A 70,073-nucleotide genomic window follows, 5' to 3' on the forward strand; every position below is an offset into this window, starting at 1 on the left:
CACACTCCACATGTACACAAGTACGCCACACGTAAGCACTCCACATGTACGTAACCAAAAGCCTAATCCTGCTTTTCGCTTCGCGAGCGAAGGTAACAACCTCATGAGCCATATTCTCACCTGAGAGCTGCAGTCAAGGCAGCCATGAATCCGTTTTAGCGTTGTGTCGTCCGGAAAACGGTAGAATGACAAGCCCGATCCCTTATGAAATCGGGCCGTACATCCGACAGCACAACAACTCTTTACCATCGTGTAGGGGGCAATTTATATGTGAGACGAGTTTCAAATTGCCGCCATTACGTATGGTGGCAGAAGCAATGTTTTGCCACCCAAGCGGTCACGTGACTAAGACGATGACGTCACATGCAACTTCCCTATTGGATTCATGACGTCACGGCACACAAAACTACTCATATATCTTTGGAACGGCTGGTTGGATTTGGAAAAACTAAACGCAGTTTTGTAGGGGAGAACCGTGCGCGAACGTGGATACCAAATTTGAAAAAAACATTGTTGACACGCAGGGTCAAAATCGATGCGCGCGCTGACCAGAACCCGGAAATATATTTTTCTTGGCCAAAACCCGCGTTATTTCTTATATTTTCGATAGCGATTCAGGTAGCTGTCAGTTGCCTATACACCGTCCAATAAAGGTATGTGTCAGAGGAACGTGTTGCATGCTTCCAACAAGATCGCCCATAGGGCACGTAATCTGCGAGTGTATGATAATCCATGAAAACTATACCAAGAAGCTAAACATTTATAGGCAAAGTAACTTGCCAAAATGAAGGCGAATTGCCGGATTTACTGTATGTTTTGACATAAGGTGAGGTTGTGGACCAACAGATATGGATCCATAGCCGAGGTTATGGACACACCATTTGCGTAGGATATTGGCAGAAAGGGTTGAAACCCTCATGAAGTACGGAGCTCAGTTGAAATAAAGCATAAAGAAGGTTATATAATTATCAATAGATTACAAGTTATGTTCTTAATTTGGGTGTGCATATATTTTGAGGTTTATATTAAAATGTGGAAGCTGTGCTCGCACGATAAAGCCAGACAAAATGGACGACACAGGAACGAAGTTTCACCGAGCTATTTATTTAGCTCAAAACCAAAGAACTCAAAAGCACACTGAATCCGCCCCTCGAACGGGCGGCAATTTATATCGCAAACTGAACACACAAAAGCCACGCCTCCCAGGCGGGGCGTGGTATGCAAAATAGGTAAGTCACGCCTCTCGACGGGGCGTGGTATGCAAGGCAAGTGTTCGCCCGAGAAAGGCAAGTCTGGACACGCCCGGGCGAGTCCGGACACGTGACCGCTCGCCGGTTGCGTCATCGGCCGGTGCACGGTAATTGTGTCATGCTTCCGGTAACCGCTACATGCGCCCCCCCCCCCAGAATTAACCTGCACCGGGAGAGTCAGTTTGAGAGGGGTCCTGATGACCCGGCCGAAACGACCCCTGGCGATTCGTGTGGGGGTGGTAGGTGGCGTGGCGGTGGATGGTCAGGCGGGGGGCTTGGTTGACGGGGGACGGCCCCATCGTGGAGGAAGGGCCTACCGTGGAGGTTGGTCGAGGTCCAAATGGGCCGGCTTGAGGCGGTCCACGGAGATGCGGTCCGGCTTGCCGCCGATGTCGACGATGAATGACTTGTCGTCCCTCTTCAGGGCCCGGAAAGGTCCATCGTACGGCGGCCGGAGCGGTCCCCGGTGTGCGTCGTGCCGGATAAAAACGTACTCTGCAGTGCGAAGTGCTGGGGGGCCGTGGGGTTGGGGGTAGCCGTGGTGGGACGTGGGCACAGGGGCAAATCTCCTGGCGGCCTCCTGGATGTCCGAGCATTGGCGAGCCGCGGACCAGGGGCCGGCAGCGTCAGGGACTAATTCGCCTGGCACACGCAGTGGCTGGCCGTAGACTAGCTCGGCGGTGGAAGCCGGAGGCCCAATAGGACCGACGGGAGTCTGTCAGCCCAACCGTCATCCTGGAGGCTGGCTCTGAGAGCGGCCTTCATCGAGCGGTAGAAACCGCTCGCACAAGCCGTTGGCTTGGGGGTGGTAGGCCGTGGTGCGGTGAAGCTTGACCCCCAAGGCCTGGGCGACCGCGCCCCAAAGCTCGGAGGTGAATTGCGGGCCTCTGTCGGAGGAGATGTCCGAGGGCGCGCCGAAACGGGCAATCCAAGTGCCAACGAAGGCCTGCGCCACGTCGGCGGATGTTGTTGATGCCAGCGGGACGGCCTCCGGCCACCTGGTGGTCCTGTCCACCATCGTGAGGAGGTGGGTGAAGCCCCGCGAGGAGGGAAGGGGTTCCACCAGATCCACATTGACGTGGTCGAAGCGCCGCGCGGGCACGTCGAATGGCGCCAACGTGGCCTGGGTGTGCCGGTGGACCTTCGCGCGCTGGCAGGCGACACAGGCATTGGCCCAGTCGCAGACGTCCTTACGGAGCCCGTGCCAGACGAACTTTGCTGCCACGAGCTTCTGTGATGCTTTCCGGCCCGGGTGGGAAAGGCCGTGGAGGGCATCAAAAATGTGCCGCTGCCATCCGGTGGGCACGATGGGGCGAGGTTGGCCTAGGGAAACGTCGCACAGGAGAACTGTGCCTGTGTTCTCGAAGGGGACGTCGGCCAACCGCAGGCCTGTGTCCGCTGTCCGGAGGGCTTGCACCGCGGGGTCGGCGGTCTGGTCGGCCGGCATGCGGGCGAAGTCCACACCCAGGTGGACGGCGTTCGCTCCGGACCGGGAGAGGCAATCGGCCACAGCGTTGTCCTTGCCCGCGACGTGCCGGATGTCCGTCGTAAATTCGGACACGGCGGAGAGGTGGCGCTGCTGGCGGGCCGACTATGGCTCCGTAACCTTGGCCATAGCGAAGACCAGGGGTTTGTGGTCCACAAACGCCGTGAACGGGCGGCCCTCCAAGAGATGGCGGAAATGGCGAACAGCCAGGTAAAGGCCGAGGAGCTCGCGGTCGAAAGCACTATACTTGCGCTTGTTAGGGCGAAGCTGCCGGCTGAAGAAGGCCAGCGGTTGCCAAGCCCCGTTCACCCACTGTTCATGCACGGCGCACACCGCGTAGTCGGAAGCGTCCGTGGTGAGGGCGATGGGTGCGTCGAGCGCCGGGTGCGCCAGAATGGTCGCGTTGGCGAGGGCCAGCTTAGCGCCCGTGAATGCCGCGTCCATCTCTGTGGTCCAGGCGACGTCGTGCTTGGCCGGCTTGCCCCGGAGGGCGTCGTACAGGGGGCGCATGAGTTGGGCGGCGCGAAGCACGAACCGGTGGTAGAAATTTACCATCCCCAAAAATTCTTGTAGGGCCTTCATGGAGCGGGGGCGCGGGAAACTTGTGACTGCCTCCACCTTGGTAGGCAGCGGGACGGCCCCGCGCTTCGTGATGCGGTGCCCCAGGAGGTCGACGGCCGTTACGCCAAACTGGCATTTCGCCGGGTTGATGATGAGGCTGTGCTGGCCGAGGCGCTCGAAAAGCGTGCGCCGGTGGACGAGGTGCTCCGTCCGGGAATTGCTGGCGATGAGAATGTCATCCAGGTAGACGAACAGAAAAGTGAGATTGTGCAGCACACTGTCCATCAGCCGCTGGAAGGCCTGGGCCACGTTCTTAAGGCCGAACGGCATTCAGAGGACCTCGAAGAGGCCAAAAGGTGTAATTACAGCCGTCTTCGGAACGTCGGCCGACCGGACAGGTACCTGGTGGTAGCCCCGAATAAGGTCGACCTTGGAGAAGATCACCCGCCCCGCCAAACGGGTGGAAAAGTCCTGTATGTGTGGTATCGGGTACCGGTCGGGAGTGGTGGCGTCGTTGAGGCGGCGATAATCGCCGCATGGTCGCCATCCGCCACCTGGTTTGGGCACGATGTGCAGGGGGGAGGCCCACGCGCTATCCGAGCGCCGCACAATGCCCAATCGCTCCAGCGCGTCGAATTCCGCCTTCACCACGGCGAGTTTGGCCGGGTCGAGGCGGCGAGCCCTGGCGTAGACCGGTGGACCTGTGGTCGGGATGTGGTGTTCGACGCCGTGCTTGACGGCGACGGCCGAAAACGTCGGCTGCGTGAGGGCGGGAAACTCGGTGAGTAGGCGGGTGAAATCGTCCACGGCCGGGAGCGTGCAGGCTAGCTTGGTCGGAGCGGAGCCGCTCAATGAGCAAGCGAGCGAGCTGAAGGTCTCCGCGTTGATGAGCCGATGCCGTCTGACGTCGACCAAAAGCCCATGCGCACAAAGAAAATCTGCACCCAGCAAGGCCATGGGCACGTTCGCCGTGATGAAGTCCCACGTGAAGCGCTGGCCCCCGAAGCAGAATGCGACGCTGCGCGAACCGAAGGTGCGGATGGAGGAGCCGTTTGCGGCGACCAAGGCGGGGCCGCACAGCGCGGCCTGTTTGTCCTGCACCGAGGCGGGTATCATGCTCAGCTGAGCGCCAGTGTCACACAAAAAACGCTGCCCGGACTCCGTGTCCATGATAAACAGAAGGCTGCCTGAATGGCCGACGCTCATGGCAGGCAGCGAGCGCCGGCCTGGTCGTTTCCCGACCTGCCAAAAGTGCACGGTGGACGGCATGTTCTGGCCTTCTGCCCGTACCTGGCGTGGTAATATCACATGGTCCGCTCTGGTGGAGGCTCCGGCGGTCGCGTCGGGTTCGGTCGACGGGGTGTCGCAGCGGCCGCTGCCGTCAGTGGCGCGGACTCGGCCGGTGGAGGTGCCGGTCGTGGCGCGGGCGTTGCTTCGGTCGGCCCAGGGTCCCAGGCGGCCGGTCCGACGTGTCGCCTGGCCGAGAAAAATTTATCGGCCTCCTTGGCCAGGGCACGAGGGTCCGTGATGGGCGAGTTAGCCAAAGCTAACCGTACCTGCCCGGGTAGCCGCTGGAGGAACAGCTCGCGGAAGAGGAAGTCCGGGCTGTGGTCCCCGAGAAGAGCAAGCATGTGGTCCATGCTTTCGGATGGACCGGCCTCGCCCAGCTCCGGGAGGTGTTGTAGTTGTCGCGCGCGTTCGGTCTCCGTGAGCCCAAACGCACCGAGGAGTAGGCCTTTGAGCGTGCCATATTTGTCGGCGTTCGGCGGGTTCTGTAGGAAGCTCAGGACCCGGGCAGCGGTGGAGGCGGTGAGCGCGGAAACCACATGACGGTAGCGCTGCCTCCGTAATTTTCCGCAGGGCGAATTGAGAATCCGCTTGAGCAAACTAAACGGCCGTGTGCGACTCCCAAAAGCCCGGGAGCTTCAAAGCTACAGCTGACTCCATCGCCGTGATCTTAGAAAGGGGTCACCAATTGTGGGAGCTGTGCTCGCACGATAAAGCCAGACAAAATGGACGACACAGGAACGAAGTTTCACCGAGCTATTTATTTAGCTCAAAACCAAAGAACTCAAAAGCACACTGAATCCGCCCCTCGAACGGGCGGCAATTTATATTGCAAACTGAACACACAAAAGCCACGCCTCTCAGGCGGGGCGTGGTATGCAAAATAGGTAAGTCACGCCTCTCGACGGGGCGTGGTATGCAAGGCAAGTGTTCGCCCGAGAAAGGCAAGTCTGGACTAGCCCGGGCGAGTCCGGACACGTGACCGCTCGCCGGTTGCGTCATCGGTCGGTGCACGGTAATTGTGTCATGCTTCCGGTAACCGCTACAAAAACAAAGTTTAAAAAGTGTGTTGTGGTTTTACTATCATTTTTGACCAGGTGTGCCCACCCATCGCTTTGCCAATGGATTTAATCAAAAGACAACATGCTGTACCGTACTTCACAAATATGCACGGGCACGGGCCTTCACTAGACCAACCAGACCTTTGTTGTAATTACGAGTATTATTGCCAACTAGCCGAAACCCGTGGAACATCCACGGAAGGGAGGATGTGGTGTATGGATAGAGTGTACCATTATGGATGGCATAGGGGATTTGCTTGTCCGAGTAAGAGTTAGGAAGAAAGATGAGAATGAAGAGTGCGTATATGAACAACGTATTTATTGCAATCTACTTAAATGACAACGCGACGATATACTTTTGAAAATATCACGTACCGTCTCGAAGTCAATGGCATCCTTTTATCTCTTCGTATACAACTCTGATTTCTACCTTATCGTGAACAGGGTAAAGCCTACTTTGATAACCATGAACGGTGGCAGATGCAGGAGTTGGTGAAACGAAAGGAGGGGGGGGGGGGGGGCTGATCATGACCTACCCTACGCCAATATGACTCAGCCAGCTGATTCAGAGACAACGCAGGAATTAGTCAGGTTCACTATGTTAACAAATATAATTTCGTTCAAAATTTTGGTAGATTAGCAAAACTATACATTTTTGTAATATTCAGAGCATGAGGAATCCAAAAATTAATGTTTACATTTGCGTAGACACCTTTGCGAAAATGACACTCAGGACAGTGATGAAGATAGTCAGGTTCACTATGTTAACAAATATAATTTCTTTCAAAATTTTGGGATTAGCAAACCTGTACATTTTTGGAATCTTCAGAGCATGAGGAATCCGAAAATCAATGTTGGCATTTGCACAGACACCTGCATGGCCGCCATTTTGGATTTTGAAAATGGCCGCCATAAAATACATATTTTGAACGAAAATACAAAATACATCAGTCCTTCATTTCAGTGTAACCCTTCAACGTGACTTGCGTGACAGGACTCCAGCCGTGACTTGCGTGACATGTCAAGAGGTCATATATTTTCTGGAATTGATGACTCATCTCAATCATTCTAGGCATATTGTGTTATAGTACCATGAGATCAATTACAAATATCAATGACCATTTTCAACTATTAGTAGTTTTCATAGAAAATGAAAAATTATGTACCTACCTTCGTAACTTGCGTGACCTTTTTCTGGGCAGTTTTCAAAGTCAAAATTTCGAAAAAATGACTGCAAATGTTGAGGAACAGCCTTAGCACCTCATCACACTTGTGGTACTTGTCTATCTATGCTTTCTGTTGAGCAGAGGCTGATGCAATACTTATGGAAAATTCCAGACTTAGAAAGCCATCTTTTAACCAATATTTGTACTAACCTTTTCTCAATGTTCTACCGGCTACGTACAGCTAATCATTAGGCCGATCTTCATGAAATTTTGGATTTATACCATTCAAGTATTACCCTTTTGGAAAATAAGTACTGTTAAACATCTACAGTTAACTCAAATTTTCATTATCCTGTATACATTTACATGGAATGGCTGATATTTTGCGCGATCTCGGCTTCTAGTCAACCCAGAGACTTAATTAAGTATGCTAATCCTATGTTTTCTGGGTCAAGGAATCCAATAAAGGCCTCAAAATAGTGCTCAGGATTATAAAAAAGCAACAAACAAAGGTAATTTAAAACCATTGTCTTTATATTTGTGATATAACTGTATTACATAATACATGATATTGCAAGTCCTTTGAAGTTATAGGTTGTTATAGGAAGTTATAGGTAGTATCAGATTGAACTATAAGTCCTATACACAGGATCTACGAGGTCTATACCGTTCAGGAATATGCTTTTACAGATCTTCATCACTGTCCTGAGTGTCATTTTCGCAAAGGTGTCTACGCAAATGTAAACATTAATTTTTGGATTCCTCATGCTCTGAATATTCCAAAAATGTATAGTTTTGCTAATCTACCAAAATTTTGAACGAAAAAACATAGTGAACCTGACTAAATTGCAAAGATACCATCATATATATTGAGTCAACTTACACACTGGCTAGCACGTAGCAGCCAGTCTTTGAGGAACAATAAACTGCTCTATTCACGGTGCTTAAGGTAATCCTTCAAATCATTTAAAAACAACCCTACGTTGACGAAGCATGGCATACGAGGCCCGTTCAAAAAGTTCACGGAACGACGTACTCTCAAAGGTCTGAGGCCAAAATGTTTGTTTTTTCCCCCCCTTACACAACGGAAACAACAACTGGATAGGTAGGGCCGAGGCCTACGCCTACGTTTCGTCACTCGGCGAAGTACACTTTGTTTTAAGCTTTCAGAAGCTGAAGCCTTGGTATTTATTGCTTTATATGATACTGATGGCCTGCTGATCGGTTTCACTTCGTTGTAATCACAGTATATGGAAGAAATTATGGTACACCCACCTGATGAGATTAGCGTACAGCGCGATCGACGACACCGGCACAAATGGTGGAGCGGAATGCATGCTCAGGATTGTCCACTCAGTGGACGGCTTGCTGTCGCCTTCGACTGTCCAATCAGCGGACGGCTTGCTGCGCCTTCACCCAGCAGACGCCAATACGATGGAGTCGTAAGATGGCGTCGTATCGGCCGTTAATCGGATGCTTTTGGGCCCCAACGTCGGCTAATTCAGATTTTTCGAGTATGGCTGTACGTGATAAACAAAGAGCGCGGTTCGTAGATCGTAAATCCATTAGTGCCGTGGGCATCGGGTCACTGGGTGCGGCGTAAAAGGGATAACAAAGTCGAGTCCTTACGCTATTATTATATAGATTGTAAGTGATTCTTCACCATTGAGAGATCGGGTGAAAAGCGACAAACAACGTGATATTTGAAAAAGTTATGGACGAGTTATGACTAAACTTGGGATGAGTTGATTCGGAGACAAAAAAGCCGATTCGATTTTGGTTCAGGTCCGAATCCAAATCCGGCCTTTCAGTGGGATACAAAACGTACCTGGCGGAGGAATGCTCTCTACTGAGTGCCGTTCTAGTTATTACTTTTCTTGATGGTGCATCACAAACTTGGAAATGTCTTCTGAATTATCTCTGTGTCATGATCGTAGAATATCTAAGGAGAAATACTGCTCAACCACAAATGTCCAATTTGCCATTCCTGTGGATTCATTGGTTGTTTGTTTTTAAGCTTCAGTTCATCTGATACAACCTGAAAGAAAACAATAATTACCTTGCATTATCATGGAATTATTCCACCCTGAAATCTGTCCCATATTTTTTTTACCACACCCTGTATAAGGAAAAGGTCATCAACTGCATCATGCACGTATTACTTGATTGGACCAATACCCTTGATGACCACAAGTACTAAAACGAAGAATAGACAAAAGAGTAGGGACACAAATCTAAAAAGACTACTACATGTCATGCCGCAAAGAGGTTTTAAAAAGGGAAACGTATGACCAGGTGTATATATGGATGAGGTGGCATTGGGATAAAAAGGGCACATTTGTATCACCAGCAGCAGCTTCATAGACTGGATTATCTACACAGGATATATGGACCACTGTACAAAATGGGGGTTCAATACAATGATCACGTGATGCAAATGGCGTTCAGTGCTTGATGTGATCTTTAACACAACTGAATCCTTCCATCATTTGCTAACAGTCAGCATTTAAAAAAGGGCAGAGCCTGGACAAGCATAAAAAAACCATTGCGCAGCCTTGATGAAGGAATATTTTTTTGTATACAAAGTCAAGGCTCATAGAAAAGATAATGCACTGAACAGACCAGGACGTAACCGGACGAAAGTACAGTAGAGAGAGGGGGAAAGCGGGGGACGACACCAACTGCGGAGTTGAAGGACAAGATAGAGGGAGACTTGGACAAACAATCGGTGTGGGAAGGAATGGGGGACAGGAAAGGATGCATGGGGTGGACAAGATGAACACAGAAGGAAACTCTCAGGAAGGAATGGATGCATGGGTGGACAAGATGAATACAGAAACTGTAAGTTTGTAAGAAAGAGGGCTTGGGGGTGAGGGGAGAGGATAGAGGAGTTAATGAGGATAGAAAAGATCATGGTTTTGGATTGGGGATGATCAGACATTGGTGAACAGCTGTTTTGAAGACCTGGAGGGAGGAGTGGGATAGAAAAAAGTTTGGGAGTTTGTTCCAGAGACGGGAGAAAAGAGGAATGAAAGAGTGAAGGTGAGCAGAGAGCCTAGATTTTGGTCGTTTCAACAGAAGAGGGTTGCTGGCAGATCTTGTGTGTCCTGCAGGAATATTTGGGGGACAGAGCACAGAGAGAGCTGGGGGAGCAAGGCCAGAGAGGAGCAAGGTCGGTAGAAGACAGTGAGAACGCCAATTTAGGTGAGAAATGATCCTGGATTTAGGGAGTTTCACCAGAAAGGGGTTGATGGTGGACCGTGTGTGCCCTGCAGAAACCTGAGGGGGAAGGACAAAGCACAGAAAGAGCAGAGGGTGCAAGACCAGAAAGAAGATGGTAGAAGACAGAGAGACCACAGATCTGTCTGTGAAGGTGAAACGCTCATCTCTTAGACTCAGCTTCATCGTGTGAGATTCCATTGATCTTGAAGGTATTAGTTTCCACTGTGTCAAGCTGAACAAAGTGTGAGGCAAGGGACCAGCCCATAGCGAAGAGCAGTACTCCATCAAGCTGTGGATGAAGGCCTTGTTGGTGGATAGGAATTCAGGTGTACCAAAGAAGGACTTTGTACGACGGAGGATGCCCAGTCCGGCGACGAGCTTTAGAGGCCAACTTTTAAATGTGGTTTGCCTAAGAAAAATTGTGGCTGATAGTGAGAACAAAGGAGGTTGAATGAATGAACTTCCTCAAGAGGATTGTTAAGAAAGTAGATAGGAGGGTTTCACTCACCGTCCTTTTGGAGCGAGAGAATGAGAGTGGCATTTGTCTGGATTGAAAGACATATTCCATGTGTGATCAGCTTGTGAATTTGTCATGGCTGCTGCCTGCCTACTGAAGGATGAGGAGTGGCAGATGGTGGAGTTATCGACAAATAGATAAAAGATATTTCCCAGAAAGTGAGAGAGATCATTAATGAAGATTTGTAATAAGACTGGGCCCAGAACACTCCCCTGGGGCACTCCAGCCTTGACAGGGAGAGAAGATGAAAGGATTCTGTTGAGAGCGACATATTGGTTATGAGTAGAGGAAGTCAGTAAGCCCTGATTGTGTGGAGTTGGCCTTGGATGCCATTGTTAGAGTTTTTTTTTTTTTTTGTATTTTTTTTGTATACAAGATCGAGGCTCGTGAAAGAGCGAACATTAATCACACAGAAAGACAAACAGACACACAAAACAAATAACATCGGGAGCGGTAGACAAGATGGGGAGAGAGGGGGAAGGACACAAACACAACATTTGAGAGCAGGGACCGAGAGACATTGAGACATCGAGAGAACTGTGGGAGGGAGAGGGCTTTGGGGGGAAGGCATGGGAAGGGGGGGGGGGGGTGGGAGAGGTATAAAACATATGGACACTGCCAAGACTTCCAGGAAAGAAGTTGGAATTTCAAACAAGGTGGATCTGGGGTGAATTAGTGGGGGTAGAAAAGATCAAGGTTTTGGATGGGGGAAGATAAGAGATGGTGGTGAACAGCTGTTTTGAAGACCTGGAGGGAGGAGTGTGATTGAAGTGAGTGTGGGAGTTTGTTCCAGAGGCGGGAGAAAAGAGGAATGAAAGAGTGAAGGTGAGCAGAGAGCCGAGATTTCGGCAGTTTAACCATCAGAGGGTGGCTGGCAGATCTTGTGTGACCTGTAGGAATATTTGGGGGACAGAGCACAGAGAGAGCTGGGGGAGCAAGGCTGGAGAGGAGTCGGTAGAAGACAGAAAGACCACCTACCTGCCTGCGGTGAGTGAGTGAAAGGCCCTCAGAGATAGCTTCATCGCGGGAGATTCCAATGATTCTGAAAGCTTTGGATTCAACAGCGTGAAGCCGAGCCAGGTGTGAGGCAGGAGCACCAGCCCATAGGGGAGAACAGTATTCCATTGAGCTGCGGATGAAAGCCTTGTATGTGGTGAGGAGCTCAGGTGTGCCTAGGAAGGACTTCGCACGACGGAGGATGCCCAGTCGGCGACTGGCTTTGGAGGCCAGCTTGGAAATGTGGTTTTCCCAAGAAAGATCATGGCAGATGGTGAGACCCAAAAGCTTGAGCGACAGAACTTCTTGGAGAGGATTGTTGAGAAAGTAGATGGGAGGGTTGTCCAGTCGATCTTTTCGGAGAGACATAGTAAGAGTGTGAGATTTGTCAGGATTGAAAGACATGTTCCACATGTTTGACCAGTCTGTGATTTTGTCCAGGTCTTCAGAGAGTGAGGAGGCTGCAGACTGCCGATCTGAGAGAAGAGGAATGGAGCGGCAGAGAGTGGAGTCATCAGCAAAGAGATACAGAGGATTTTCCAGAGAGTCGGAGAGATCATTGATAAAGACCAGAAAAAGCACAGGGCCCAGCACACTGCCTTGGGGAACTCCAGCCTGAACGGGAAGGGGAGATGAGAGAAATCCATTCAGGGCCACACGTTGACTACGACCAGAGAGGACGTCCGCAAGCCATGCATGGAGATTTCCATGGATACCATAGGAGGAGAGTTTGGTGAGCAGAGCTGGGTGCCAGACCGTATCGAAGGCACGTGATATGTCAAGGGAGACAGCTCTGATTTCCTGTTTGGCATTGAGGACCTCCATCCATTGTTGAGACAGCAGAAGCAGCATGTCCAGAGTAGAGTGACCTGGTCTGAAACCAAATTGATGATCAGAGATCAAGCCATTGGAGAAGAGGAAAGATTTCATATCCGAAGCAATGATGGATTCCATGACTTTGCTGATAATTGGGAGCAGGCTGATTGGTCTGTAGTTGCAAGGATCTGTTTTTGCACCTTTTTTGTGTAAAGCGGTAATGTTTGCTGATTTCCAGGATGCTGGCAGATGACCTTGAGCAAAAGATAGGGTGAAAAGAACAGAGAGAGGGTGAGATAGAGCGGCAGAGCAGGATTTTAGGACCCGTGGGCTGATGCCATCTGGTCCAGTTGCAGAATCAGAGTCGAGGTTTGACAAAAACCCCTCCACCTTGTCAGGAGAGAAGGTCACAGAGTCCAGGAGCAGTTTGGTTCGACTGGGAAAGGTGGGAACAGAGAGAGATGGGTTTGGGACTAAGGATTTTGAGGCAAACACAGAGTTGAGGCATTCGGCTTTGTCACGTGCGATGTCAACTGTGTGGCCATTTGAGGTAAGGGAGGGGATGGAGGGGGAACAAACACCAGAAACGGATTTGACCAGACGCCACCAGGATTTGGAGGAAGGAGACAGGTTTGAGAGTTCATTCTTGAGTGAGGAGAGATAGTGCTTCCTGGCACTCCTGAGGGTAGACACACACTTGTTCCGAGTTTGGTGGAAGGAACTGAGATTTCCTTCAGTTGGATTAGCCTTCCAAGAGGCAAAGGCAAGTTGTTTCAGGGCAACTGCCTCACCACAAGATTCAGTGTACCATGGACGGGAGGAAGGGTAAGACAACTGAAGGCGAGATGGGATAAATCTGTGCATGAGAGAGATCAGTTTGCTTTGGAAGAATTCCCAGGAAGAATTGATGTCAGAGGCAGTGGAGATGGCAGACCAATCCAGACGATTGATGGCTGCTTGAAGACCGTCCCAGTCGGCCTGAGTGAAATGCCAGACTCGTCGACGCTGAGGAGGCTCTCTGAGAATGGCCAGAGAGATGTCCACTTTGACAAGCACATGATCAGAAGAACCGATTGGAGCAGAAGAAGAGCAGCAGACATTAGCAGGGAAGTTAGTCATAACCAAGTCTAGAAGAGAAGATACTCCATTGGCTGAGAGTTTGGAGAGGAAGGCAGGATGCCAGACTGTATCAAGAGATATGTCTTGACAGAAAGCCCAGATCTCATGTTTCACATTGAGGGCCTCCATCCATTATTGGGTGAGGGTGAATAGCCACAGAATGTCCAAGGTAGACCTGGTCTGAATACAAATTGGTGATCTGAGATGAGGCCGTCAGAGAAAAGGAAGGATTTCATATCAACTGCCATGATGGATTTCATGACTTTGCTGATGATTGGAAGTACGCTGATAGGGCTGCCATAAAGGGGGTCCGTTTTGCACCCTGTTATCCAGTGCATGTGAATCGAAAAGGGGGGTTAAGCAATTGTTTCACTTCTGTCTGTCTGTCTACAAACATCAGTTTATGATTGAGGAACTTGATTTCAAATGAATGTTATATTTTGTCATAGAATGTTCAGGTGATGAGGTGGAGGAGCCGGGGTGAAGAAAATGGGCGATTGAAAGGTGTTTCGCTGAGTGCTGCAGGTTTCTATGCAGCAAAACATCATCCAACCCCCTCTTGAACGGGAGGTACTGCTCCATCACTGGGTCGGCATCTTGCAACTTGTCAGCGACTGACTTCATATCCTGCAACACCTCAGCTAGGAACTTGATGGTCAAGTTGGGCCTTGCAACCTCTTCTCCCTCTTCACTGCCCTCCTCCTCATCGTCCACCTCCTCGGAAGCCTTGGTGATGGCCTCCAACTCCTCCTTATTCAGCTCCTCACCATGCGAGGCTATGCACTCCTCCAATTCCTCAGGCTCCATGTTGTCGAAACCTTCCTCTCCCACTTGTCGTGCCAACCCGGCAATTTGCCACCTGTCTTCCATGCTGTCTGGAAAGCCTCTAAAGTATTTCACTGCCTGTGGCCATAGATTTTGCCAGCAAGCATTGATGGTGGAGGCATTGACTTCGTCGATAGAGTCCTTGATGGCACTGATACAGTGCGCTATGTCGAAGTTCTTCCAACATTTCCCGACGGTAAGTTCAGGGGCAAACACAACAGCATCCAATATGTGATGGAAGGTGTGGCAGGTGTAATGTTTTAAACATTGAAATCACCCCTTGGTCTCGTGGTTAGATCAGGGAGGTGGTGTTGGGTGGCAGGACGATGGCCTTGACATTGGCATGGGCCACCCTCGGTGACTCAGGAGAATCTTGAAGGAGAGGTTCTTGTCTGCCATGTGCCTATCCACTTGAAGGACAAAACAGTTGTGGAACCAATCCACAAAAATGGTAGCTATTACCCACACCTTTCTGTTGGCCATCCAAAATATGGGCAGAGTTTGCTTGTTTTTTTCCCTTGAAAGCACGTGGGTTGGGTTCAAGGTACGGTACACCATCAATGGCTTCATCATGCAGTCCCCTTTGACATTGGGGCATAGGAGAAGAGATACCCAATCATTAGCATCCTTGAAGCCTGATGCTGTCCTCTGTCACTTCGAGATGAAAGTCGTCGTGGGCATTTTCTAGCAGAACAGGCTAGTCTCATCTGCAATGAAGACCTGCTCCAGTACATACCCCTTCTCCTCGATTAGCTGTGCAAGTTGAGCAGGGAAAGTTGCAGCTACGTCGTGGTCATATTTTGCACATACCTGCAGGCTCAATCTGTCAGTATGTTCTTCCAACCAAATTGTTGATAGCTCACGGCTTACCGAGCGTCCACTTCCCAAGCGTGCCATAAAGATTGTTGTACCATCTTCAGAGAGTGTAAGTGAGGTCTAGAAGGCCTCAATGATCCACTATAGATCTTAGTTTTGCATTGATTTATTTTACATCAGTCTGTTGATATCAATGTTATCATATCAGATTTGTTAGTCAGCTAACATGGAGCATTGCCTTGCAGATATGTCCATATGTAGAATTGAAGAAGGCAAACGTTAATGTCATATGAGGGTGAAATAGTCAAACAGATTGTTGTACTAAATAGTCTCCAGCAGACAGTCTGGAACTTATCTGAACCAGAACAAATCCAAGGTAAAACCAAAGTCTGTGTCCCCAATAGCAAGGGGCAAAGCTTAATGCTCATCATTATTCTATCAAAATAGTGTCCCAATTCCAACCCAACTCTGAACCTGAGCCGAAACACTGAAGCTGAACCAGGTCAAGCGAGATGATGAGGCTACCCAGACCAGCTTGGTTCACATTTAAGTAGTGAGTGCCTGTCCTCGCTGTCTTCGCACTGATGATGGCAAATGGCCAGAAACGTGTATCTGTAAATGGTGCTCCCTTCAGCTGTACTGGTATAAAATTGAGGATTTAAAATCCTCAGTTAGTGCGGTAGATCACCCAGCGAGAGAAGTTAATTTTGTTCCTGGCTGTGGATCGGAAGCTTTTCTCTGCCAGTATCATCAACACTTCATCGGCAAAGGTGTGTAAATGAACACTCAAACACATGCACACAACACAGGACTTGCAGGATGGCCTAGGCCCTAGAGGTATGCACACTCCCCTGTGAGCTGTCTCGCCTGTGTTTGAATCCAGACCCAACTATAAACTGTCATCCTGGTGTTTCACATGTCGGGAGATTCATCAGGGTGTGTGCCGCCGCTCGGATGGGATGGATGTTAAACTCGACATCCTAACTGCCAGCATTAGTTGTGGATGTTAAATATCCCACGGTGTCCTTCACGAAGAGTAGGCGAGTTATCCTGAACAGACGGCACCTGAATAAGTAACAAATTCCTGCTCTAACCTACAGGGGGAACTGCAGCAGCAGCACAGGAATCTTCACCACTCCCCCAGAAAATGATGTTATACGCAGGCATGAGCTGTATAAGAAAGAAGGCAAACACTCATGATCAACCAAAAAGTTCTGATACCCTCCTACAACTTTTAAAATTAAAAAAACTTCACAATCACAATACAGATTACATTTAGTCTCATTATTTCCTGATAATTGTGGGAGGGACCAAGTTTCTCGCACTATTTGTTTGGGTTCATGATTTAATTGCATCGAGGACATAAAGGATGTGGCTGTGGCAGAAAGTTTCATGAAAGAATATACCTGAGCTCTTGAAGTTGTTATATAAACCCATGGTGATGTGGAAGAAACACGCAAGATGAAAAACACTGAGAAATGTTTGCAATTCTTCCCAAAATTTCTCCACTCAACGGAACCGTTTACCTATGAGACAGGCCTTCCACCAGACGATGTGAGGACAATGTCTCTTTTATTGACGAACTCTTGCTTCAAGATCAGCATATCATGATTCACAACTTAAAGGCAGACTCGGGAATACCATGTCAACAGTGCATCACGTTGTCACTGAAGATCGAGGAGAGAGAAAGGTGATGGCAAAATGACTGCCAAATGTTCGCACGGATGAACAGAAACTCAGCAGGCTTGCTCTCCATGTCTTTAGCATTTTCCTTGGGATATATGAAACTTTCTTGGAACAAATCATGACTGGAAACAAAAAGTGGTGTCGCAACTGTGGGCCAAAACCAACGTCTTATTCGTCAGAGTAAGGGCTGACCTCTATGCGTCCAAAAACATACCAAACATGCACCAACCAGGGAGAATAGAGGTGCTTCACATCTTTTACAACGACATTGGAATTTTGCTAACTTGAATGGTGGATCAGGACTACTACACCTTGGATTTTTAATGAATGAAATAATCATCCCAGGTTTTAAGTTGACACTGAAAGTCATTATTGGCTAACTTACTGAGAATGTCAACAAGCTCTCAGAACGAGGTATAATAGTCTATGAAACGCCACAAAGGATTTTCATATTTAAATACTGTATATCACTATTAAGGAAGTTGTTCTCTTGTAACTTATCAGGAAGTTGATATAGACTTCCTATGTAAGGATGGCATGGACACTCCATTGGTTCAATGCAATACAAATCCTCAAAAAAAAAAATCTACCAATATACTTTAGTGAGGACACTTCATTTGAGTGCGTAATATGTTTTATTAACACTCCAAGTAAGCAAATCAAGAAAAAAACTGCGAGAGCATCCTTCATGTCTGACCATGCACAAAACCTCTCGAGAGTCTCAGTCCCTTTCTCCCCCTCCTATTGGTTAGAGGGTAACCCCTGGCCTGTGATAATATGGCCTGCTTATTGAAGCTTTCAGGCACCGACCTTGAGCAAAAGCAGAGTGGACGAGAAGACGCGGCTTGATAGCTCTCCCCTTACAAAAACAACCCCAATGTTATTCTTTCCATCCTGTCTTTGAAGTTAGTTTCATTATTTCCTGTCGAGTATAAAGACCCTAGCCTGATGTGTTTGACGAGAAGCTGTCATTACTTTGAAAATGGCAGCTTTCCCATGTACATGTTGAGACCCTAATAAATTCTCCTGTAACTGTCTAAGATGTCTCAGATTCATCCCTTGCGGGGTTGGGGGGGGGGGGAGGGGGGGGGGGATAAATCCCTAACAAACTTGGCGTTCGTTCGATTCGTCCTAAATCATTCGATTCAAATTGCTGCCCCCTACCTGTGATGATGGCAGGTGGTGTGCCATACTTTGAAATCCAATGATGTACCAATACTCCAACGACTATGTCTGCTATAATGTCATGTGGAGGAATGGCATCAGACCACTGGTATAGCAATCAATACAGGTGAGCATGTAACTGTACCCACTTGATGGAGGTAGTGGTTCTCTGAGATCGATATGGATGTGCTCAAATCTCGCATCTGACGTAGTAATGGTACTTAAAGGGGATTTGACATGGCGATGGACCTTAGTTTTCTGACATGGAATGCAATTCATTGCCCACTCACGAGTTATCCTTGTTAACATCTGGCCAAAGGAAACGTGCTGATGTCAACTTCTGAGTGGATCTGATGCCAGGGTGTGACAAAGAGTGGAGTGCATTGAAGATTCCATGACAGTGTTTTTTTAGGCCAAAAAGGTCATTCGTGGCTTGTTGAGACATCACATCAGATGTATCCACCTGAAGCAGGGAGTGGTACTTTCCGAAACGACAGTGAGGAAGATGAATCTTGTAGCTCGCAGAGCTCATCATTCTCCTGTTTAGCTGCTATCTGGCTGTAATCGATGGAGGAAGAGCGAAAGCGCAGCAATGTGCGAATGTGAGTGTGCATCCGCTAGCACATTATCGAGTTCCTTAACATGTCTGATGTCTGGTGTGGACTGGGATATGTAGTCGAGATCTCCCTTGGGGAGTGACGATCAGGCTTTGAGTCTAAGGCCTACACCAAAGGTTTGTGGTTGGTGTAGATGATGAAAGTGCTTCCTTCCAATAGATATCTTCATTTTTAAATTCATTTTTTTCCCTCATCAATCTACACTCAATACCCCATAATGACAAAGAGAAAACAGGATTTTAGAAAGTTTTGCAAATTTATTAAAAAGAAAAAACTGAAATATTACATTGACATAAGTATTCAGACCCTTAACTCAGTACTTAGTTGAAGCACCTTTGGCAGCGATTACAGCCTCGAGTCTTCTTGGTTATGACGTGACACGCTTTGCACACCTGGATTTGGGAATTTTCTGCCATTCTTCTCTGCAGATCCTCTCAAGCTCTGTCAGGTTGGATGGGGACCGTTGGTGGACAGCCATTTTCAGGTCTCTTCAGAGATGTTCGATTGGGTTCAAGTCAGGGCTCTGGCTGGGCCACTCAAGGACCTTCACAGAGTTGTCCCTAAGCCGCTCCTGCGTTGTCTTGGCTGTATAGCCAAGCAACCTGTAGTTGTTTTTTTTTTGTTTGCATCCCTGACACCCACAAAAGATCTTCAACGATCGTGTGCTTTGTGGTTGAATTTCATGGGTCAGGGATGCAAAAAAACGACTTGTGTGTTCTGTGGGCAGATTTATCGACGATTCGAACAGTTAAAAGTTTGGCACATCAGCCTCATAATGCTAGAATAACTTGGGAGGAAAAGCAAAAGTATGCGTCCATCAATGAGTTGTGCACCTGTGAGAAGTAGCTCGTTTGCATTGTAGAAGTGAAAATAGTCCGATTTTAAAGGACGACTATCCGGCCCATTTTTCTCCCAATTTTTTTTTATCCTAACGGGTCAGGAATATGATCCTCTAAAACATATATCTTCAAAAAAATGATGATTGTGGCCCTTTAAGAGACACCAACCGTTCACATAGGACTACCTTTTGCCATGGTGACAAAATGGTCCTGAGATATATAACTGGAAGAACTATAAAATGGCATCTTGTCAAAAAGCATTTCGTGTCTAATTGATGTATTATTGAACAATGAATAATCGAAACGGTGAATAACAATCATCAATGAACAAATACACAGTACACAAATGGTTCTTGCTTTGTGTCTATTATTATTTTACAATTGCAATGCTCTTATACAATTGGATACATGTTCAGATTCACCATAATGTGTGACAAATGTAAGTTTACAAACTCTCACAGTTGGATCACCATTGAAGACCGCCTGACCCATAAAGCAGTGTAGAAGACCACCATGGTGATAGGGGAAACCCAAGTGCACAAGTGGCACAGGCAGAGGCGGAAGAGCGCCGGCGGCATCCTCCACATAGAGAGCCACAGGAGGCGCACAGACATCTCGACATCATCCTCAGAAGATTCATTACTTTTACTCTCTGCGCTGCATTCACTTGTAAAGTGCTGCCTGTATCGTGCCACGGTGGTAAAGCAGGGGCAGATGGACACAAGCAGACATGCAGCATCCTCGTTATAATATGAGAGGCACGATTCATTCAAGATCATACAAGCTAACATTGTGGGAGCGGGTGGAGAAATGAAGTAAACTTTGAATTTATGCTTCCAAGGTGTAATTGCCTTGACCGCCATGACAGGATCTTCACAATTAATGAAGACAGTTATGTCTAACCATCTTGCACAACCTTCAGTGGTACGTCTTTGATTACGGAACGGGGTCGGCATGAGACTTGAGAGGTAGCATATTCACCTTTGGGTTGTCTCGTTTAGGCTGCATTCTGGGGTGGCCTATAAACTGTCAACCTATTGTTTTGCAGACACATTGATGCATCAACAAGGAGACCATCCCAAGTATGGATGTTAAGCCTTCAATTTCAGGACCATCGCAAGCATTAGCTGGTGGCTACAATGTAACATCTACATCACATGGTCCCCCAAGAAAAGGGGCCACCCATTAGCCATATCTGGCTCTCCGCCATTAACAACCAGACACCTAGAATCACAACTATAAATACACCGAGGACAATGCACCATGATGAGAAAGACCACACTGGCCAAACGGCAATACTCAATGACCAGCCAATCAGCAACCCACAATAACCAGCCAATGGGAGTTGTGGAGTTCTTATAAATTCTGCATCCCATTCGTTCCATTTACTTCCTCCTGTCGATGGGTGGAGCATGCTGTTCAAAACGTCGAGGCCCACTTTTCTTATTTTTCTTTAGAGTTAGTTTTAAATTCTTCTTCTTCTTCGCCTCCCATTGTACCAATGTCCAATGGTACCATTCTCCTGCCCTGCCTTGACCACGATCTTCCTCACTCCGGTTTGTCCATAGCCAACTCTCTCCACTATCCAACCACCCACACCTTACTGATATCCCTCTTCACACAATCCTCCCATCTCACCCATGGTCTACATATTTTCTTCCTACCTTGTTCCCACAACCTATCCGCTCTTTGCCATTCTCTCTTTCCCCATCCACACCAAGTATCCAGCCCATCTCAGCTGGCATTTCACCAATCTCCCCGTCAAGCTCATCTGTACATCAATCTCTTACCTCAGCTCATCCATTCTCCTTCTATCCACCCTCATTACTCCCACAATGCTCCTGACCAGCTGTTTTTGCAAACCTGCAGCCTCTGTTGTTGTCTCTATGTCAGTGCCACCACATCCAGACTGTAAAGGTTGGCTTTTGCGTTACACACACCAGAACCTTTCCTTTCAATCTCCTTTAAATATTTCTGTCTACCATTACTCACTCCACGCTCCTCCACACATTCGCACACACATTAATCCTCTTCCGCACCTCTACTTCTGACTTATCATCCTTGAACACTGTTCCCCTCAGATACTCAAACCTATTTCCTTGTCTGATCTCCTTCCCCTTTAATCTGATATTTTTAAAGTATAAAGAATATAACAGCTCTTTTAAGAGCCATCACATGTTGTAAACTGCAAAGCCTTTACTTTATTATTATTCCGCAAAGAAAACTTTCAAACAGCACTAAAATTACAAAAGAGTGTTCAGAGAGGAAAGCCTGCGCTTACCGTGGGTGGTGCATCATTCGGTGCCGTTTCTGCAATTCATTCAGATCATTGAGACTTCGTGACGAGAACCACAACAACGGAAGTGATGAATCCATAACAATATGGCAAAAAAATGATTTTTCGGTAATGGTGGCACGAATTTGCCTACTGGTATGCCACGGACACATGTGGTCACTTCAAGAATAGTTTTATTATAATCTTTGACCCTCAAAACATGGGTCTAGACACCTTATTTGTTCAGTTATCTGCAGTAATGGCTGAGATATAGGTAATGGCGGCCTAATTTGCATAAAAATGATACGTGGCCCATTTTTACAATTTGTTACCATAGCTCATCGTTTTCTACGCATTTTTTTCTGATCTAGGGACGTCGATTAGAAGTTGATTTCCGGGGGTTGCACGATACCCCTTTCTTCCCACGAAACTAGCATGTCTCGACAAATCCAAACAATGGAGGGGAGTGGTGCTGAAAATTCCACCGTTCTGTGAAATAAATACTGGAATTGAATGATTCCTTGCTTCACAAACATAATTTTTACGGCCCATCGGGCAAAGCTGTCTCGAACAGTGTTTGTCTGTCCGTATGTATGTATGTATGTATGTATGTATGTATATATGTATATATGTCCCCGCAAACGTACACCAATCAGAGCTGAGGATCTGGTTCCATGACAGGAGTGATGTGACGTCATTACAGCGGTACGACGGCTGACTCCACACACCGCCATTTTGATTCCGATGCCGTTCAGGCCGGACATATCGTTGAACCTGTCATGTATCACAATCTGCATGCTATACCTTACGTTTTTCATTCAGTGTGAAACACAAACAAACATGTGAAACACATGAAGTAAAACACGTGAAAATAAGGATCTTTTATAACAATCGATTGTTATCGTAGTAAATATCATTACTGCAGATATTATTTTGTATGATTGTTCCGTGTCCTTCTAAAGGGGTTATTGTGGCGGACACGAAAGCACTGACGTGGTGATATCACCCCGCACACCAAGTGGGGATGGGCCACGCCAGGGAGAGAGGCGTGGCCTCACGATATACACGGGGCGCGCAGCCCTGAGCAGCTTAGTGCTGCAGTTTGAGTACTTTCAATAAAGACTCTTTTATGAACCGCGTTGTCCGCTTGCTCCTTGCGTAAGCATTAGCGCGCGCAGCATCGCGCTTTATATGGTGACCTCGACGTTGGATCTGCCGTAGCGATCCTTCCGAACACGACGCCATTGCAATGGCAAACGACAAGGCAATGGCGATTAAACTTCCCGAATTTTGGGAGGCCCAGGCCGAAGTCTGGTTCGTTCAAGCCGAAGCCCAATTTCAGCTTCGGCGCCTCACCGGCGACGACACGCGCTACTGCCACGTCGTCGCCTCCCTCGGGCCCGGCACGGCCGCTCGAGTTGTGTCCGTCCTTCGCCACCCACTGGACGGCCACAAGTACGAGGCACTCAAGCGGCTAGTCCTAGCCACGTTCGGCCTCATGGACGACGCACGGGCCGACCGCCTCCTGGATCTCCCCGAGCTCGGCGACACGCGCCCGTCGGTCCGAATGGACCATATGCTGTCACTGTTGGGCGACGAAGCCCCCGGTTCTCTATTCCGGGCACTTTTCCGTCGCCAACTTCCAGCGCAGGTTCACCTCGCGTTGGCCGGGACCGGGCTAATGGAACCCCGAGCATTGGCAGCCGAGGCGGACAGGTACTTCGCGGCTTCGGATACGCGGGCGAGAGTCGGTGCGGCCGTCACGGACCACGAGGCTGATGCTGCTGATGCTGCTGATGCTGCTGATCCACAGCATCAGCTTACACAGCATACGCAGCATGCTGATATGCCCCTCGTGACCGCCGCCACACCCCGCCCACCGCCGCGGCGAAAACCGCCACCGCGGGGAAAACCGCCAACTCCACCGGCCTGGCGGAGCCAGCCACACTCCTCCAGCTCCACCACCTGGTGCTGGTTCCACGCCAAGTTTGGCCACGAGGCTCGGCAATGTCATCCGCCATGCTCCTTCAACAGGTCGGGAAACGCCCGGGCCGGCGCTTAATAGTGGCGCTGAGCGCCGGCCGTTCGAGCAGCCTGCTGTTCATAACGGACACCTTATCCGGGCGCCGTTACCTGTGCGACACGGGAGCGCAGGTGAGTGTCGTTCCCGCCGGTACGTCAGACAAGCACGCCGCGGGCAGGGCCCCGCCCTGCTTGCCGCGAACGGGACGCCCATCCATACGTACGGAAAACGCTGCCTCTCTCTGCGGTTCGGAGGCAGGTTTTCCGATGGACGTTCGTCACCGCCGACGTGCCCATGGCACTGCTTGGCGCGGACTTCCTGTGCGCTATTGGGCTCCTGGTCGAGGTAAAGCGCAGACGTCTTGTCCAGGCCGAGACGTTCAGCTCGCTCGCTTGTGCGCTGCCCAGCTCGTCGAGCGGCTTGCCAAGCGGCTTGCCGAACGGTTCGGTTCCGGCCACGTTGATCTGTACACTTCCGGCAGCGGACGCATTCACCCGCCTCCTCGCCGGCTTCCCGGCCCTCACGCGGCCCACCTTCTCTGTGAGGGCCGTCAAGCATGGGGTGGCCCATCACATCCCCACCGTCGGGCCACCGGTCTACGCCCGGGCACGCCGCCTCGAGCCGACGAAGCTGGCGGTGGCAAAAGCGGCGTTCGCTACCCTGGAGCGACTCGGCATCGTTCGGCGCTCAGAGAGCGCATGGGCGTCGCCGCTGCACATCGTGCCGAAGCCCGGCGGGGGATGGCGACCGTGTGGGGACTATCGCCGTCTCAATGACGCCACCACTCCCGACCGCTACCCCGTCCCCCACATTCAGGACTTTTCCGCCCGTTTGGCGGGCATGTCCTTCTTCTCGAAGGTGGACCTCATACGCGGCTACCATCAGGTCCCCGTCAGGCCGGAGGACGTCCCGAAGACGGCGGTCATCACGCCATTCGGACTCTTCGAGTTCCTGCGGATGCCCTTCGGTCTGAAGAATGCGGCTCAGGCGTGCCAGCGACTGATGGACAGCATCCTACGCGACTTGGATTTTGTCTACGTCTACCTGGACGATATCCTCGTCGCCAGCGCGTCCCGCGAAGAGCACCTACGCCACCTCCGCATGCTCTTCGAACGCCTGGGCCAGCATGGCCTGATTGTGAACCCCGCAAAGTGCCGGTTCGGCGCCGCCGTAATCGATTTTCTGGGGCACCGTGTCACCAGGCACGAAGCCGTCCCCCTGCCGGCCAAGGTGGAGGCGGTGAAGTGGTTTCCGCGCCCCCGCACGATCAGAGGGCTGCAAGAGTTCCTGGGCATGGTGAACTTTTACCATTGGTTCCTGCCCCGTATCGCCCAGCTCCTGCGCCCCCTGCACGAAGCTCTCCGAGGTAAGCCGGGCAAAGGCGACGTTACCTGGACCGAGCCGATGGACACCGCGTTCACGGGCGCGAAGCTCGCCTTGGCTAACGCCACCATGCTCGCGCACCCGGCGCCCGATGCACCGATCGCCCTCACCACCGACGCCTCGGACTACGCGGTGGGCGCGGTGCACGAGCAATGGGTGCGTGGAGCTTGGCAACCGCTGGCGTTCTTTAGCCGGCAGCTTCGCCCGCCCGAACGCCGTTACAGTACCTTCGACCGCGAGTTGCTCGGGCTTCACTTGGCGGTCAGGCACTTCCGCCATCTGCTCGAGGGCCGTGCGTTCACGGCCTTCGTCGACCACAAGCCGCTGATCTTCGCGATGGGCAAGGTCACCGAGCCGTGGTCGGCCCGGCAGCAGCGTCACCTCTCGGCCGTGTCCGAGTACACGACGGACATCCGGCACGTCGCGGGGAAGGACAACCCGGTGGCGGATTGCCTTTCCCGGGCCGTCGCCCACGCAGTCCACCTCGGCATCGACTATGCCCGGATGGCAGCGGACCAGGCCGCTGACCCCGACGTCCAGGCCTTGCGGACCGCCGTCATGGGCCTCCGCGTCACCGAGGTGCCTTTCGATGGCGCGGGCGCGGCCCTCTTGTGCGACGTCTCCCTCGGGCGTCCTCGCCCCATCGTGCCCGCGGGCTGGCAGCGCCAGGTGTTTGACGCCATCCACGGCCTGTCCCACCCGGGCGCGAGGGTCTCCCAAAGGTTGATCGCCGACAAGTTCGTCTGGCATGGCCTCCGGAAGGCCGTCCGCGGCTGGGCTAGGACGTGCCTCTCGTGCCAGCGCGCCAAGGTGCACCGGCACACCCAGGCCCCATTGGCCCCGTTCACGGTGCCGGAACGCCGGTTTGACAACGTCCACGTGGACCTGGTGGGACCTCTGCCCCCCTCGCGGGGTTTCACCCACGTCCTCACCATGGTGGACCGCACCACCCGGTGGCCGGAGGCCGTGCCCTTGGCGTCGACGACGGCGGCGGATGTCGCGCAGGCTTTCATTGCCACCTGGGTCGCCCGGTTCGGCGCCCCCTCAGACATCTCGTCTGACCGCGGCCCTCAGTTCACCTCGGAGCTCTGGGGGCCAGTCGCGCAGGGGCTCGGGGTCCGGCTGCACCGAACCACGGCCTACCACCCCCAGGCTAATGGCCTGTGTGAGCGATTTCACCGCTCATTGAAGGCCGCGCTCCGGGCCACCCTCCGCGACGGCGGCTGGGTCGACAGTCTCCCCTGGGTCCTGCTGGGCCTCCGGACGGCGCCCAAGGAGGACCTGCGCGCCGCCGCGGCGGAGTTGGTCTTCGGGCAACTGCTGCGGGTGCCGGGCGAGTTCCTCCCCGACTCCACGGCACCATGGTCCGCGGCACAGCAGCGCATCGCTCTGCAAGAGACCGCCCAGAGGTTCGCCCCGGTGCCAACGGCATGCCACGGGCACCCACCGATGCATGTCGCCCCGGAGCTTCGCACGGCGGAGTACGTCTTCGTCCGCCACGATGCCCACCGGACACCACTGCGGCCCCCGTACGACGGGCCTTTCCGCGTGCTGGAGACCGGGGTGAAGCACTTCACCCTGGACATCGGCGGTACTCCTGACCGCGTTTCTGTAGACCCCCTCAAGCCGGCCCACCTCGACGTGGACCATCCACCGCCAGTGGCCCGACCCCCGCGTCGGGGCCACCCCCCTGCGGGCGGACACCCGGCACCGCCCAGCCCCGCCGCCACGCCGCCCCCCGGTCCTGCAGCCGGAGGCATCCCAGATGGCATCCCTGCATCCCAGACGCCGCCAGTCGCCAGGGGGCGCTTCGGCCGGGTCATCCGTTTGCCCCGCAAACTGACCCTTCAGGTGCGCGGGGATTCTGGGGGGGCGCGTGTGGCGGACACGAAAGCACTGACGTGGTGACATCACCCCGCACACCAAGTGGGGATGGGCCACGCCAGGGAGAGAGGCGTGGCCTCACGATATACACGGGGCGCGCAGCCCTGAGCAGCTTAGTGCTGCAGTTTGAGTACTTTCAATAAAGACTCTTTTATGAACCGCGTTGTCCGCTTGCTCCTTGCGTAAGCATTAGCGCGCGCAGCATCGCGCTTTATTATACTGCCGTAGAATAATAAATGTTTCCGTTCAAACTGCTGTGTGAATAAACCATGCATTAGCGCTTCTTCCTCTTCTTTAAACCCGCAAAGAGGCTTTCAAAACTGGCAAATTCGTGATTAAACAAACGATTATTTCGTCCGGCGCAGATGTTTGTTTCCTGTGTTTACAGCGTTTGTCTCTGTACAGGGATAGAATATCTCCCTCACATATTCATCCTACATATTGGGTGAGTTTAATTTCCAAATAGACAGGGGTGAAAACATCACCTCCATCCATCTTTGGTGGCGCAGGTAAACAAATGGTCGGCAAGCTTCCGTGAAACAGTATACGAGGAGATGCTGCAAAAAACGATCACAATTTGCACACTGGTTTCAGCAACTTCAATGTGACGCACATGTTACATGCCTCCTCGTGTCAGATGAAGCATATTTACACTTAAATGGAAATGTTAACGAGCAAAAGCGTCGTCAATCCGTGCAATATTCCGGAAGGCGCTTTGTGCAGTGCAAAGCAAATGCTGTATGGATATGTTATTCCAAAGTTTAACGAACTTTACATGCAGGACTTTTGGTTTCAACAACACGTGTGCCACAAGGCAAGGCTCCTCCTGATTATTTCCTGTGGGGATATGTAAAAGACAGAGTGTACAGCAACAGGCCACACACACTCACCGAACTGAAATAAACCTTTACAAGTGAAATTCAGGCCATTCTGATAGACTTTATTATAGTCAGGTTCACTATGTCAATAAATTATATTTCGTTCAAAATCATGGTAGATTAGCAAACCTATACATTTTTGGAAAGGTTATAGCATAAGGAAACTAAAAATCAATGTTTACATTTGGAGAGATACCTGTATGGCGGCCATTTTGGATTTTCAAAATGGCCACTGTAAAATACATATTTTGTTCTATTTCTGCCTCTAATTACCCTAAAAACTTTAAAATACACTAAACCTATATTTTCAGGGACAAGGAATCCAATGAAAGTATCAAATTAGTGCTATGGGGAATGGTAAGACACGAATCAAAGGTTATGAATTGCAAAATACTGTCTTTATATTCGCGATAAGTTGCATAATCAAATACATGTTATCATTTTGTACAGGCAGTTAATAACATCAAAATGTGTCACAATAATTCATATCACCAAACATACACAGGCAGTCAGCAAAATCATATATACACATGCAGTCAGTATAACTTCACATCTACACAGGCAGTCAATGACAAAATATACACAGGCAGTCAATGGCATCAAACATACACGACTAGGCATCCTCCGTCGTGTGAAGTCCTTCCTTGGCACACCTGAGCTCCTCACCACATACAAGGCTTTCATCCGCAGCTCTATGGAATACTGCTCTCCCCTCTGGTCTGGTGCTCCTGCCTCACACCTAGCTCGTCTTCACGCTGTTGAAACCAAAGCGTTCAGAATCATTTGAATCTCCCGCGATGAAGCTAACTCCAAGGGCCTTTCACTCACTCACCGCAGGCAGGTTGGTGGTCTTTCCGTCTTCTACCGACTCCTCTCGGGCTTTGCCCCCCCAGCGCTCTCTGGGCTCTGTCCCCCAAATATTCCTACAGGTTGCACAAGATCTGCCTGCAACCCTCTTATGGTTAAACTGCCAAAATCAAGACTTTCTGCTCACCTTCACTCCTTCATTCCTCTTTTCTCCCACCTCTGGAACAAACTCCCTCACTCTCTTCAATCCCACTCCACCCTCCAGGTCTTTAAAACAGCTGTTCACCACCATCTCTTATCCTCCCCCATCCAAAACCGTGATCTTTTCTACCCCTGCTAATTTCGGTCCCCTTGTGTTTTATAACTCTCCCCCCCCCCTCCCCCCCCTTCCCACGCCTCCTGCCCCCAAGCCCTCTCCCTCCCACACTTCTCCCTGCTCTCAAATGTTGTGGTTGTGTGCTTCCCCTTCTCTCCCCATCTTGTCTTCCGCTCCCTCTTTTTGTGTGTTTTGTTTGTCTGGTTGATTTGTTTGTGAAATAAATGTTAGCTCTTTCACGAGCCTCGATTCAGTATACAATAAAAAACAAAAAAGCAAAACCAAAAAAAACCAGAATATGCCATTTAGAGTTCGTCATCGCTGTCCTTTGTGTTGTATCCGACAATATAGTCCGCATCGTTTTCACAGTCCGTTCCACACAAGCAAAGGTCGGTCAAATTGATTGGCAAATCGAATCGGTCGAATGGTCGATCGAATCGAATTCGATGAATCGAATCGAATCGAATCGATCGAATTGGTCGAATGGTCGATCGAAGCGATTGGTCGAATGGTCGAATGGTCGAATTGGTCGAATGGAATTGGTCGATTGGTCGAATTGGTCGAATCGAATTGGTCGAATGGTCGATCGAATCGAATTCGATTAATCGAATCGATCGAATTGGTCGAATGGTCGATCGAAGCGATTGGTCGAATGGTCGCATGGTCGAATTGGTCGAATGGAATTGGTCGATTGGTCGAATTGGTCGAATTGGTCGAATCGAATTGGTCGGAATTGGCAAATGTAAACATTGATTTTCAGATTTTCCATGTAATAACGTTTCCAAAAATGTATAGGTTTGCTAATCTACCATGATTTTGAACGAAAAAACATAGTGAACCTGACTATTCCCTCCGCCACCAAAGGTGGATGGAGGTTATGTTTTCAACCCTGTCTGTTGGCCTGTCCGTTTGTCTGTGAACAAAATATCTCAAAAGGTTGTGGATGGATTCGGACGAAATTTGGTAGAGATGTAGCGTATGTGATGAGGACGAAATGATTCGATTTTGGTGAAGATCCGGATCCGGCGACTAGAAATTTTAAAGTCATTCTTCACCATTAGTACATGAGCTCGGACGCTAACTGCTACCATCCGGAGGGACAAAGCGCCGTAGTGTTTTTTTTGTTCCTTAATATTTCTAGATAGTAAAAAATTATGATGGCCATGCCAGATTGGTAGCTTAGTGGCAGAATGTAGGTCAATCCAAGATGGCGGATCATGATAACATTATTTTCATATAATTACTGATTATAGCTGTCATACTCGTCAATTTCACTGACACTTTATTTTAGAACAGAAATTTGAATATTAAATTTGATAGAACGTTTATGTTATTGTTTTTTTGTATCCAGGTCACATGTTGCCAACAAAGATGGCCATGGCAAGGCATCTGGACTGGAGAAAGACGTATCTTCAACTGTGGAAATTCGTCGGCCGTCCACCTGTATCATAGACGGCCTGAGCTTGGTACCGAAAGCACGTGGCGAGAACGTCACTTTTGGACAGCTGTCGAGCACATGACCCCCAATATATATATATATATATATTACTATTATACTATATGTACATGTATATAGATTACTATATGTAGATTTATATAGATTACCATATGAAGATGTCATATCGATTATATAGATTACTATATGTAGATGTATGTAGATTGCTATATGTAGATGTATGTAGATTACTGTATGTAGCTGTATGTAGATTACTGTATGTAGATGTATGTAGATTACTGTATGTAGTTGTATGTAGATTACTGTATGTACTTATATACAGATTACTATATGTAAATGTATGTAGATGACGATATGTAGATATATGTAGATTGCTATATGTAGATGTTTGAAGATTACTCTATGTAGATGTTTGTAGATTACTATATGTAGATGTAGGTAGATTACTGTATTTGATGTATGTTGATTGAAGAACAAAATGTTTTGATGTATTGGTGTATTGATGTATTGAACAAATGTATTGATTGATGTATGTTGATTGAAGCTGAAGGGAAAGGTGTATGCTGCATGTGTGAGAAGTGTTATGATTTATGGGAGCGAGACATGGGTAATGAACGTAGAGCAGCAACGAAGGCTGGAAAGGGTGGAAATGCGAATGGTTCGATGGATGTGAGGAGTATCGTTGAGAGAGAGGAAGACAAATGATGAATTGCGAAAGATGATGGGAATAGAGCCTGTGATTGATGCTGTGAAGAGGAACAGGTTGAGATGGTTTGGTCATGTGTTGAGGAAGGATGAAAGTGACTGGTTGAGAAGAGTGATGGAAATGAATGTAGAAGGAAGTAGAGGACGGGGAAGACCGAGAAAGACTTGGCTAAAGATGGTCGAAGAAGAAATGCGGGCAAGGGGGTTAACAAGGAGAGATGCAGAAAATAGGGCAAAATTGAGAACATTGTCATGGGGACCGCAAGGCTAACCCCCGCTCTAGCAGGGAAAATGGCCTTAAAATGCATGTTGTTGTTGTTGTTGTTGTTGATGTATGTTGATTACTATATGTAGATATATACAGATTACGATGTCGAGATGTACAAACATTGGAAAGCGATAGCAAGCCGCTTGGTAATGGAACACATTCCTGTTTATTTGTTTTTGTTCTGGGGTTATTTACAGATTTAATGGTTGAAAAACATCAGGAATGCAATTCGAATCAATGCACATCTGTTGCCATGGGGATGAACGGACGACGGAATGAATAATTAGCTCCATTCGTTCAATTGAAGGATATAATTTGAAAATTAAAATATTTAAATGACCGTTTATTATTAAAAGTGTTCATCTAGTAAATGTTAATTGTTTTAATTTTGAATTATCTTCTCTTAATGTTTAGTTATTTATCATTAAACTGTTCCGATTTCGTCATCCAATGACGTCATTGTCGCCGTCACAATGGTTCTCGGTGTTGTATAATTGACCCACAAACGCTGTTCCACTCATTGTTCGTGAGAAGAGAAGCATGAAGTGTGTATCTCTGATCATCGTGCTATTTTTGTTTGTACTGTCGACCATTACCATCTCTCACCCCATTTTCCACCATGGACGCGGTGACGTCATCAAAGAGGTAAGTTTTCAACTGACAGTTTCTTTGTGGAATTCTCCCGACATTTATCGACCGAGTTCTCTGTCCAATGTTGTAGATTAGATTAATATAGTGTTGATGTAACGTCGGCTTGATGGGCCGAATGACTTCCTCCTCCTCCTGCGTCAAAGTTCCTGTCGTGTCCTTCATGTGTTCAAGTACCGAGAAGGTTCGCTCGTTCGACACGTTCGTGCCCCTTTTCCACAATAATGTCGACCCCGTGCGGTGGGCGTGGGCGTTTCCGGGATGTTTTCTCTGTCCGCATTTGCGACGTATCGACGTCATGCCGTACTTGGCGCCCTTCTGCGGAGGTTTGAACGGACGGTTCGTCTCCTGCTGTGGAACCTTCGAGCAGCTCGCAGTCGGACATCCCGCGTTTTCGTGTTGTGCGGACGTCGTGAGGTGAAGAACAGGTTTATTTATTTCAGTGGATCAGTTGTTCACTGACGTAGTAAACTTATAATAAAATGTTCTTTGAAAGGTTAAATTTAGTGATCCGATCTGACGTAAATTTAAATCCCTTGGTGATTATGTTTTTAATGTTTCCGCCGACAAAGTCTCCGGAGGCATTACGTGTTCGGGTTGTCCGTCCATCCGGGATAAACCGCGTTTTTCTCAGCAACCATATGTCCGATTGAGACAACTTTCAGGGTGGGAGTGACACTGACACCCCTGCACAATGTCTTCATGATAATTGTGACGTCATAGGTTACGTTGTATGGCAACCATCTTGGATTAAAAGCAAATTATTTAAAAATTATTTATCGGAAACTGCTGAATGGAAAAATTTGAAACGGCACATTGTCACGTACTCCCAATGGAGAACAAAAGCATGACAATGATGACATCATCGGTGAAGTGGTATACCAGCCAAAAATGTTTCAATCGAATTCCTTGTCCTAAAAATCTGAAATTGCATGCCTATGATCTATGACCCATTTGTATTGAAATATTAAATTTATGACATCATAGGTCACATGGTTTGACAGCCATATTGGATTGAAGGAAAATATTAAATAATTATATCTCCGAAACCGCTCACCCTATCAATGCGGGATTTTACAAATATCACATAACAGCACTGTTGCATATAGTTTGAAAATGATGATATTGTAGGTCACGTGCTTGGGCAGCCATCTTGGATAGAAAAACGAACCTTGTCCGATCAACACGAATCCTCACAAACGTGATGGTGTGGCAGCCATATTAGCTTTAAAGCCGATATTTAAACAAAATCCCTTCTCTGAAACTGCTTCACCGATCAATGTGAAACCTGTCATGTGATACTTGAGAACAGCTGAAGGGATTGAAATCAAACCTCTATTTTTTGGACAGTGAACCAGGGCATCTACCCCTTGTGGGACTATTGGCGACAGTCGCATTCTTCGAGTTTTTTTATGGGATATGGCCCACCACAAAGCCTATAGGGCCACTCGAGGTGGGGGCTACACAAAGAAAACAAAAGCAGAACAACCAGCCCCTTGGATTGAAACAAGACAAATGAAGAAAGTTGTCTATGCACAGAACAAAAAGGGCTGGGACGGGTAAACTAGTCTTCTTTGAGACAACAGTGCCTCTACCCCCATTTTTGGAAGACTGCCAACCAAGGCTAACGAGCTCAACCCACCCGGGTTTAGGATCAGAGTTGTCCTTCTTCTAGGCAGATTGCCGGCCAAGGCTAACGAGTTCCACCTACCCGGAGCAAGCTTGGTTTTAAGATGCCAAACACCCGCCTTTCACACCTCCACATTTAGTTAAAACAGGGGTCGGCACGAGAAGCCATGCGGTAGGAGTTTGATCAGGAGAGGCTATTTGAGACGCAGACAATATGGGATATTTTATGGATGAGTTGCTCAGTTCTCCACCACCATATTCAGTGAAATATCTTTCATTAATAATCAATTATTGTTTTCTTAATAACTGAAATATCGTTCCGACCTGCTGTCTGAAGGTATGATCGCACACACATCACTCCACAAACACACACACTTTGATCCCAGAGGATATAAATGATACCAGGACAGACATGCACACCCACCTGAACATATACATACTTCATAACAAGCCAGATCAACCACCTACACAACAACATAGCAATCCACAAAACCACATATGTAACCACACTCCCACCAGAACAAATCTATGACTGTTGAGGAAACGCTGATCATTTGTGGCCACTTTGGTGAAATATCTTTCATTAATTCTCAATTTTTGTTTTTCTGTGTCCATCACACAGAAGGTTGTGTCTGTGGAGCCCCAAGACATTCCCTGGTCTTTGTGTAAAACCATCCGTGACATCCTTCTACCCTCCTTTCTGAAGGTATGATCGCACACACATCACTCCAGAAACACACACATGATAATTCTGGAGGACGTAAATGATACCAAGGCAGACATGCACGAGCAACAAAGTGTGTCCACACTTTCAACAGACAAGAGCAACCGCATATGTGACCACACTTCCACCTGCATAAATCTATGACTGTTGAGGAAATGAAACGCTTTCAGGCTCTCCAATTCAAAGGAATCGGAGGGGTCCGTTTGATCCATTACTTCTTGACTGCACCACCAATGGCCACTTCGGTTCATTGCACGCTTCCTAAAAGTTTTCAGTGTGCGCATTTGTGACCTGTGGACGTCACGGCATTATGATGTAACGCACTCAAACTTGGCATTCTATAAATCTCATGGTGGTTCAACAGTCAATTCATCTCCTGCGGTTTGCGTGTTGTGAGGACTCCATCTCCATCCCGAGTTTGGGTGTTGTGAGGACGTTATTAGGCTAAGAACATATTTATATATCTCAGAGGATGAGTTGTTCATTGATGAAGTAAATTTACATCCTGCCAGTCCTCACATGTGGATTATTCCAAAAGAATACCACTCGTCCAATCCTACCCAGAACACCAGGAAACTCATACCAAACGATTATCGACAAAATGCTCCTCTGAGTGCCCCCTTACCCTCAACATTTATCACCATTTCAGTGAAATATCTTTGAGTAATTATCAATTCTTCTTCTCTTGTGTCCATCACACAGGAAACTGTTCCATCTGTTCCTCAACAGAATAAAGGAGTTTTCAGCTATTTGTACAATGGCATTTATAACATCGTTCCGACCTCCTTTCTGAAGGTATGATCGCACACACATCACTCCAGAAACACACACACTTTAATCCCAGAAGATATAAATGATACCAGGGCAGACACCCACAGCCATCTGAACATGTACACACTTCATACCAGGCTAGGACAACCACATACGCATCAACATAGCAATCCACAAAACCTCATATGCAACCACACTCCCACCAGAACAAATCTATGACTGTTGAGGAAACAAACACTTTCCAGGGTCTCCAGTTTAAAGGAATCGGAGGGGTCCGTTTGATCTGTCACTTCTTGACTGCACCAACAACGGCCACATTTGGCCTGTACAGTGGTCGTTGCACGCTTTCTGGAAGTTTTCATTGTGCGCTTTTGTGACCTGTGGATGTCATTGTGATATGACGTAATACACTCAAACTTGGCACCCTATGTAATGGTGGTTCAACAGTCAATTCATCTCCTGCGGTAGAACCTTCGAGCAGCTCAAGATCTGACATCCCGCGTTTGGTAGTTGTGAGGACGTTTTTAGGCTAAGAACAGGATTATTACCCTGCGCTCGTGAAGCAAAATGCGGGGTTAAGCATTCAAACGCGTACGTGTGTCGTGTGCCGTGTGCTGTACGTGTGTGTGTGCCGTTTGCCATACGTGTGTGTGCCGTTTGCCATACGTGTGTGTGCCGTTTGCCATACGTGTGTGTGCCGTTTGCCATACGTGTGTGTGCCGTGTGCTGTATGTGTGTGCCGTATGTGTGTGCCGTACGTGTGCCGTATGTGTGTGTGCCGTACGTGTCTGCATTCAAAAAAATTCATTTTCTCGGCAACTGTTCCGATTGACACGAAATTTTATCACAGAAGCTCCCCCGCCTGTATAATTTTTTTATTCATGATTATGACGTCATAGGTCACGTGGTACGGACGCCATCTTCGAAAAACGTTACACTTCGAAATCTCCCAAACCGCTCAATGGAAAAAATTTAAACATGGCTCATTGTCAAGTACTCACCATGGGGAATAAGATATGTTGATGGTGATGTCATCGGTGCCTTAATTATGACGTCGTAATTCGACAAGTACAACGCTTGATCTGATCAAGATGAATAAAACAAAAATTCCTCCAACTGTTAGTCCGATGGACACGAAATTTTCAGAATATGTGCGGCTCCTCCTGTAGAATTTTTTAAATGATAATTGTAACGTCATAGGTCACGTGGTACAGACGCCATCTTGGAAAAAATCGAAAAAAGTTACACCTCTATCTCCAAAACCGCTCCATGGGAAAAATTGAAACATGGCTCATTGTCAAGCACTGCCCTTGGGGAATAAGATATGTTCTGATGATGTCATCAGTGCCTTCGATATGATGTCATAATTCAACAAGTACAACACTTATCCAATCATTGTGAATTTTTTTTCTCAGCAACTGTTGGTCTGATGGGCACCAAATTTTCACCACAGGAGCACCTCCTCCTGTAGAATATTATAATGATAATCATGACATCATAGGTCATGTGGTACAGGCGCCATCTTGGAAAAACCGAAAAATGTTGCACCTCTATCTATCTATAATTCCACTAATCTCTGTGTGTGTGTATGTTTGTTTGTGACCGCTGTTTCTCGACAACCACGGGTCCGATATACTTTAAACTTGCCAGGTATATTGCTGGGGACCCGAGGATGTGCCTTTTCAAGGTTTCATATTAATCGGACAAGTAGTTACCGAGCTATGGCGATTTAGCCGTTCGCCGTTCGCTTTGGCGTTGCGAATGGACCAAACCATTTCATGTAAATAGAGGGGGGGGGGGGGGGGTTCTGTGGTCGTTGCGAATGGACCAAACCATTTCATGTAAATAGAGGGGGGGGGGGATTGTCACTGTACTCGCAAGCCGTTCGCCGTTCGCTTTGGCGTTGCGAATGGACCAAACCATTTCATGTAAATAGAGGGGGGGGGGGGATATAATTTTAGATATATATATAGTACGGGCATATATATAGTACGGGCATGCCCTAGTATCTCCAAAACCACTGCATGGAAAAAATGGAAACATGGCTCATTGTAAAGAACTCCATATGGGAAATAGGTGTTAACGATGACGTCATTGGTACAATAATTATGACATCATAATTCGACAGGGACAACGCTTAGTCTGATCAGTTTGAAATGTATTGAGCGTGATCTATGCAACAATTATATTGGAGAATATAAACTTATGATTTAATCGCTCACATGGTCTGGCAGCCATATTGGATCAAACAAAAAAAAATGTTCAAAAACAGAAGAGTTGGCTCGCAACAAGTTGACTGCGCAGGGTAAGTATTCTATGAATACCATCTAGTTTATTTCAGAGGATGAGTTGTTAATTTGTGAAGTAAATTTATAATAAAGTGTCGCACAAAAGGATAAATTTCGTGAACTGTTGTGCCAGAAAGTAAGAGTTCATCAATGGAGATCTTGGTGAAATTCTTTTGATCCAAGACCCTACTCCTCCCTGAACCGAATTGTGATCAGCACTTGTACTCTTTTGGGTCGGACCTGCATTCTCAACCTGACAAATGCATCACAGAAGGGATGATGAGTTTACCTTTCCTGGTGTTGTTGATACATCCTGCAGTGCTCGCGTGTGGGTTAATCCAAAAGAATACCACTCGTCCAATCCTACCCAGAACACCGGGAATCTCAAACCAAACGATTATTGACAAAATGCTCCTCTGAGTGCCTCCTTACCCTCAACATTTATCACCATTTCAGTGAAATATCTTTCATGAATCATCAATTCTTGTTCTCTTGTGTCCATCACACAGGAAACTGTTCCATCTGTTCCTCAGAAGAATAAAGGAGTTTTCAGCTATTTGTACAATGGCATTTATAACATCGTTCCGACCTCCTTTCTGAAGGTATGATCGCACACACATCACTCCAGAAACACACACACTTTAATCCCAGAGGATAAAAATGATACCAGGGCAGACACCTACAGCCACCTGAACATGTACACACTTCATACCAGGCTAGGACAACCACATACGCATCAACATAGCAATCCAGAAAACCTCATATGCAACCACACTCCCACCAGAACAAATCTGACTGTTGAGGAAACAAACACTTTCCAGGGTCTCCAGTTTAAAGGAATCGGAGGGGTCCGTTTGATCTGTTTCTTCTTGACTGCACCAACAACGGCCACATTTGGCCTGTACAGTGGTCGTTGCACGCTTTCTGGAAGTTTTCATTGTGCGCTTTTGTGACCTGTGGATGTCACGGTGATATGACGTAACACACTCAAACTTGGTGTGCTATGTCACGGTGGTTCAACAGACAATTCAACTCCTGCAGTAGAACCTTCGAGCAGCTCAAGGTCTGACTCAAGGTCCCCTTGACATTTGTACACAGTCTGACATCCCGCGTTTGGATGTTGTGAGGATGTTTTTCGGCAAAGAACAGATAGATTGTCATTTTCCCCAGATAGATTGTCAAATTTCAACTCGTTATTTTATCGTCCATGCGTTATTGTTTTGATTATAGTTACTTTTGGTTTGAATTTCCTGTAACTTGTAATTATTTAATCGTGTTCTGCTCCTCGTGTGCGGCCTTGTAGTTGTACCCCCGTCGGTGTTTGTTATCTTAATCGTGTTTTGCTTGGCTCTTAGTTTTTTTCCCTTCTACCCCGAACATAATACTCTGTCTAACGTTCTAAATCCCCACCTCCCCCCCCCCACCCCCAATAACCAAAAAAAACAAAAAAAAAAAACATTTATTTTCCTTTCTCCACGTGTACTGTTGACTCATCCTGTATTTTCTGTCCAGGTGTGCTGTTCGCCCCGCCCCCATTAACTCCTTGCCATCCACCGTTTGCCCTTCACGTGACTCGTGGTGGTCCCTCTCGGCTCTCCCCCCGTTGGTATTTTTGTGCACATAAGATTGTTCACGGTTCTGTTTAAATATTATTTAAATATGTATAACCTTTCCCCTTCAGTGTTTTACTCAGTGGTATTTTACAACACGCTGTTTTTCTTCCTATTTAAAAGGCTTTTCTCAATTTCCTCTCCAACTCATTCCACCTCAAAAAAAAGAAATTCAATATCTTATACGTCTCCCTCACTACATGGTCTAAATTCACATTCATTCCATCCCTCCTCCATCATTCTGAACCGGATTGCTAACTTGAAAATCACAACAAACCCAATTTGTTTTCAATGTTCGTCTTTCATTAATCATCCACTTTCTAAACTCCCCTCTTGCCCCTCCCATCCAAATCCCTCCCCTTGCACCTACACTCCTAAACTCCCCCCTTGCCCCGCCACTCTTAAACTCCCCCCCTACCCCTCCACTCCTGAACTCCCCCCTTGCCCTTCCACTCCTGAACTCCCCCCTTGCCCTTCCACTCCTGAACTCCCCCCTTGCCCTTCCCCTCCTAAACTCCCCCCTCACTCCTCCCCTTCAAAACTCCCCCCCAACCCCTCCCATTCAAATCTCCCCCCATACCATTCCTCTCCAATTCTCCCTCCTCCCCCCTCTTCCTCAAAGCTGCCTCCTCCCCACTTCGTCTCCCTTCTATCTCATACCTCCACCCCCCCCAACCTTCTTCTTTCCTCTGCCCCCCCTCAAACAACCCCTCACTGTGCCTCATCCCTTCACCTTCAAACCTTTCATCCTCCTCATCCTTCCCTTTCTTGGAACTCTTCTGCAATCGCTGACACACTAACAACTGCTCTCCCTACCTCCCCCTCTCATCCTTCATCTTACCCTACTCCTCCCCTCCCCTGTCCTGTACCCGATGCTCCCCCTCTCTCTTCATTAACGGTATGGACCTCAAACATCCGGGGCCTTCGCTCAAACCTGACTGATCTCTCCATACAGGTTGCTTCTGACAATCCAGACTTGATCTGCTTAACAGAGACTTTCCTCCTTCAAGATGTCTCTGATTCCTTAATATCTCTTCCTGGTTACTCCCTCCTCCGGTATGATAGACCTGAGCCTCGGCCTGGTGGTGGGGTGGCTATCTTTATCAAAAACTCTCTTCCTCACTCTCCTTGCACTGCCCTCTCTCCTCCTCACCCCCAGGAGTACCTCTGGCTACGGCTTCCTCTCCGCTCCCACCTTTTGTTCATATGTGTTCTGTACCGTCCCCCAAACAGTGATGACTCCATCTACATTTCACTGTCTGACAACATGGACCAACTTCTATCCACTCATCCCAACTCTCTCTTCCTCATATGTGGTGACTTCAATTGTCATCATGCCACCTGGTTGGGTGTGGGTTCCTCTCTCACCAGTCTAGGCCCCTCAGCAAAGGACTTCTGTGACTCACTGGGATTGACACAATCTGTCAATTTCCCGACCCGGATCTCAGCCAATGGAGTATCTTCTCTTCTAGACTTGGTTATGACTAACTTCCCTGCTAATGTCTGCTGCTCTTCTTCTGCTCCAATCGGTTCTTCTGATCATGTGCTTGTCAAAGTGGACATCTCTCTGGCCATTCTCAGAGAGCCTCCTCAGCGTCGACGAGTCTGGCATTTCACTCAGGCCGACTGGGACGGTCTTCAAGCAGCCATCAATCGTCTTGATTGGTCTCCCATCTCCACTGCCTCTGACATCAATTCTTCCTGGGAATTCTTCCAAAGCAAACTGATCTCTCTCATGCACAGATTTATCCCATCTCGCCTTCAGTTGTCTTACCCTTCCTCCCGTCCATGGTACACTGAATCTTGTGGTGAGGCAGTTGCCCTGAAACAACTTGCCTTTGCCTCTTGGAAGGCTAATCCAACTGAAGGAAATCTCAGTTCCTTCCACCAAGCTCGGAACAAGTGTGTGTCTACCCTCAGGAGTGCCAGGAAGCACTATCTCTCCTCACTCAAGAATGAACTCTCAAACCTGTCTCCTTCCTCCAAATCCTGGTGGCGTCTGGTCAAATCCGTTTCTGGTGTTTGTTCCCCCTCCATCCCCTCCCTTACCTCAAATGGCCACACAATTGACATCGCACGTGACAAAGCCGAATGCCTCAACTCTGTGTTTGCCTCAAAATCCTTAGTCCCAAACCCATCTCTCTCTGTTCCCACCTTTCCCAGTCGAACCAAACTGCTCCTGGACTCTGTGACCTTCTCTCCTGACAAGGTGGAGGAGTTTTTGTCAAACCTCGACTCTGATTCTGCAACTGGACCAGATGGCATCAGCCCACGGGTCCTAAAATCCTGCTCTGCCGCTCTATCTCACCCTCTCTCTGTTCTTTTCACCCTATCTTTTGCTCAAGGTCATCTGCCAGCATCCTGGAAATCAGCAAACATTACCGCTTTACACAAAAAAGGTGCAAAAACAGATCCTTGCAACTACAGACCAATCAGCCTGCTCCCAATTATCAGCAAAGTCATGGAATCCATCATTGCTTCGGATATGAAATCTTTCCTCTTCTCCAATGGCTTGATCTCTGATCATCAATTTGGTTTCAGACCAGGTCACTCTACTCTGGATATGCTGCTTCTGCTGTCTCAACAATGGATGGAGGTCCTCAATGCCAAACAGGAAATCAGAGCTGTCTCCCTTGACATATCACGTGCCTTCGATACGGTCTGGCACCCAGCTCTGCTCACCAAACTCTCCTCCTATGGTATCCATGGAAATCTCCATGCATGGCTTGCGGACTTCCTCTCTGGTCGTAGTCAACGTGTGGCCCTGAATGGATTTCTCTCATCTCCCCTTCCCGTTCAGGCTGGAGTTCCCCAAGGCAGTGTGCTGGGCCCTGTGCTTTTTCTGGTCTTTGTCAATGATCTCTCCGACTCTCTGGAAAATCCTCTGTATCTCTTTGCTGATGACTCCACTCTCTGCCGCTCCATTCCTCTTCCCTCAGATCGGCAGTCTGCAGCCTCCTCACTCTCTGAAGACCTGGACAAAATCACAGACTGGTCAAACATGTGGAACATGTCTTTCAATCCTGACAAATCTCACACTCTTACTATGTCTCTCCGAAAAGATCGACTGGACAACCCTCCCATCTACTTTCTCAACAATCCTCTCCAAGAAGTTCTGTCGCTCAAGCTTTTGGGTCTCACCATCTGCCATGATCTTTCTTGGGAAAACCACATTTCCAAGCTGACCTCCAAAGCCAGTCGCCGACTGGGCATCCTCCGTCGTGCGAAGTCCTTCCTAGGCACACCTGAGCTCCTCACCACATACAAGGCTTTCATCCGCAGCTCAATGGAATACTGTTCTCCCCTATGGGCCGGTGCTCCTGCCTCACACCTGGCTCGGCTTCACGCTGTTGAATCCAAAGCTTTCAGAATCATTGGAATCTCCCGCGATGATGCTATCTCTGAGGGCCTTTCACTCACTCACCGCAGGCAGGTAGGTGGTCTTTCTGTCTTCTACCGACTCCTCTCCAGCCTTGCTCCCCCAGCTCTCTCTGTGCTCTGTCCCCCAAATATTCCTACAGGTCGCACAAGATCTGCCAGCCACCCTCTGATGGTTAAACTGCCGAAATCTCGGCTCTCTGCTCACCTTCACTCTTTCATTCCTCTTTTCTCCCGCCTCTGGAACAAACTCCCACACTCACTTCAATCACACTCCTCCCTCCAGGTCTTCAAAACAGCTGTTCACCACCATCTCTTATCTTCCCCCATCCAAAACCTTGATCTTTTCTACCCCCACTAATTCACCCCAGATCCACCTTGTTTGAAATTCCAACTTCTTTCCTGGAAGTCTTGGCAGGGTCCATATGTTTTATACCTCTCCCACCCCCCCCCCCCCCCTTCCCATGCCTTCCCCCCAAAGCCCTCTCCCTCCCACAGTTCTCTCGATGTCTCCATGTCTCTCAGTCCCTGCTCTCAAATGTTGTTTGTGTCCTTCCCCCTCTCTCCCCATCTTGTCTACCGCTCCCGATGTTATTTGTTTTGTGTGTCTGTTTGTCTTTCTGTGTGATTAATGTTCGCTCTTTCACGAGCCTCGATCTGGTGTTTAAAAAAAAAAAAAAAAAAAAAAAAAAAAAACAGAATTATTTATTTCAAAGGATGCGTTGTTCATTTTTGAGGTAAATGTATCATGAAGTATTCCACGAAAGGATAAATTTCACGAACTGTTCTGCCAGAAAGTTGAAGTTCATCACTGGAGATCTTGGTGATAATCTTTCGATCCGAGACCCTACTCCTCCCTGAACCGGACTGTGATCAGCACTTGTACTCTTTTGGGTCAGACCTGCATTCTCAACCTGACAAATACATCACAGAAGGGATTATGAGTTTACCTTTCCTGGTGTTGTTGATACATCCTGCCAGTGCTCACGTGTGGACGGTCCCAAAAGAATCCAACCACTCGTCCAATCCTACCAACAACACCAGGAATCTCATACCAAACGCTTATTGATAAAATGTTCCTCTGAGTGACCCTTACCCTCAACATTTATCACCATTTCAGTGAAATATCTTTCATGAATCATCACTTCTTCTTCTCTTGCATCCATCACACAGGAAACTGTTCCATCTGTTCCTCAGAAGAATGAAGGAGTTTTCAGCTATTTGTACAAAGGAATTCAGAACATCGTTTCGACCTCCTTTCTGAAGGTATGATCGCACACGCACATCACTCCACAAACACACACACACGATAATCCTGGAGGACATAAATGATACCACGACCAGTTGGTCGTGCATGTCTGTCCATGATACCAGGGCAGACATGCACGACCAACAAAGAGGTCCACACTGTCCAACAGACGAGGGCAACCACATATGTAACCATGCTTCCACCCGCACAAATCTATGACTGTTGAGGAAACGAAACACTTTTCAGGCTCTCCAGTTTTAAGGAACCGGTGGGGTGCATTTGATCCGTTACTTCCTTATTGCACCACCAATGGCCACTTAGATCCTGTACAGTGGTCGTTGCACGCTTTCTGGAAGTTTTCATTGTGCGCTTTTGTGACCTGTGGATGTCATTGTGATATGACGTAGCACACTCAAACTTGGCGCCCGATCTCATGGTGGTTCAACAGTCAATTCATCACCTGCGGTAGAACCTTCGAGCAGCTCAAGATCTGACATCCCGCGTTTGGTAGTTGTGAGGACGTTTTTAGGCTAAGAACAGGATTATTACCCTGCGCTCGTGAAGTAAAATGCGGGGTTAAGCATTCATACGCGTACGTGTGTCGTGTGCCGTGTGCTGTACGTGTGTGTGTGCCGTTTGCCATACGTGTGTGTGCCGTGTGCTGTATGTGTGTGCCGTATGTGTGTGCCGTACGTGTGCCGTATGTGTGTGTGCCGTACGTGTCTGCATTCAAAAAAATTCATTTTCTCGGCAACTGTTCCGATTGACACGAAATTTTATCACAGAAGCTCCCCCGCCTGTATAATTTTTTTATTCATGATTATGACGTCATAGGTCACGTGGTACGGACGCCATCTTCGAAAAACGTTACACTTCGAAATCTCCCAAACCGCTCAATGGAAAAAATTTAAACATGGCTCATTGTCAAGTACTCACCATGGGGAATAAGATATGTTGATGGTGATGTCATCGGTGCCTTAATTATGACATCGTAATTCGACAAGTACAACGCTTGATCTGATCAAGATGAATATAACAAAAATTCCTCTGCAACTGTTAGTCCGATGGACACGAAATTTTCAGAATATGTGTGGCTCCTCCTGTAGAATTTTTAAAATGATAATTGTAACGTCATAGGTCACGTGGTACAGACGCCATCTTGGAAAAAATCGAAAAAAGTTACACCTCTATCTCCGAAACCGCTCCATGGGAAAAATTGAAACACGGCTCATTGTCAAGCACTGCCCTTGGGGAATAAGATATGTTAATGATGATGTCATCAGTGCCTTCGATATGATGTCATAATTCGACAAGTACAACACTTATCCAATCATTGTGAATTTTTTTTCTCAGCAACTGTTGGTCTGATGGGCACCAAATTTTCACCACAGGAGCACCTCCTCCTATAGAATATTTTAATGATAATCATGACATCATAGGTCATGTGGTACAGGCGCCATCTTGGAAAAACCGAAAAATGTTGCACCTCTATATCTCCAAAACCACTGCATGGAAAAAATGGAAACATGGCTCATTGTAAAGAACTCCATATGGGAAATAGGTGTTAACGATGACGTCATTGGTACCATAATTATGACATCATAATTCGACAGGGACAACGCTTAGTCTGATCAGTTTGAAATGTATTGAGCGTGATCTATGCAACAATTATATTGGAGAATATAAACTTATGATTTAATCGCTCACATGGTCTGGCAGCCATATTGGATCAAAGAAAAAAAAATGTTCAAAAACAGAAGAGTTGGCTCGCAACAAGTTGACTGCGCAGGGTAAGTATTCTATGAATACCATCTAGTTTATTTCAGAGGATGAGTTGTTAATTTGTGAAGTAAATTTATAATAAAGTGTCGCACAAAAGGATAAATTTCGTGAACTGTTGTGCCAGAAAGTAAGAGTTCATCAATGGAGATCTTGGTGATATTCTTTTGATCCAAGACCCTACTCCTCCCTGAACCGAATTGTGATCAGCACTTGTACTCTTTTGGGTCGGACCTGCATTCTCAAACTGACAAATGCATCACAGAAGGGATGATGAGTTTACCTTTCCTGGTGTTGTTGATACATCCTGCAGTGCTCGCGTGTGGGTTATTCCAAAAGAATACCACTCGTCCAATCCTACCCAGAACACCGGGAATCTCAAACCAAACGATTATTGACAAAATGCTCCTCTGAGCCCTCTGAGCCCAAAACCCTTACGCTCATCATTTATCACCATTTCAGTGAAATATCTTTCATGAATCATCAATTCTTGTTCTCTTGTGTCCATCACACAGGAAACTGTTCCATCTGTTCCTCAGAAGAATAAAGGAGTTTTCAGCTATTTGTACAATGGCATTTATAACATCGTTCCGACCTCCTTTCTGAAGGTATGATCGCACACACATCACTCCAGAAACACACACACTTTAATCCCAGAGGATAAAAATGATACCAGGGCAGACACCCACAGCCACCTGAACATGTACACACTTCATACCAGGCTAGGACAACCACATACGCATCAACATAGCAATCCAGAAAACCTCATATGCAACCACGTCCCACCAGAACAAATCTATGACTGTTGAGGAAACAAACACTTTCCAGGGTCTCCAGTTTAAAGGAATCGGAGGGGTCCGTTTGATCTGTTTCTTCTTGACTGCACCAACAACGGCCACATTTGGCCTGTACAGTGGTCGTTGCACGCTTTCTGGAAGTTTTCATTGTGCGCTTTTGTGACCTGTGGATGTCACGGTGATATGACGTAACACACTCAAACTTGGCGTGCTATGTCATGGTGTTTCAACAGACAATTCAACTCCTGCAGTAGAACCTTCGAGCAGCTCAAGGTCCGACTCAAGGTCCCCTTGACATTTGTACACAGTCTGACATCCCGCGTTTGGATGTTGTGAGGATGTTTTTAGGCAAAGAACAGGATTATTTATTTCAAAGGATGAGTTGTTCATTTGTGAAGTAAATGTATCATGAAGTATTCCACGAAAGGATAAATTTCACGAACTGTTCTGCCAGAAAGTTGAAGTTCATCACTGGAGATCTTGGTGATTAATCTTTCGATCCGAGACCCTACTCCTCCCTGAACCGGACTGTGATCAGCACTTGTACTCTTTTGGGTCAGACCTGCATTCTCAACCTGACAAATACATCACAGAAGGGATTATGAGTTTACCTTTCCTGGTGTTGTTGATACATCCTGCCAGTGCTCACGTGTGGACGGTTCCAAAAGAATCCAACCACTCGTCCAATCATACCAACAACACCAGGAATCTCATACCAAACGGTTATTGATAAAATGCTCCTCTGAGTGCCCCCTCACCCTCAACATTTATCACCATTTCAGTAAAATATCTTTCATTAATTCTCAATTCTTGTTCTCTTGTGTCCATCACACAGGAAACTGTTCCATCTGTTCCTCAGAAGAATGAAGGAGTTTTCAGCTATTTGTACAAAGGAATTCAGAACATCGTTTCAACCTCCTTTCTGAAGGTATGATTGCACACGCACATCACTCCACAAACACACACACACGATAATCCTGGAGGACATAAATGATACCACGACCAGTTGGTCGTGCATGTCTGTCCATGATACCAGGGCAGACATGCACGACCAACAAAGAGGTCCACACTGTCCAACAGACGAGGGCAACCACATATGTAACCATGCTTCCACCCACACAAATCTATGACTGTTGAGGAAACGAAACACTTTTCAGGCTCTCCAGTTTTAAGGAACCGGTGGGGTGCATTTGATCCGTTACTTCCTTATTGCACCACCAATGGCCACTTAGATCCTGTACAGTGGTCGTTGCACGCTTTCTGGAAGTTTTCATTGTGCGCTTTTGTGACCTGTGGATGTCATTGTGATATGACGTAGCACACTCAAACTTGGCGCCCGATCTCATGGTGGTTCAACAGTCAATTCATCTCCTGCGGTGGAACCTTCGAGCAGCTCAATGTCTGACATTCCGCGTATGGGTGTTATGAGGACGTTTTTAGGCTAAGAACAGGATTATTTATTTCAGAGGATGAGTTGTTCATTTGTGAAGTAAATTTAAAATAAAGTGTTCCAGGAAAGGATAAATTTAGCGAACTGATCTGCCAGAAAGTTAAAGTTCATCAATGGAGATCTTGGTGATATTCTTTCGATCCAACACCCTACTCCTCCCTGAATCAGACTGTGATCAGCACTTGCACCCTTTTGCGTCGGACCTGCATTCTCAACCTGACAAATGCATCACAGAAGGGATTATGAGTTCACCTTTCCTGGTGTAGTTGATACATCCTGCCAGTCCTCATGTGTGGATGATTCCACTTGAATACCACTCGTCCGATCCTACCCAGAACACCAGGAATCTCATACCAAACGGTTATTGATAAAATGCTCCTCTGAGTGCCCCCTCACCCTCAACATTTATCACCATTTCAGTAAAATATCTTTCATTAATTCTCAATTCTTGTTCTCTTGTGTCCATCACACAGGAAACTGTTCCAGCTGTTCCTCAGAAGATTATATGGGATTTCAGGTATTTGTACAATGGAATTCATCACATCGTTCCAACCTCCTTTCTGAAGGTATGATCACACACACACATCATTCCAGAAACATGCACACTTTAATGCCACAGGATATAATTTATACCAGGACAGACACGCACACCCACCTGAGCATGTAGACACTTCATAAAAGGCCAGGACAACCACATACGCAACAACATAGCAACTCGCAGAATCACATATGTACTGTTGTGGCCAAAAATATTGGCACCCGTGCACTTCTTTCAAACAATGCACCATTTCTTTCAGAAAATTGTTGAAATTCAAAAAAAATTGGTTTCTACAAATGTACGTCTTTGGTTTGCAATGGAACAAAACAAAAAAAAAGCTGAAGATATTCCTAAATCTTAGCTTATTCCACACAAAAATCCTAAAATGGCCTGGACAATATTATTGGCACGTTTTAGAAGTTGTTAGAAATAATTGGATTTCGAGCAGGTGATTCTCCTTTACTTTGGAATTGAACTCACCTTTGGTGAGTTGCAGGTGCCTGCAATGTAAGAATCATGCATTCAACCAGTTTGAATGGAGAAAAGAAAGAAAACCAGAGAATTGTCTGAGGAGGTCAGACACAATATTGTAGCCAAGCATGGACAATCTGAAGGCTACAAGTCCATCTCCAGAGACCTTGATGTTCCTGTGTCCACCGTACGCAATGTTATCAGGAAGTTTGAGGCCCATGGCACTGCAGCCAACCTCTCTGGACGTGGCCACAAGAGAAAACTTGATCGAAGATTACAGCGAACGATTGATCGAATTATGGAGAAAGCATCTCAATCAACTGCCAAACAGATTCAAGCTGACCTTCAGACACAGAGGATATAAATTTCAACACAGTGAGTCAATTAAATCACAACACAGTATGACAATTTCAACTCGCACCATCCGTCGCCAACTTAATGAAATGGGGTTCTATGGTCGGAGACCCTTGAGGACTTCACTGCTGAGAGAGAGACAGAAGAAAGCATGACTGGAGTTTGGCAAAACACACCTGAACAAGCCAAAATCCTTCTGGGTGAATGTCCTATGAACAGATGAGACCAAATCAGAGCTTTTTGGTAAAGCACGTCATCTCTATGTTTACAGAAAACAAAATGAAGCATTCAAATAAAGGAACACCTTCCCTACAGTCAAACATGGAGGAGGTTCAGTGATGTTTTGGGGTTGCTGTGCTGCCTCTGGCACTGGGTGACTTGAATGTGTGCATGGCATCATGAAATCAAGAGATTACCAAGGCATTTTGGAGCGCAATGTTCAACCCAGTGTCAGAAATCTGGGTCTCCGTCGAAGGTCATTGGTCTTCCAGCAGGACAATGACCCCAAACACACTTCAAAAAGCACCCTGGAATGGTTCAAGCCAAAATGCTGGACAGTTCTGAAGTGGCCAGCAATGAGTCCAGATCTAAATCCCATTGAACACCTGTGGGGAGATCTGAAAACAGCAGTTGGGAGAAGGCACCTTTCAAATCTGGCAAAACCGGAGCAGTTTGCACAAGAAGAGTGGGTCAAACTGCCAGTAGCGAGGTGTAGAAACTCATTAATGGCTATAGGAAGCGCTTGACTGCAGTTATTTTGTCCAAAGGCTGTGCTACCAAATATTAAGGATAGGGTGTCAATAATTTTATCAACAGCATTTCTTTTTATTTTATGACTTCAAAGGATATATTAAGTTCTGAATGAAAAACAATGGTTCTGTAAAATTAACAGTGAAATAGAGAATTGTGGAGGCCAAATACTTTTGTCCATTTGAACTTAGTTTTTGAGAAAATTGTGAGTTATTTGAAAAAGGTGCGAGGGTGCCAAAATTTTTGGCTTCGGCTGTAACCTCACACCATCCAGAACATATCCCTGATTGTTGAGGGATCACTGATCATTTGTGGCCACTTTGGTGAAATATCTTTCGTTAATTCTCATTTCTTCTTCTCTTGTGTCCACCACACAGGAAACTGTTCCATCTGTTCCTCAGAAGATTATAGGGGTTTTCAGGTATTTGTACAATGGAATTCATAACATCGTTCCAACCTCCTTTCTGAAGGTATGATCACACACACATCATTCCAGAAACATGCACACTTTAATGCCACAGGATATAATTTATACCAGGACAGACATGCACACCCACCTGAGCATGTAGACACTTCATAAAAGGCCAGGACAACCACATACGCAACAACATAGCAACTCGCAGAATCACATATGTACTGTTGTGGCCAAAAATATTGGCACCCTTGCACTGCTTTCAAACAATGCACCATTTCTTTCAGAAAATTGTTGAAATTAAAAAAAAATTGGTTTCCACAAATGTATGTCTTTGGTTTGCAGTGGAACAAAACAAAAAAAAGCTGAAGATATTCCGAAATCTTAGCTTATTCCACACAAAAATCCTAAAATGGCCTGGACAATATTTTTGGCACGTTTTAGAAGTTGTTAGAAATAATTGGATTTCAAGCAGGTGATTTTCCTTTACTTTGGAATTGAACTCACCTTTGGTGAGTTGCAGGTGCCTGCAATGTAAGAATCACGCATTCAACCAGTTTGAATGGAGAAAAGAAAGAAAACCAGAGAATTGTCTGAGGAGGTCAGACACAATATTGTAGCCAAGCATGGACAATCTCAAGGCTACAAGTCCATCTCCAGAGACCTTGATGTTCCTGTGTCCACCGTACGCAATGTTATCAGGAAGTTTGAGGCCCATGGCACTGCAGCCAACCTCTCTGGACGTGGCCGCAAGAGAAAACTTGATCGAAGATTACATCGAACGATTGATCGAATTATGGAGAAGGCATCTCAATCAACTGCCAAACAGATTCAAGCTGACCTTCAGACACAGTGGATATAAATTTCAACACAGTGAGTCAATTAAATCACAACACAGTATGACACTTTCAACTCGCACCATCCGTCGCCAACTTAATGAAATGGGGTTCTATGGTAGGAGACCCTTGAGGACTCCACTGCTGAGAGAGAGACATAAGAAAGCACGACTGGAGTTTGGCAAAACACACCTGAACAAGCCAAAATCCTTCTGGGTGAATGTCCTATGGACAGATGAGACCAAATAAGAGCTTTTTGGTAAAGCATGTCATCTCTATGTTTACAGAAAACAAAATGAAGCATTCAAAGAAAATAACACCTTCCCTACAATCAAACATGGAGGAGGTTCAGTGATGTTTTGGGGTTGCTGTGCTGTCTCTGGCACTGGGTGACTTGAATGTGTGCATGGCATCATGAAATCAAGAGATTACCAAGGCATTTTGGAGCGCAATGTTCAACCCAGTGTCAGAAAGCTGGGTCTCCGTCGAAGGTCATGGGTCTTGCAGCAGGACAATGACCGCAAACACTTCAAAAAGCACCCTGGAATGGTTCAAGACAAAATGCTGGACTGTTCTGAAGTGGCCAGCAATGAGTCCAGATCTAAATCCCATTGAACACTTGTGGGGAGATCTGAAAACAGCAGTTGGGAGAAGGCACCTTTCAAATCTGGCAAAACAGGAGCAGTTTGCACAAGAAGAGTGGGCCAAACTACCAGTAGAGAGGTGTAGGAAGCTCATTCGTGGATATAGGAAGTGCTTGACTGCAGTTATTTTGTCCAAAGGCTGTGCTACCAAATATTAAGTAGAGGGTGTCAATAATTTTATCAACAGCATTTCTTTTTATTTTATGATTTCAAAGGATATATTAAGTTCTGAATGAAAAACAATGGTTCTGTAAAATTAACAGTGAAATAGAGAATTGTGGAGGCCAAATACTTTTGTCCATTTGAACTTAGTTTTCGAGAAAATTGTGAGTTCTTTGAAAAAAAGTGCAAGGGTGCCAATATTTTTGGCTTCGGCTGTAACCTCACACCATCCAGAACCTATCCCTGACTGTTGAGGGATCACTGATCATTTGTGGCCACTTTGGTGAAATATATTTCGTTAATTCTCAATTATTGTTTTCTTCTGTCCATCACACAGAAGGTTGTGTCTGTGGAGCCCCAAGACATTTCCAGGTCTTTGTGTGAAACAATCTGTAACATCGTTCCGACCTCCTTTCTGAAGGTATGTTCGCATATATGTCACTCCAGAAACACACGTTTTAATGCCGGGGAATATAACTTATACCAGGGCAGACATGCTCGTCCAACAAAGTGTTTCCACGCTTTCCAAAAGACGAGGGCAGTCACATATGTAACCACGCTTCCACCCGCACAAATCTATGACTGTTGAGGAAATGAAACACTTTCAGGCTTTTCAGTTTAAAGGAATCGGAGGGGCTGTTTGATCCGTTACTTCTTGACTGCGCCACCAATGGCCACTTCGATCTTGTGCGGTGTTCATTGCACACTTCCTAAAAGTTTTCACTGTGCGCATTTGTTACCTGTGGACATCACGGCGTTTTGATGTAACACACTTAAATTTGGCATTCTATTTATCTCAAGGTGGTTCAATAGTCAATAATTAATCTCCTGCGATTTGGGTGTTGCGAGGACTCCATCTCCATCCCGAGTTTGGGTGTTGTGAAGACGTTATTCGGCTAAGAACATATTTATATATCTCAGAGGATGAGTTGTTCATTTATGAAGTAAATTTACAATAAAATGTTCAAATAAAGGTTACATTTAGTGATCCGATCTGCCAGGAACTTAATTTTCACGAATTGAGATTTTGGTGATGATTTTTCGATCCAAAACCCCACTCCCTGAACCAGACTTATCAGCACTTGTTGCCTTTTGGGTCGGACCTGCATTCTCAACCTGACAAATGCATCACAGAAGGGATTATGAATTTACCTTTCCTGGTGTTGTTGATACATCCTGTCAGTGCTCACGTGTGGATGATTCCAATAAGCATATCACTCGTCCAATCCGACCCAGAACACCACTAATCTCATACCAAACGAATATCGACAAAATGCTCCTCTGAGTGCCCCCTCACCCTCAACACTGATCACGATTTCAGTGAAATATCTTTGATTAATTCTCAATTCTTCTTCTCTTGTGTCCATCACACAGGAAACTGTTCCATCTGTTCCTCGGAAGATTATAGGGGTTTTCAAGTATTTGTACAATGGAATTCATAACATCGTTCCGACCTCCTTTCTGAAGGTATGGTCACACACATCATTCCAGAAACACACACACTTTAATCCCAGAGGATATAAATACCACCATGACATACATGCAGAGCCAACTGAACATGTACACACTTCATAACAGGCCAGGACAACCACATACGCAGTGACATAGCCACTCGCAAAACCACATCTGTAACCACACACACCATGCAGAATATATCCCTGACTGTTGAGAGATAACTGATCATCTGTGGCCACTTTGTTGAAATATTTCATTAATTCTCAATTATTGTTTTCTTCTGTCCATCACACATTTTTTTCATGTCCCTTTTCATGTCTCTCAGAAGTCCGAAGTTAACATCCTTCCGACCTCCTTTCTGAAGGTATGATCGCAAACACATCACTCAAACACACGCTTTAATCCCAGAGGGGTCCTGACTTAACACACTCAAACATGGCGTCCTAGCTCAAGAGGGTTGAACGCACGGTTAGTTTCCTGCAGTAGAACCACCAAGCAACTCATGGGCCGAAATTACACGTGTGGGTTTTGCGAGATTGTGTGATGTCTAGAACAGGTTTACTTATTTCAGTGGATGAGTTGTTCATTTATGAAGTAAATTAAAATTAAAATGTTCCTCCAGAGGTTAAATTTAGCGATCTGATCTGCCCGAAATTTATGGAGATCTTGGTGATGATTATTAGATACAAGACCAGACTCGTCACCGGGGTGGTCCCTCATCATCACTTGTACCATTTAGAGTCAAACCTGCATTCTCAACCTCTTATAACGAAACATAAGTAAAGCAGCAGAGGTTGTGAGTGCAGAGGACAATGTAAAAGACACAGGTCATGTGATGAAGATGGCTAATGGACATCAAAAGGCAAATTCGGAAAAGTATCACCGCTCAAAAAGAGCTTGAGCGAATGTAGAAAAATAAATGTTTTCCCGGTGTTACCAGTGTTGCTTCGTTTGGGTTGAAGTCGCGTGAACAGAAATGGACAGTTTGTGTCGAAATCACTTTGACGAGTATGGGTTAGTTTGGGTTGAAATGACGATTACGAGTATTGGTTAGTTTGGGTTAAAATCACTTTGACAGGTGTTATTAATTATAATAACTAGAACTGCCACTTTGTAACTGTTGGCAGTGATGGTCCGGTGCAAAGACGTCCCACTTTGATCAGACACGTGACCAATGAAATCCTCTTTAAAAAAAAAAAACTCGATTCAGAATTTGATTTAAAAAATGAAATTTAAAGGAATTCAAACAATACTCAGATTCAAAATAATTTTTAATAATGGCTGCCAGAAATGCAACCGCCGATGTTTAAATTACCAAACTGTATTCCAAAATACTCGTTAATAATGTGTGTGAAGTTTCACATCGTTCTTTTAAGCCGTACTGGTGTGAAAATAATTCTTCTTCTTCATCATAAAGGTTTCTTCTTCTTCACATATATATAATATTCTGGCTGCCAGACCATGTGATCTATCACATTTAAATTTTGTAAAGTTTGACTTCAACAGCATAAGCCGTTTCATGGAAAGTTATTTATTTATTTTACTTTGATCCAATCTGGCTGCCCAACCACATGGCCTTTGAGATAAAAAAAAATGTCCGCCGCCTAGCATTGGGAAGGAGTTCATGTGTGTGATGTTTTGTGTTGATCGGATAAGGTTCGTTTTTTTTATCCAATATGGCTGACAAACAATGTGACCTATGACTTGATCGTTTTCAACATATATTTCCCAAGGCTGTTAGATCATATGTGTGGCGTTTCACATCGATCTAGTGAGCCGTTTTGGAGAAAGTTTGTATTTTCAAGCCAATATGGCTGCCGAATCATGCGACCAATGACATCATCAATACGAGAACGGCACTCAGTGGAGAGCATACCTCCGCCTGGTTGGCCATATCAATCAATGGTGAAGAATCCCTTAAAAAATTCTGCAAGCTGGATCGGATCTGGATCTTCACCAAAATTGAATCGATTCTTCTTTGTCTCACACAAACAACCTGTTCAACAAGTTTCGTCCAAATCCATCCATAAACTTTTGAGATATCCTGCTATGCATCGTTTTTGGCCCTATCTCCCAATGGTGAAGAATCACTTGAAAAAAATAAATAATTATCATATCCGAATCCATATTCAGATCTTCACCAAAATCCAATTGAATCGATCTTGTCAGACACCCAACCAATCCACAAAGTTTCGTCCAAATCCGTCCATAACTTTTTGAGATATCCAACTAAGGAATTGTTTAGGGCCCTATCTCCCAAAGGTGAAGAATCACTTAAAAATTCTAATAGCCGGATCCAAATCCGGATCTTCACCAAAATCTAATCATTTCGTCCTTGTCACATACGCTACATCTCTGACATATTTCGTCCGAATCCGTCCACAACCTTTCGAGATATTTTGTTCACAGACAAAAGGACAGACAAACAGACAGGGGTGAAAACATAACCTCCATCCACCTTTGGTGGCGGGGGTAATAATTCTCCCATACAATTTTTGCCTAGATTACGCTCAATACATTTCAAACTGATTGGATTAAGCATTGTACTTATGACCGGATTAAGTGTTGTATATGAAGGCACCGATGTCATGATCAACATATATTTTACTCCTCATGGGGAGTTCTTGACGATGTGTCAATTTTCAATTTTTTTCATGGAGCGTTTTCAGAGATACAGAGGTGCAAAGTTATTTTTTAATTTTTTTTTTCCAAAATGGCACCCGCACCTCGTGACCTATTATATCATTCTTATCATTTAAAAAAAATCTACTGCATTAGGTGCTCCTTTGGTGAAAATTCCGTGGCAATCGCTCAAGCGGGTTGCAGAGAAAATGAATTTAAAAGAAAATAAACGTGCAAAAACGGGAGAATAAAAAATATTAATAAACTTAACAAAAACAATTAGGTTCCAGTGTTCTGTCATTGTGTTAATTGAAACTGTCATTCTGGTGTTTCACAGGCAGGTTGTTTCATCAATGTATGTGTCGTCCTTCGGATGTCGGTAAACCTGGTCATCCCGTTTGTCGGCATTAGTTAATGGACATTAAATATCCCATGGTGTCATTCGCGAAGAGTTGGCAACCTATCACTGGCACCATGAACAAATTACAAATTTCTTATACAACTATTGCTGGGAAGGTAATGGCAAACCACCCAGTATAACCTTTACAAAAAAACTGCTTACATTTATATATATATATATATATATATATATATATATATATATATATATATATATAGATAGATAGATAGATATATAGATATATACAGATATATATATAGATATATATATATATATATATAGATAGATATATAGATAGATATATACAGATATATATATATAGATATATACAGATATATATATAGATATATACAGATATATATATAGATATATATAGATATATACAGATATATAGATATATACAGATATATAGATATATAGATATATAGATATGTGTAAATGTGCATGTATTTGTATCATGTATAAGGGTAAGTGGGATCCATAGCTATAATGTATGAAGGATTTAATAATGCTTTGTCTAAATGCGTTGTGGGACTAAAACATTTTTCCTAAACTCAGTTTTCTGACTTCTTTTTTTTGTAGATCGAACCTGACACCTGCCCATGGGAGCCCTCCATATGGAGCTCCCCAAAGTGCGCTCCAACACATTGGTTGACCCCAGCAACTGAGATCCCTGGAAATGAAACCGCATGTCTGGATGATATGGATGTTCACCGTAAGTTGATTTTGATGCTGAATGTAAAATATGTTGAGAGAACAAGAAAATAGTAGTGATTCGTAAGTTGGGTGGACTGTTTCATTGCATTACCTTTTGTAATAATTTCTTCATTGCAGATATAACAACAGGTTGAGAATTACTTGTATAACTGTGATTTTTGTGATTTTAAATGATATTTGGCCTCGTTTTATTTTCACACTGAAATGTTGGAATCATAATTGATTATGATTTATTGATTAGGAACGGCTGATCTGCGTTTGTTTTGCTTAATTTGATTTCAAAGTCATCCAAGTAAAATTTTCTCTTTCTTTTGCTCATTGCAAACCCAAACCCTTCAGAATGTCTGGACTTCATTTCAAGGGAAGATCAGGAAGAAGAGATGGTGGAGATGAACATCTACGAAATCATCTTTCAAGTTGTGTACAATTCTTTGGCAATTCGCTGGATTCTTTTCTGTTTTACAAAGTGGATAAAGAGGCTGAAAAAGATGTACACCAATAAAATGCACCACAAAAAGAGGAAGAGGCGATGCACTTGCAAGCTTGAAAGCAAAGGACCAACCCTATGGCCAAGTTCCTGGGGTAAGGTGCTGCAGGATATGTGGGCAAGAAGCTGACCCAATCATGGAGCGTTACCATGATGCTCCCCTACAACGAGCAATCCTACAACGACAACGACACCCACACCCTACAACAATGACATGATGCTCCCCTACAACGAGCTGACCCAGTCATGGTGCTTTACCTCAATCTTGAGAGGGGTTGGATGACGTGATGCTTCCCTACAACGAGCTGCACAGAAACTTGCGGCAATGTTCCAGGCAGCCATGGTAGCCAATCCGCAAATGTAATAATACAAATGTAACTAATACATACAAATGTAACTAATACATACAAATGTAACTAATACATACAAATGTGATGAATACATACAAATGTAACTAATACACACAAATGTAACAGTAATATATAAATATCATCGCAGTAATTTGTGTGGTTATTATGACATTAATACATATAAATGTAACAGTAATACATACAAATATAACAGTAATACATACAAATATAACAGTAATACATACAAATGTAACAGTAATACATACAAATGTAACTAATACATACAAATGTAACAGTAATACATACAAATGTAACTGTAATACATACAAATGTAACAGTCATTAAATTTGGCCCACATACCAAGTATGACCCGGGGATTGTCAGAAGGGTATTTTAAGTGCTCCAATGGAACGGTTGATAAGGAACAGCTGGCTTCGCAAGTGACAAGTAATTCGGACTTGTGAAGATCAGGCATTCGAAGATGAGCACTTGGAGTTCACTCGTCCTGTCGTTGCTTTAATCATTGTAATCCTCCACAATCGTAATCCACAATCATTGAAATTGTAATCTATTGTAAATAACCCTGTATGTTTAAGCACTTTTAATAAACTGTAATCACTGTCCTTCAATAAACATTGTAAACAGTACCTGGTGTCATCGTTTTTTAATATTATTTAAGCATATTTTATGAAACTGTAACCATGTGCATTCATGGTCGCAGACATTTTTTTTAACTTTAAAAATTTTCCCCTATGCATCAGGAAATGCCGGGAACAAATCCCTCTCTTCCTCATTGAAACAATGCCCTGACATTTGCGGTGTCGACATTCGTGGGATTTTCCCCTATGAATCGGGAACCGCAGTTACCTATCCCTCGTTCCCCCCATTAAAACAATGCCCCGACATTTGCGGTGTCGACATTCATGGGATTTTCCGCGAATCAGGATCTGCAGAGAACCTGTGACCCACCCCCCTTTTCCCACTGAAACAATGCCCCCACATTTGTGAATTCGACATTTGCAGCATTTTCCAGGAACGTATCCACCACTAATGTCGGGGCCTGACTATATAAACTACAACGGCACTTGGAAGAGCACATACCTCTATCAGGCGGAACAGTTTATACTTTGTATGCCATTGACAGGCCGCATCTGGATCCCGATCTGAACCAAAATCCAATCACCTTTTTCTTGTCACCTAACCAACTCATCCAATAAGTTATCATAATCTGTCCATATATTTTTGAAAAATCATGCTGTATATCGTTTTTGGCCCCATCTCTCAATGGTGAATAATCAAATAAAAATGAAAAAGCTCTTGTGGCTGGATTCGGATCTTTATGGGAGATAGGGCCAAAAACGATACATAGCAGGATATCTCAAAAAGTTATGGACGGATTTGGACGAAACTTGGTTAACAGGTTGGGTGTGTGACAAAGACCGAAGGAGAAATCAAAAGGATCTGAATCAAATTCAAATTCAAATGGAGAATTCAAAGGATCTGAATTTAGATTCGGATACGAGAATTATTTAAAACTAGCCGAAACCCGTGGAACATCCACGGAAGGGAGGATGTGGTGTATGGATAGAGTGTACCACTATGGATGGCATAGGGGATTTGCTTGTCCGAGTAAGAGTTAGGAAGAAAGATGAGAATGAAGAGTGCGTATATGAACAACGTATTTATTGCAATCTACTTAAATGACAACGCTACGATATACTTTTGAAAAATGAATGGATTCGTAATAGGAATCCGCATAGCACTGGCGCAGTGGTATGTGTCAATGGAAAGGAACAGCAGTAGAACCATAGACTTTTAAAAAATGAACGGATTAGTAAATCGACTGGAACAGATTTTTCGAGTATGGCTGTACGTGATAAACAAAGAGCGCGGTTGGAAGAAATTATGGTAAACCCACCTGATGAGGTTAGCGTACACCACGATCGATGACACCGGCACAAATGCATGCTTATGATTGTCCACTCAGTGGACGGCTTGCTGTCGCCTTCGACTGTCCAATCAGCGGACGGCTTGCTTCGCCTTTACCCAGCAGACGCCAATAAGATGGCGTCGTATCGGAAGTTAATCGGATGCTTTTGGGCCCCAACGTCGGCTAATTCAGATTTTTCGAGTATGGCTGTACGTGATAAACAAAGAGCGCGGTTCGTAGATCGTAAATCCATTAGTGCCGTGGGCATCGGGTCACTGGGTGCGGCGTAAAAGGGATAACAAAGTCGAGTCCTTATGGTATTATTATATAGATACTATATTAGGTTAGTGTGGTAATGATGATCAACATTTGGTGTGTTTTGCAGATGTCAAGTGACGTACCATGTACCAGTCTTGTTACGGTGCCTCCAGAAACAGTAACAAAACTCAAACAACCAATACAGGCTGATAATGCACGACAAATGGTGTCTGCAAGCAAAAGGCATGAAATGCAAGAAAAGGTTCCGACAGCAACCATGTTTCTCACAAAGGGAAGGTTTATTGGATGACGAAATTTCAAGGACATTTAGTGGCAAAGAAAAGCCAAACCGTTTGAAGAAAATCATAACAAAACAATTATCAAACAAGAAAAACAGCAATCAGAGATTGCAAACCCTCACCAGGATGTATTTTCAGTGGTTTTTAAGGCTTTTGTGTTAAAACAAATATGGCGGCCGAACCACGTGACCAATGACGTCATCATTATTGTTTTTCTAAACTAATTTATTCCTAGCTTATGCTCAATAAATTTCATCTTCATCGGATGAAGTTTGTACTTGTCGAATTATGACGTGTCATAATGGAGGCACCTATGACATCATCATTAACATATATTCCCCATGGAGAGTTCTTTACAAAGAGCCATCTCTCAATTCTTTCTATTCAGCGCTTTCGGAGATATAGAGGTGCAAGCTTTTTGGGTTTTCCAAGATGGTGCCCGCACCACGTGACTTACGACGTCATAATTATCATTAAACAATTCCACAGGTGGAGGTGCACCTATGGTGAAAATTTCCTGTCAATCGGACCAACAGTTGCAGAGAAAATCATATTTATTCTCTCCGGACAAACAGACTCAAATGCAATATCCACTCCTCTGGCGAGGGTAACAAGAAAATCCATTTGTTGACAATAAATCATCAGTTATCTACCAGTGTTGTCAACAATCAGTGTGGTTGTTGACAATAAATCATTAGTTATCCACCAGTATTGTCAACAATCAGTATTGTCAACAATCAGTATTGTCAACAATCAGTATTGTCAACAATCAGTGTTGTCAACAATCAATATTTTGAACAATCAGTATTGTCAACAATCAGTGTTGTCAACAATCAGTATTGTCAACAATCAATGTTGTTAACAATCAGTGTTGTCAACAATCATTGTTGTGTTGTCAACAATCGGTATTGTCAACAATCAGTATTGTCAACAATCAATGTTGCCAATAATCAGTGTTGTCAACAATCATTGTTGTGTTGTCAACAATCAGTGTTGTCAACAATCAGTATTGTCAACAATCATTGTTGTGTTGTCAACAATCAGTGTTGTCAACAATCAGTGTTGTCAACAATCAGTGTTGTCAACAATCATTGTTGTGTTGTCAACAATCAGTGTGGTCAACAATCATTGTTGTGTTGTCAACAATCAGTGTGGTCAACAATCATTGTTGTGTTGTCAATCAGTGTGGTCAACAATCATTGTTGTGTTGTCAACAATCAGTGTGGTCAACAATCATTGTTGTGTTGTCAACAATCAGTGTGGTCAACAATCATTGTTGTGTTGTCAACAATCAGTGTGGTCAACAATCATTGTTGTGTTGTCAACAATCAGTGTGGTCAACAATCATTGTTGTGTTGTCAACAATCATTGTTGTGTTGTCAACAATCAGTGTTGTCAACAATCAGTGTTGTCAACAATCATTGTTGTCAACAATCATTGTTGTGTTGTCAACCATCTGTGTTGTCAACAATCATTGTTGTGTTGTCAACAATCAGTGTGGTCAACAATCATTGTTGTGTTGTCAACAATCAGTGTGGTCAACAATCATTGTTGTGTTGTCAAAAATAAGTGTGATCAACAATCATTGTTGTGTTGTCAACAATCATTGTTGTGTTGTCAACAATCAGTGTTGTCAACAATCAGTGTTGTCAACAATCATTGTTGTGTTGTCAACAATCAGTATTGTCAACAATCAGTGTTGTCAACAATCAGTGTTGTCAACAATCAGTGTTGTCAACAATCATTGTTGTGTTGTCAACAATCAGTATTGTCAACAATCAGTGTTGTGTTGTCAACAATCAGTGTTGTCAACAATCAGTGTTGTCAACAATCATTGTTGTGTTGTCAACAATCAGTGTTGTCAACTATCAGTGTTGTCAACAGTGTTGTCAACAATCAGAGTTGTCAACAATCATTGTTGTGTTGTCAACGATCAGTATTGTCAACAATCAGTGTTGTCAACAATCATTGTTGTGTTGTCAACAATCAGTGTTGTCAACAATCAGTGTTGTCAACAATCAGTGTTGTCAACAATCATTGTTGTGTTGTCAACAATCAGTGTTGTCGTCCACCTTTATTTCCCAAAGAAAATATCACATTTCATAAATGGCATAGTTCATGTATCGATCCCAGCCCTCTCTGTCCTCACCTTATCCCTTCATACCCAATGACTTCTGAACACTAACATTTCAACCAAGGAGGTGGAGAAAGTTCTGTGGAGGTCGAGAAAGTTCTGTGGAGGTCGAGAAAGTTCTGTGGAGGTCGAGAAAGTTCTGGCCAGCCTGGATCCTATGTTGGTGGTGAACTTATACCGTATCTTCTCAAATCCTACTTTGCTTCTCTTGCTTATCCCCTGTCTGCTCTCTTCAGCATGATCTCCCTTTGCATTAGACTGCCCTTCAAAACAGCCAACATCGCTCCAATACACAAGAAGAGTGCAAAAGCAAATCCTTGCTCAGTAAATCTGAACCTTTCACAATCTGTAAAGCCAATGGCTGTAGCTCAATGGAGCACTGATGGGCTGGTGCTCGCCCCACCCCCTTCCAAACAGAAGTAGAGTACCGAATGCTTTCCCATCACAGACAGGTTGATAACCTCTGTTTTTTCGACCACCTCTCCTCAAGTCTTTCTACCTCTACTCTTTCATATTTTCATTGCTTGCCGCAGTCCCCCAATGTCTATCATAATATTGTTACGGTCACCGGATTCGGACCAATGTCCCGATACCAATCCTGATGAACCAAAGGTATGGCTGACTGCTGCGTGTTGAGGTCAAATCCTCCACCCACACAATCACCAATTTAGTGATGAGCCATCGAAAGAGACCATACATATACCGTCTGCCGGGAAAGCTGAATATATATATATATTTATATATTGTTGCGGATCTCAGCGCCGGCCTTTTCCCCTTACCAAGTGGGGATTAGTCCCCTTGTCTTTGACTAGCCGCCGGGACCCGGGACCTATGACGTCCTTCCCGGACAGTGCGAAATAGGGTTTTAGGACTAAGAATTCGCTATTACCTAATTACTCGCGCTGCCCAGAAACGAGGAAATAGGCCCCGCACGAATCACGGGTGTTGGTGGATACGCCGAGCGGTAGCGAACCCGTGACCCGAGCCGTTAGCAATGACTAAACCCCGATCCAAGCGGTTCGTAATTGTGCCACGCTTACCCAATGATGGAAATCACAGAAACGGTCGAATTGGAAGAAAAGGAATAACAAGATTTATTTACACGATGTACAATGGTTCAGCAGAAGAAGACACAGTGCAGTCCTTAAGCAGTCTTATACTTATTACCCCAGACAAACGGGCCTGTCTCACACACAGACACTCACACGGGGATTGCAGATGAACAGGTCAGCACGTCCAGGGATGGCGTCCGGGCAGCTCTCCCTCCGGTCCCCAGCTCGCACCGTGAAGTAGATGAAATAGTCGAGATGGCAGGAGCTCTCCGCGTGTCGTTGGCGCGCACGGGATAATTACGGGGCGAACGGTAGGCTGGGCTCTGGCGGTTAATCACTCGCGTGGCTGCGTACGTAATAAGCGAATAGGTGCTAACAATGCGCTTCTCAATTAAGGGCTCTCTCTCGTGCAAGTCCTTTCATGCGAGTCCTCCGGCAAGGCGCAATTCCTTCCAGATCTGGTAACGAGTTCTCATAAGTCCTGCTGGCAAGTCCTCTCAGTCTTCTTAACGGCAGTCCTCTCAGTCCTCTGGTAGCAGTTCCTCGCAAGGGCAGTGTGCGAAGGCTTATATAGCCCTGCTCAGTGAACCTTCTAGCATTTGCCAGACGCGCCCTTACCACGCCCCATCACGCAATGCCCACAGAGCGCTGGTTGGCTGGGTGGCCCTTACCGTCATCGCCTCTGATGTGCTCCTCGACTCTGCCACACACCGACCCCGCACTCCTCCCTCTTTTCAGGCCTACCTCGTGTCACTTGACTAGTTCGAGTGATCAAAGGGCAGCTAATGCTGCTGGCAGCCAAAGCGTAACACACGAAGGGATCAGCCAAATGGGGCACGGGATCGAGTTTGCCCATCGGTGGAATTAGAGGGTGGCCGCAAAATGAAAAGGACCCAAGCTCATTTCTTTACACAATGCAGATGTCACTAGGGAAATGGCCTACTCTTACACATACTATGACATAACTAATACTCTAAGTGGGCCTACGTGTTGCTTGTGGACTAACTATGGGGGGCAAACCTTTAACCTTTAATGATGTCATATGTACAAATCTCAAAACCGTATCACTATATATATATATATATATATATATATATATATATATATATATATATATATATATATATATATATATATATATATATATATATATATATATATATATATATATATATATATATATATATATATATATATATATATATATATATAATTATATATATATATATATATATATTGTTGTGGATATGAGAATGGTGTTTTTTTTATTGTGTTTTTTTTTATTGTATAGTACATTGTAAAATATCGCCCTCCTTCCTCCCGTTGTGTATAAATGTCAAAAGGGCGTCCCGTAATTAGGTCATCAACAATCACGTTAGCCAATCATAGATTTCCTCCTTGTTGGTAGTTTATTTCCTTATTCTGTGTATTAGGCTAAGGCTTTGTCTTCCATTAAGTAATACTCCATTGCACTGAATTACATAAGATAGATCCCCTTTCAATTCCCTCAAAGCCTCCATTACCAACTGCATTCCCCTTTTTGCATCCTTTGCCGACTGAATTGGGCGGTTTGCTGCAATTGCCGCCATTGAACATGTGCTCGGGTCGGGGAAGAAAGGCGTGTCCCCACCTCGTCACAGAGGGGAGGAGTGAGTCAGCCCCACTCAACCAACCAAGAACAAGGGGTTGGACTTGGAGAGGGTGTGGAGAGAAACATCAAGGAGGTTCGCGAAGGTTTAGGGGTGTGGCATATATAACCCGCAGAAGACGCCCCCACCTTAGACGAGTCCTGGCAAAGCACGCGACGTCCCCAGAGCGGCACGAGCAGACGATTGAGGCAGCAGATGAGTTCGGAGAAGTGCGAGAGAAGCGCGGGGAAGCCTTGACAGAAGTGCGAAACAAGAAGCGCGGGGAAGCCTTTGACAGAAGTGCTAAGTAAGAAGTGCAACGAAAGAGTTGCGCCCCACCAGTAGTTTTGGCTCCACCAGCAGTTGACTCCACCAGGCCGCTTCGACCCGTTACCCCGCGGGAACCAGATTGCGGTGGCATCGGTGGCCGTCGAGGTCCAGCCCGACGTCCCGTGCAGGATCAAGCCCGAACCATCTGCCCCAGCTGAACCTTCCCATTCCTCCTTCCAGCATTCATTCCTGCCATTCCATCCTTCTTGTGTACGTGAGTTTGTTTTGTTTGTCTTGTCCCAGGGAATAAGTTAAGCTTGTATAGTTAAGCTAGTATTTTCACTGTGTCACCTGCTTTTTCCATTTTCCCTGTATATAACCTTGACTGCTCCTTTTGCTTTAGTGTGTGTAAATAACAAATTAAAGCGCGATGCTGCACGCGCTAATGCTTACACAAGGAGCAAGCGGACAACGCGGTTCATAAAAGAGTCTTTATTCAAAGTACTCAAACTGCAGCACGAAACTGCTCAGGGCTGCGCGCCCCGTGTATATCGTGAGGCCACGCCTCTCTCCCTGGCGTGGCCCATCCCCACTTGGTGTGCGGGGTGATGTCACCACGTCAGTGCTTTCGTGTCTGCCACACGTGCCCCCCCAGAATCCCCGCGCACCTGAAGGGTCAGTTTGCGGGGCAAACGGATGACCCGGCCGAAGCGCCCCCTGGCGACTGGCGGCGTCTGGGATGCCGGGATGACATCTGGGATGCCTCCGGCTGCAGGACCGGGGGGCGGCGTGGCGGCGGGGCTGGGCGGTGCCGGGGGTCCGCCCGCAGGGGGGCGGCCCCGACGCGGGGGTCGGGCCACTGGCGGTGGATGGTCCACGTCGAGGTGGGCCGGCTTGAGGCGGTCTACAGAAACGCGGTCAGGAGTACCGCCGATGTCCAGGGTGAAGTGCTTCGCCCCGGTCTCCAGCACGCGGAAAGGCCCGTCGTACGGGGGCCGCAGTGGTGTCCGGTGGGCATCGTGGCGGACAAAGACGTACTCCGCCATGCGAAGCTCCGGGGCGACGTGCGTCGGTGGGTGCCCGTGGCATGCCGTTGGCATGGCACCGGGGCGAACCTCTGGGCAGTCTCTTGCAGAGCGGAACGCTGCTGTGCCACGGACCATGGTGCCGTGGAGTCGGGGAGGAACTCGCCCGGCACCCGCAGCGGTTGCCCGAAGACCAACTCCGCCGCGGATGCGCGCAGGTCCTCCTTGGGCGCCGTCCGGAGGCCCAGCAGGACCCAGGGGAGCCTGTCGACCCAGCCGCCGTCGCGGAGGGTGGCCCGGAGCGCGGCCTTCAATGAGCGGTGAAATCGCTCACACAGGCCGTTAGCCTGGGGGTGGTAGGCCGTGGTTCGGTGCAGCCGGACCCCGAGCCCCTGCGCGACCGCCCCCCAGAGCTCCGAGGTGAACTGGGGGCCGCGGTCGGACGAGATGTCTGAGGGGGCGCCAAACCGGGCGACCCAGGTGGCGATGAAAGCCTGCGCGACATCCGCCGCCGTCGTCGATGCCAAGGGCACGGCCTCCGGCCACCGGGTGGTGCGGTCCACCATGGTGAGGACATGGGTGAAACCCCGCGAGGGGGGCAGAGGTCCCACCAGGTCCACGTGGACATGGTCAAACCGGCGTTCCGGCACCGTGAACGGGGCCAACGGGGCCTGGGTGTGCCGGTGCACTTTGGCGCGCTGGCACGCGAGGCACATCCTGGCCCAGCCGCGGACGGCCTTCCGGAGGCCATGCCAGACGAACTTGTCGGCGATCAACCTTTGGGAGGCCCTCGCGCCCGGGTGGGACAGGCCGTGGATGGCGTCAAACACCTGGCGCTGCCAGCCCGCGGGCACGATGGGGCGAGGCCGCCCGAGGGAGACGTCGCACAAGAGGGCCGTGCCCGTGCCGTCGAACGGCACCTCGGTGACGCGGAGGCCCGTGACGGCAGTCCGCAAGGCCTGGACGTCGGGGTCAGCGGCCTGGTCCGCTGCCATCCGGGCATAGTCGATGCCGAGGTGGACTGCATGGGCGACGGCCCGGGAAAGGCAATCCGCCACCGGGTTGTCCTTCCCCGCGACGTGCCGGATGTCCGTCGTGTACTCGGACACGGCCGAGAGGTGACGCTGCTCCCGGGCCGACCACGGCTCTGTGACCTTGCCCATCGCGAAGATCAGCGGCTTGTGGTCGACCAAGGCCGTGAACGCACGGCCCTCGAGCAGATGGCGGAAGTGCCTGACCGCCAAGTGAAGCCCGAGCAACTCGCGGTCGAAGGTACTGTAACGGCGTTCGGGCAGGCGAAGCTGCCGGCTAAAGAACGCCAGCGGTTGCCAAGCTCCACGCACCCATTGCTCGTGCACCGCGCCCACCGCGTAGTCCGAGGCGTCGGTGGTGAGGGCGATCGGTGCATCGGGCGCTGGGTGCGCGAGCATGGTGGCGTTAGCCAAGGCGAGCTTCGCGCCCGTGAACGCCGTGTCCATCTGATCGGTCCAGGTAACGTCACCTTTGCCCGGCTTACCTCGGAGAGCTTCGTGCAGGGGGCGCAGGAGCTGGGCGATACGGGGCAGGAACCGATGGTAAAAGTTCACCATGCCCAGGAACTCCTGCAGCCCTCTGATCGTGCGGGGGCGCGGAAACCCCTTCACCGCCTCCACCTTGGCCGGCAGGGGGACGGCTCCGTGCTTGGTGACACGGTGCCCCAGAAAATCGATTACGGCGGCGCCGAACCGGCACTTTGTGGGGTTCACAATCAGGCCATGCTGGCCCAGGCATTCAAAGAGCGTGCGGAGGTGGCGTAGGTGCTCTTCGCGGGACGCGCTGGCGACGAGGATATCGTCCAGGTAGACGTAGACAAAATCCAAGTCGCACAGGACGCTGTCCATCAGTCGCTGGAATGCCTGAGCCGCATTCTTCAGACCGAAGGGCATCCGCAGGAACTCGAAGAGTCCGAATGGTGTGATGACCGCCGTCTTCGGGACGTCCTCTAGCCTGACGGGGACCTGATGGTAGCCGCGTATGAGGTCCACCTTTGAGAAGAAGGACATGCCCGCCAAACGGGCGGAAAAGTCCTGAATGTGGGGGACGGGGTAGCGGTCGGGAGTGGTGGCGTCATTGAGGCAGCGATAGTCCCTGCACGGTCGCCATCCCCCGCCGGGCTTCGGCACGATGTGCAGCGGCGACGCCCAAGTGCTCTCTGAGCGCCGAACGATGCCGAGTCGCTCCAGGGTAGCAAACCCCGCTTTTGCCACCGCCAGCTTCGTCGGCTCGAGGCGGCATGCCCGGGCGTAGACCTGTGGCCCGACGATGGGGATGTGATGGGCCACCCCGTGCTTGACGGCCCCCGCCGAGAAGGTGGGCCGCGTGAGGGCCGGGAGCCGGCGAGGAGGTGGGTGAATGCGTCCGCTGCCGGAAGCGTACAGATCAACGTGGCCGGAACCGAACCGTTCGGCAAGCCGCTTGGCAAGCCGCTCGTTGAGCTGCTCGACGAGCTGGGCAGCACACAAGCGAGCGAGCTGAACGTCTCGGCCTGGACAAGACGTCTGCGCTTTACGTCGACCAGGAGCCCATTAGCGCACAGGAAGTCCACGCCAAGCAGTGCCATGGGCACGTCGGCGGTGACGAATGTCCATCGGAAAACCTGCCCTCCGAACCGCAGAGAGAGGCAGCGTTTTCCGTACGTACGGATGGGCGTCCCGTTCGCGGCAAGCAGCGCGGGGCCCCCGCCCGCGGCGTGCTTGTCTGACATGCCGGCGGGAACGACACTCACCTGCGCTCCCGTGTCGCACAGGTAACGGCGCCCGGATAAGGTGTCCGTTATGAACAGCAGGCTGCTCGAACGGCCGGCGCTCATCGCCACTATTGAGCGCCGGCCCGGGCGTTTCCCGACCTGTTGAAGGAGCATGGCGGATGACATTGCCGAGCCTCGTGGCCAAACTTGGCGTGGAACCAGCACCAGGTGGTGGAGCTGGAGGAGTGTGGCTGGCTCCGCCAGGCCGGTGGAGTTGGCGGTTTTCGCCGCGGCGGTGGGCGGGGCATGGCGGCGGTCACGAGGGGCGTATCAGGCGTATGCTGTGTAAGCTGATGCTGTGGATCAGCATCATCAGCAGCATCAGCAGCATCAGCCTCGAGGTCCGTGACGGCCGCACCGACTCTCGCCCGCGTATCCAAAGCCGCGAAGTACCTGTCCGCCTCGGCTGCCAATGCTCGGGGTTCTGTTAGCCCGGTCCCGGCCAACGCGAGGCGAACCTGCGCTGGAAGTTGGCGATGGAAAAGCGCCCGGAATAGAGACCCGGGGGCTTCGTCGCCCAACAGTGACAGCATATGGTCCATTCGGACCGACGGGCGTGTGTCGTCGAGCTCAGGGAGATCCAGGAGGCGGTCGGCCCGTGCGTCGTCCGTGAGGCCGAACGTGGCTAGGAGTAGCCGCTTGAGTGCCTCGTACTTGTGGCCGTCCGGTGGGTGGCGAAGGACGGACACAACTCGAGCGGCCGTGCCGGGCCCGAGGGAGGCGACGACGTGGCAGTAGCGCATGTCGT

At 47.2% G+C, this 70,073-nt stretch overlaps 1 protein-coding gene across 1 annotated transcript; it reads left to right on the forward strand.

The window, feature by feature from the left end:
* The first annotated feature begins 30,151 nt into the window (after window positions 1-30,151).
* On the forward strand, window positions 30,152-57,242 carry LOC137416028 (uncharacterized). The gene is made up of 14 exons (XM_078773916.1): window positions 30,152-30,168; window positions 30,346-30,460; window positions 34,323-34,406; window positions 35,127-35,219; window positions 37,993-38,085; window positions 43,645-43,737; window positions 46,015-46,107; window positions 47,132-47,224; window positions 48,220-48,312; window positions 50,237-50,329; window positions 52,251-52,334; window positions 53,288-53,380; window positions 53,694-53,732; window positions 56,973-57,242. The coding sequence occupies exons 1-14, from the start codon at window positions 30,152-30,154 to the stop codon at window positions 57,156-57,158; spliced, it is 1,269 nt and encodes a 422-aa protein (XP_078630042.1). The 3' UTR covers window positions 57,159-57,242.
* Window positions 57,243-70,073: the final 12,831 nt, after the last annotated feature.

The sequence above is a fragment of the Myxine glutinosa genome, chromosome 1, assembly GCF_964187855.1.
Source record: "Myxine glutinosa chromosome 1, kmMyxGlut1.1, whole genome shotgun sequence".
Lineage (NCBI taxonomy): Eukaryota > Metazoa > Chordata > Myxini > Myxiniformes > Myxinidae > Myxine > Myxine glutinosa.

Coding starts and splice junctions, on each gene's coding strand:
- LOC137416028 (XM_078773916.1), top strand. Junction 48,313..50,236: donor TTCCAACCTCCTTTCTGAAG/GTATGATCACAC, acceptor TCCACCACACAG/GAAACTGTTCCATCTGTTCC. Junction 53,381..53,693: donor TTCCGACCTCCTTTCTGAAG/GTATGGTCACAC, acceptor CATGTCTCTCAG/AAGTCCGAAGTTAACATCCT.